The 72,089-nt window shown below is 31.3% G+C and overlaps 2 protein-coding genes and 2 long non-coding RNA genes across 7 annotated transcripts; all 4 read left to right on the plus strand.

The window, feature by feature from the left end:
- The first annotated feature begins 3,200 nt into the window (after positions 1-3,200).
- On the plus strand, positions 3,201-5,683 carry LOC149988278 (uncharacterized). Its single transcript, XR_016505287.1, has 3 exons — positions 3,201-3,750; positions 4,065-4,956; positions 5,455-5,683. It is a non-coding gene; the product is annotated as an uncharacterized LOC149988278 (long non-coding RNA).
- Positions 5,684-9,210: 3,527 nt separating this feature from the next.
- Positions 9,211-12,135, plus strand: LOC112287478 (uncharacterized). Its single transcript, XM_024530499.3, has 2 exons — positions 9,211-11,003; positions 11,128-12,135. Exons 1-2 carry the CDS (start codon positions 10,070-10,072, stop codon positions 11,709-11,711), a joined length of 1,518 nt encoding a protein of 505 aa, XP_024386267.1. The 5' UTR covers positions 9,211-10,069; the 3' UTR covers positions 11,712-12,135.
- A 12,534-nt stretch (positions 12,136-24,669) lies between these two features.
- LOC141045881 (uncharacterized) lies at positions 24,670-27,085 on the plus strand. Of its 3 annotated transcripts, none has more exons than XR_012218415.2 (5): positions 24,670-24,757; positions 25,027-25,077; positions 25,639-26,169; positions 26,370-26,434; positions 26,793-27,085. It is a non-coding gene; the product is annotated as an uncharacterized LOC141045881 (long non-coding RNA). The 3 variants fall into 3 exon arrangements; XR_016505166.1 differs by lacking the exon at positions 24,670-24,757 and adding an exon at positions 24,783-24,844; XR_016505165.1 differs by lacking the exon at positions 24,670-24,757 and having other exon boundaries at positions 24,764-25,077.
- A 2,905-nt stretch (positions 27,086-29,990) lies between these two features.
- Positions 29,991-33,267, plus strand: LOC112288027 (uncharacterized). Of its 2 annotated transcripts, none has more exons than XM_024531780.3 (6): positions 29,991-31,306; positions 31,420-31,547; positions 31,666-31,801; positions 31,979-32,039; positions 32,213-32,285; positions 32,527-33,267. In XM_024531780.3, the coding sequence occupies exons 1-6, from the start codon at positions 30,995-30,997 to the stop codon at positions 32,711-32,713; spliced, it is 897 nt and encodes a 298-aa protein (XP_024387548.1). In that variant the 5' UTR covers positions 29,991-30,994; the 3' UTR covers positions 32,714-33,267. The 2 variants fall into 2 exon arrangements, with proteins under 2 accessions (XP_024387548.1, XP_024387549.1); XM_024531781.3 differs by having other exon boundaries at positions 30,416-31,306; positions 32,216-32,285.
- Positions 33,268-72,089: the final 38,822 nt, after the last annotated feature.

Here is a 72,089-nt window from a genome sequence, read left to right on the forward strand (position 1 = left end):
GCTTTCTTAAGTGGGTTACCATGCCAGGCAATTGCACATGTCACTTCATCAGGCTTGGAGGCAGGCCTGGAGACACTTGGTCCATAACAAACAAACAAACAAACAAAAAATTAAGTAAGTAAGTAAAATAAATAAATAAAATTGGTCACTTCTGTTCTCTTTTTATATCCCTTTGTTCCCCTGATGATATTGATGCACATTGTGACCCATGTTTCTTTTGTCCAATTGAGGTCCATTCCTCACTGGCCACCTTGAAACCCATGTGGGCTAACAAGCATCTTGTGCTTGAACTTACCATGTTTCTCAGAAAATCTCTTGCTTAAAAACATTTGGTGATAGCACATGTTCTTATCTTGAAGAAATGGTCACCTTATCAAAGGATTTTATTTTTAATTTAATTTTCATTTTCATTTATTGGTGAAATCTTGTATAGTAATTATTTTCATGCTAGCATCTATCAAGGAAGATGTTGGATTTTTGCAGTTTGGAATTGAATTGACAACCTCTAAATATCAATGTGTCTTCCTTTGGTAATTCAAGATCATTGCAATTCTTTGTTTTTATAGTTTGAAAGGATCCAAAATGATGTCAATGTTTACAATTCTGTGCAGTTTTATTGCTTATTTGTGACCTACTTGTTCTTAAGCATGTCAAAACTGTTAGTGTTTTTAAAAGAAACTATGAATCCATACAATGCCCAGAATAAAGCTTTGTTCTATAATAGAATATACTAATTTTAAGAAACTAAAATACATATAAAAATAATTCCTGCATTCATTATAAATATTTAAAGTGTACTTATTTATCTACATTTTTTTGTAAATGTTTTTAGCATTTTCCCTTTTTTAAAATTAAAATAAATCTTTGATATTTGCTGATGCATTTAATTCATTTTTATTTTATGTAACCATGAGATTTATGACCTTGAAGCTCATTTTGGCTCTTTTTCTATGCCATAATTGCAAAAATAGTATTTTATCACACTAACCAAGCACAAAAGAAAAGAAACCTCACCTACTTCATTTTTTTCATCACTTGAAGAGAATGAATTCAAACTTTCTCACATCAACCAGTTTTGTTTCAAATTTGATGTATGCATACCAACAAAACAATGTGATCAAATTTAATATACAAACAATGTGATGAACTGTAAGCTTCTTACCACATGATTCATTCTATTTATACTATATGCAATCATAATTAATGATTACTGTACACTGATTATGAACATGGGAACTATCCTTGGAAAGTTCATAGCATCTTACAGAGAAGTGTTTAATGTCCTAATTAATAAAAGAAATACATATAGTACTTGATTTATTGTTTCAAATATTAATTTTCTTTTCTTCTTACAGCTCATGAAAAGAAGCACAGGGTGAATATCTTATTTTGCTTTTAGAAACATACTCTTTCAAAATCAAGGTTTAAAATGGTCATTTTTATATTTTATGGTATCTTCAAAATTGGGAAAAATAAAATTTCATCCAATTTTTGTAAAAAAAAAAGGAAATAAATATGATAGCAACAAGATGGTTTAGGAATTTGGGTGCTGGCAAGTTAAATAATTATTAAATAGCTTTGTGGCAAATCATTGCAATAGACTGGATTTTTTTTGTAGTTGGTAATTTCTTAATGAAAAATGGATATATTATATATATTGTCAGAAAATTATGTGTGTTGATATGAATAGGTTCTTTAAGTAAGAAACATGATATCTCGGAGGGAATAAAAACAACAGATTTCAAGTTGTGTGTGTATATGTTTTTGAATTGATCATTCTGAATTTTTAACTTGAGATAATTTGAAGCAACACATGAATTTGATGTGAAAAATATAGATAGAAAATTTTATTCTTTCACTGATGGAAAAAAAAAATTGAACTGTGATTGTTGCATCCAACATACATACATCCAGACACACTCAAAAATTAAACATTTGAAGTCTGTAATAATGACAAAGAGCACTATGCAAGGTTTAAAATGTTCGTATTACCATAGAGACACAATATATATGTATATATATATATATATATATATATATGAGAATACAGTATAAAGATCTCTGTAACAAGCAACATTGTGCTCTTATCTTCTTCTTCTTTTGTGTATGTATACATTGTATAGTCCAAAATATGTTATAATTGCATGTTGAATTATAACATATTTTGGATTATACAATGAATTTATATTAATTATTTGTGATCCAACTTCTGAGTTTTTATTGACTTGTTTGTGCCTACAAGAAATAGAAGTGTACAATGGCAGTAGAATAACATGCAAAATATCTTCAACAAGTTGGGATTTAAAATAGGTACAGACTCCATTATGTAATCAACTTAAATTCATAATGTTAAAGTAATATGTTTTCATGATATATAATGCAAACAACTGCAAAAAGCAAAAGATTGTAGGTACTGATAGTTGTTGATTAATAATTTTATTAAATGAGTATTAGACATGAGAATAGTATAAGATAGAAAAAATATTAGATTAAAATGTGATCCATAAAATTATCATCTATTAATCATCGTTGAAAATAAAATTATCCTCATTATGTATATGTTTTAATAATTAATTATAATTTCTTACATCTTTGGCTTTGGTAATACCGTATTGTGTGTATATATAAATATATATATATATATATATACACACACACTATTTTTAAAAGAATAATCTCATCTCTAATAATTTTATTCTTTAACATGATATCATTGCATTAAAGAGAAATGATCTAATTTAGTGAGTAATCATATGTTCTTGTGAAGAGTAATGATTTGAATAAGATGAAATACATATTAATATTGTTCTCTAGGTTTTTTTCTCCATATGTTCACTGCAATCCCTTTGTACCAAATGAGTCCTATCAGAGTTTAATCTTGTCCCATAATGTTTTCCATGTTTGAATGGGATTTAGATGTATATAATTGTATACAAATTATCTCCTTCTTTTGCCTAATATACCCCTAGAGAACAATTCTCTCTCTCTCTCTTGTAGAGGTAAAACTTAAGGTTATCCAAAGTGTCACAAAAGACAAGTAATATGCTTTTGTTGCACTGAATTTGTTGCCATTTCACCACCCTACATAGTGGCTTACACAAGGCACTATGTATCATGTGAGTTCAAACCTATGTTGCTCATACAAGGATACACAAATTATTATAATAACAATAATAATAATCGTAATAATCATCATTCAATGGGCCTTGCCATGGTTGCAATCCAATCTTCAAATCTGATGAAGAATTTGGGTAACAGATTTTTTTTTTTTTTTTTTTTTTCTTAGTGCAGCCAACCTCAATTTCTTTGCACCTTTAATCTTCATTACCAACCAAATCCATTTGAACAATTAGTTTATTTTTTATATATATTTTCTAAGTACCCATATGTGTATGTATGTATATATATATATATATATATATATGAACCAAGATATAATGTTGTTGTTTCTCCATGATAAGCAGCAGCAGCCACCACTGCCACTAAAGTCAAATTGACCCCAAGTGAAAACCAAGATTGAAATATGTTATAATTGCATGTTGAATTATGTTGAATTAATGGCTCTGCTACTTATTGTGCTGTTGCAAAGAGTTTGTGATCCTTGTTTGCATTCATCACGTGGCTAATTTTATTTAGTTTTCTTTCAGAATTTGAGGAGGAAAAATGGATTAAAAAATACGGAAAGGTGTGTTGTAGCAGATACAAGACATAGACGATTCAAATAAGTTTTTTGTTACTTTTGATTTGGTGGTAATGTTCAATTATGTTCTTTTGAATTTTTGAACTTAAAAATTGAACTTGGATTCCAAGATAAATTTGGTGACAAACATCTGTAAACATTTTTTTCTTTGGAATAGCACTCCCTTTTTGTTTCTTTTGTTCTCTTCATTTAATAATTGGTTTAAAACAAAACATTTTAAGACATATTTAAGGTCTAGTTTTGACCATTTGTGTCATTTAATTGATTAGAATTTATTTTTTCCTAGTCCAATTCACATTTTAAAATTTTAATATTAACTAAACATAAACTTGTGAATAAATAACTTCTATTATTCTGTGTACAGTATATCAGGAGGCTATTTCATTTCAATGGGTATTCATTGGTTGCAAATGTGCCATGGAGGAACACATTCATACAATTGAAACAACTCAACATATATACAAAACATTTAATTAAGTTTACACTATTGTGGTGACAATGAATTTTAGGTACCACACATTGAAAACCATTCATATTCCATCTAATTATAGTTAGATCCCATGAAAGTCAACAAACCCTCTCCTGGACAATAACAACCAATTCATGTTAATAACAACCAATTCATGTTTTAAATTGTTTCTCACTGCCAAATTTACACACACACACACACACACATATATGTATGTATGTATGTATGTATGCATGTTTGTGAGACCAGGCAAGTAATTACCACTTTTCCAAGTTCAACAAACACAAATATCATTCCACAAGCAACCACCCAATTGCAGAAGTAGTAAAGTCAACCTAAGCAAGAGAGCACAAACCACAAGGCAACCTCCATGTCATATAGCCAGCCAAGTCACTAGACAAAAACAAAGATTTGTGGGCAAAAACAACATTGAGCTTTAGGAGCATTTTGGAGGGTGGAAGAGGCAACGGCAGCAATGTCCATCACATTTTCCATTATGGTTTAGTTAAACTCATGAAGAAGAAGTAGAAGAAGAAGGGTGTGGTGACTTTGGGGACCAGTGGCTCAGGCAAGAAGAAGACCAGCCAAAGCATGAAATGATCCCACAGCCAGTGCTTCCAACTTGGGTCACAGAGATGTGTCCACAGTATCTCCTCTTACAAAGTCGGCCATTACAGGAATACAGTAGACGTATGGTGGCTGTGTAATAGAGCTCTTTCCCTGTACAGCGCAGCGACAAAAAGCCAAAGACTTCAGACTGACGACTCTCCCACATGAACGAGATTTAGTAAGCCAACTGACAGCACCCGCTTGTCTTTAGCGGAAGTGGAGAAATACGTCTAAATCGTTTCATACGCGGCGTGTATCGATGGAACCACGTAGATCGTATTAGATCACTGAGAGGTGCGTTGGAGTTCAAGTTTCTGATCCTGCGTGGAATCTGAAACAGAAAGCCACTAGAATCAAACTGTTCTTGTATCTGCAAAAAAAATCACTTTTTCCTTACTTGGGTCATTTGTTTTTTTCTCTCTCTCTCTCTCTTTTGTAGACATCACGTATTTTGTACATCATGCGGTGGTATTTGAGCCTAGAGCACTATAAGTAGGAAGCCCCCTGACGATCAAACTTACCAGTGCTGGCGTCATGGGTCCATTTCCCAACGTGGGAGTGGAGAACCTTCCGCCGGAGAATCTTGCAAGCCCTAGTTTTGCCATCCATGAATCTATTGGCCCACTGGTACACCGTCATGGTTATAGTAAATGAGGTGCTCAGGCTGTGTGGGCAGGTTATCTGGGAGTGGAAGGATGAACACTCAGCTTGCCAGTGTCCTGAGAGTTTTGCCAGTCGCGAGATCTCCGACTTGGATGACCGCAAAAATCTCACACCGCAGGGGCGAAGTTTGTCTCATCTCACACCGCTGGACTCCAAGGATCTGTATTTTACCAGGTTATGGACGACTGGGTTTTGCCGATTTCTCAATTTTTTCTGAGACCTGCGTTTAAACTGGAACATTGCCCAGATGATTTCAGGCTGCTGTGTGTCTGTGAGTGTGTGTATTGGCTGAACGTGGAAATTTCCTGCCAGGATAACTGTGTTGTGGATTAGCAGTCACTCCAATTTGGCACCTGGTAAATCAAGTTCAGGACCGAAATCCCTGCCAAATTTTAACCGAAAAAATCAGGTATTGCCAGATCTGACTGTCATAAAATTTTCTTCGGAGAGAGAGAGAGAGAGTGTGTGCTAGAGCGTTATTCAATTGATGTGAGCCTGTGTATGTCCTCTTTCACCCTTCAAGTTTATGCTCACTGGAATGGAATTCTTCCCTATGGAGCTATATTATAAAGGGGTAGTGAATTTTGTATTGATAGGCTTTCGCCTACTATCATCAATGAAAGGAAAATTTTGGCAACCTCATTTAAAGTTTAGTTGAATCAGATTCAACGAATGTATAATAAATGGATTAGTTGGACACAGTTTTACCAGAATTAATATTCCATTCTTTTCAATGCACCTTAATAAAATAAATGATAATTACAGGTGGGAAATAACTCTAATAGTCCCCACTTATTAGCACTTGAATTGGGAAATATAATTACCGCAAATGAAGTCTGTAAAAAGAGAACAAACATGACCATTTAGTGATAATTCCCTGACCAGAGGTTGGCCTCTAATCATAATTTAGTGATGTAGTTTATTCTGTAAAATATCCTTTTTCTTTGAAGTAACTTGCTTTAAAATTCACAATACAACTTATATAAACTCCATCCTGTTTTGGAGGTTACTGTGGTTTAAGATCTAGCATCCACATTGAAAAGGTGACCCTAGAAATCATTGCAAGCACTTGAAATTACTGTCATACACATACACCTGTAACATCATATGGTTCTTCAGAGAGATAATCAATTTCTTACATTTATTTATTTATTATTAGTATTACTATCATCCTCTGGGAATAAATATTGATGAGAATCAATCTTAGAATATGTCTCCAAAGTAACATTCATTTACAATGTAGCACTACACAAATTCACCCCCAGAGAGATTGAAATGTCTTCATTTTTAATGCTATAATAGTGGACCCTAACCTTGGTATGCAGAGTTATAACTTGGTGTAAAAAGTGTTTCAAAATCACCCACTAAATTTCAAAAGATGAATATAAAAAATTAAACTATAAAGGCTAGGTTTCATTCTTATATCTTCATCCGGTCTCATGTACTGGATTGCTGGAGATCAAATTGCCTGAGCCTTGCAGTTACCAGGTTCACATTATTGTTTTTTGGCACCTTCCTCTGAAGACAGTTACATTTGAGACCAGGGGCAGAAATAATTAAAGAGAAGAAAGGCACGGTTGCTAATTGCCTGACTAGCTAAAGCACACAGCCTGACATGGGAACAAGCATGATCTGCAGGCAACTGTGTAATGCTTGGGAAACTGGACAAATCAGGCAAGACCAGCAACCACCAACAATGCAAAGCAAATCCCCTGTTGCAAAAAAAAGGCTGTAGAAAACAAAGTAGGTAGCTGAGAGTATATGCTTTCAAGGGCATGAAACTAAGAGTAGGAACAGCAGCTGTTACCCACAAGGAGAAACAGTACCACTTGCCTACATAGTCACTGTGGCCCCCTTCCTCCAGAGTAAAGCAATGAGAAAAAACTGGGTTCATTGGACGTCTGGTATGCTTCCTTGAATAAGCAGGCATGGGAGAGGAGCAAAAGGAGGTTTAGAGGCCATTAAAGCAGATGGGGTGCTGCCTGCATCTTTTGTCTATTCATGGGAACAAGAGTATCTTTTTCTTGGCTAAGGAGTGCAGGATTCTCCACTCTAACCAAAGATGGGATGGGAAAATACAAAGCCTCTCAGCCTGATGGTTTTTTTTGGCAATGACTTCCATGCTGAGTCATTACATGTTGAATTTACAGTTACCCTGGTTACATTACCCTGGTTTATGCTGGTGGTTGCCAAAGATGGGTCTTGGTTAAGAATGTCCAGCACAAAACCAAGATTTAATTTAATGTAAATGTTCCTTTACCTTCAATGCCTACAAGAGAAGAACTTACTTTAGATTGTTTTAGGTCATATCAGGACATCCCAATGGTGGGGCCAATGTAGCCATGTGGGCATGGGGGTTGCAGAATATGTTGCAAGAGTTATTGAAAGAGTTGGATAAGTTCAGGTACATGTGATTGTATGATGAAAGTCACTCTCTTGTGAAGGAGGCTTTTTGATTTTTAGCCATGCTAACATAATGCAACCAAACATGCTAGTTCAAGCCCATACTCCCACAACAAAAAGGTATTTTATGTTTGATAGCTTAACAAATGACACCACAGTTTCCTTGGTTACAGGAGCATTCTGCGGTCATATGCTCTCTTTGACATGGAGTTGTTACTTGACCAAGGATTCCTTGACAAAGGGATCTGGTTTTTTAGAAAGACATTGACTACTGGGGCAAACTTGTAACTAGTTTAATTCAGATACATTTGGAGTGCATGTGCATGTGTCCAAGAGGGTAGAAACACATTTGAAGTTGCCAAGTCACTTAATTATTGTTGATTATTTTTGGTTAATCCAAGATTTAAGTTGGGGTAATTTTTTTGCTTGATTAGACATGTCCATGTATTGCATCACCAAAAGTAGTATCTTGGATTTGTGAGTTCCATACTGCCATTCTTATTGAATTATTAATCACTGAAATAATTTGATTGAATTCAAACTCCATAGAATGGCATTATATATAAATATATGTGATTTTATGTATGAAAATGAATACACATAGTCTCAAATGCTCAAACTCAACCATAAACACATGATGTTCAATTACTGTTTTCAATATATAATTAAATGCATACTACTGTCTAAAATGATGTATCAATATGCCTCTAATATTAGATTTGCAAATAATACTTTAATACCCTCTAATGAAAATTAAACTTTACTTATTTCTTATATTTTATTCAACATAAGTTACGTTAAAGAAAAAAATGAGATGAATTCAAACACTACATGGTTCATTCATCCCAGATTTTTTTTTGAATTTTATCTCTTAACATAACATAAAATAAAATAAAATGAAACTCTGATTACCACTTAATACATACATACATACATACATACATACATACATCTATATACATGTATACATGCACCCAAAGGGTCTTCAAGGGATGGTCAATAACCATCAGGAGGCAGAATGCCACCTGTTAGGAATGAAATTCTAATGATGATGAGCTTGGGCAGTACAAACTCCACAGCACACTTCAAAACATCAACCTCTTAGCCCCCCTCTACGAAGTAGTACCCTAGCCTAAGCAGAGAGCCTAGTGTATCGTCAGTATCAGGTAGAAGCCCTTCTGCACTCTATCATTCTACCATCACCCCACTGCCCAGATAGTATTTAGAAACTGCAGCCAGCTTTCTGATTCCTATGTATCTAGAAGGTGATCTCAAGGCTCGTCACTCATTGTGACTGAGAGAAGACCAGAAGCTCCCAAGTGGAAACTTATAGTGTATTCTAGCGAGAGTCTCTGCACAACCACTGCATACATACGTTAGTATTGTGTCACGAAGCGGTAGTACACGAACTGTGCAGCCATTAAGTTATAAGCCCTCTCCGTGAGCTCTGGTGGCATTAGGGTCTCGAGGTCCCTCTCTTTCAGGACGTTTGTGTGCCTGTCTGTATTCTCTCCCTCTGCGCCCGCTCGTGTGGATGTCCGAACCAACATCAGGCTCACATACCTGGATGTGCACTGTTGCTGCAGCAGCGCTTGTGCGGAGCTTACGTGCAAGTCGACTCGCATGTGTGTCTGCTGCTTGCTTCACCTGAAACGCTCAATTGGTCCAGGCTCTATTGTCGACAGCATTCGTCTGACGGGATAGCGCATGCTTGTGGTGGCGTCGATTTGCGGCTTCCGAGTCGTGCTACTGCACCGTTCGAGAAGTTGCTTGGGTGTCCGGATGCATTTATCACATGTGGCAACGTTTCGGAGGAATCTAGTGTGCTGAGGGGGTTGGTATCCTCAGCGACAGTAACTTGAGCTATCGCAACCGCCGCTCGAGGGATGCGCGTGCCTGAGTAACATGTTTGCAGAAGACCGCTAGATTTGGAACTGAACCGCGCAATTAAGAAACTGGAATCAGGGCTCTCACCGTTTCGCACAGCTACGAAGCGAGTCTTGGCTGAAGAACCAGATAAATCGAGCTTACTCTGGCGCGAACTTGAAGTGGCAGACGGCGTAATTCGTCGACACTGAAAGCAGAATCCTAACGGACTTGGAGCTCGAGTGATAGGAAAGCGCCTTTAGCTTGAGCTCTGCTAACGCAGGCTGCTGTAATTCGGGTTTGATTTAATCTGTCCAGGTCGAAGGAATACCTGGAAGTTCACTACACTTACAGTATTCATGGCGTCACATGATATGCTTGGTGGTACGCTTCTTGCGAAGCGCAAACGGAGAGAGATCTTACCTGATAGCTGTCCGATAACGAGAGCAAGTGCCCATTGTCTTGAGTTTTCTGTTGGCTCTTTCCTGTCAGATGAGAATCCCGCAATTCAATCACTTTTAGAAACGGACTGCAAACGGCGGTGGTCCAGTGACCAATTCGGCAGTGGAAATCTGAGCGAGCTGAACCCTAGCTCCTTTCTCGCTGGTTACGGCGAATCAGAGGCTGAAGTTTCACCAGTTCCGCATTTCTCAGAAGATTGCAGTTCATTACACGGAAGTAGTGCACTCGTGAAGGACTTGGATGGCATTGCGGCAGTTGTTGGCCAGACCGTCTTGTTCGGGAACAAGCAAACATCCGAATATAACCAACATCACTGTTCCTTTCTCTCCACATCGGCAGTGGAGGACGATTACAGCTGTTGGAATGCGTCGACCGATTTACAAGATCTCAACCAGCATGCGTCACTTGCGACTGAGATTTCAACAATTCAGGACTGGAGCTTTGATCTGACGTCGCCAGCCGTCTCATACCCAGAGGTCTTCACTGCAGAGGGTCTAAGATCAGCTCTCGACAATTTCTGGCCTACACCTGACAATATTCTGGCCAATCCTCCTGCGGAGATCAAGTCGAAGTTTCAGCCAGACATACGCGGTTGTTTCGATGATTACAGGCATCCTGTAGTTGCTCCGACAAGGCGGGCTGTTACTGATGTGACCAAAGTTAGTGCTGCGAAGGCTTCGGCGGCGACAATTACTGGTCGAGCTTACAGAGGTGTGAGGAAGCGGCCATGGGGTCGATGGTCTGCTGAGATTCGTGACCGCATCGGCAGATGTCGGCACTGGTTGGGAACATTTGACACTGCTGAAGATGCTGCACGGGCCTATGACAGTGGTAAGCTTTCACTGTAACTCAAAGAGCTTCTAGTATTGAAAATCGCACGTATCAATCTATATCCTTGAAACACTGTCGTCCTTTTGGGTCTAACATGTGTCCAACTTGTCATTGTCTTCTCCAGCCGCAAGAGCTCTTCGAGGTGCCAAGGCAAAAACCAACTTTGCTCCTCCACCGTGCAGTGATGAACTGAAAGGTAGGGTCGGAAATACTACCTGCAACCAGTTGCCTAGGTCGAATTCGCAACCCACTTCTCGCGGTCCAACAGTGCGGAGAAGCAACTCTACACTGCAACGGCGATCAGATGGTAATCGTTCGACTTCTATCACGAAGATCCCGAAAGGATCCAGATCGTCCAGCGCGAAAAGTGCCACCCGTATCAGTAACGAAGCCCGGGCAACTGAATTCATGACCCATCCTCCGAAGAAAGGCGTACCGTTGCAGAGCGCGATGTCGAGCCAACTTTCATCTCATGCAAACGTTGGCAGGGACTGCACCGGCATGAGTGCGGCGAGATCACTGGAACTTGACCTCAAGCTCGGCTTTGGATTTAGCCCAAAGTCGAGCTCCAGCCTCGAGAGCACACAGGAATCGACTGCAACCTACCAATCACCGGAGTGTTCGTTTCCATCTGTGTCAGAGTTGTACTCGACCTCACCTTTTTCTCCAGGTTCTCCGAGTCCATTGTCGCCATTTTCTTGGCGATAATCCGTCGATGCAGCGAGCACCCCATCTTCTTTTTGAGAATGTACCATACTATTGCAATAGTATCATTTAATGATGGTAGTAGACTAATTTGCTCCAGCAGCTTCTGAAGGATCTGGAGGTAGATGGATCAATAATCATTATCATTTCATTGATATTCGCGGCGTCGGCTCAAGTTACTGGGGCTTGCACCTTCAGCATATTTATATTCACACGGTGATCGTCGGTGACAATCTCCAACATGAAGAGAATTACTCGCACCTAGTTATACTCACAACGTGTGGGTGTGTGGGCTCCAACTATTGCAGTAGACAGAGCCTTGTAATAGTCGACTGTGCACCCTTGATCAAACTCAAATGAAGTTTCAATTGTTTCATAAGTAAAGATATCGCCATCCATGTACATAAGGATGCGTAATTTAGCCCTACGTACCTCTGGCGATATGATGCCTACTTTTTCTTGACCGTAAGCTCTTGTTTGCATTCTTCGTCAATCTATTACCTAGATCTTGTGTGGTCTTCAGTAATGTCTGCATGTTTGCACGGTTAAATGATGCAGTACTTATACTTACAGAACGCTTAATCTGCACTTCCAATCTTTTGTGTACTGGAACTACTCTAGCAATCTCTCTTAACATGTGCACATCCACCGAGTCGGTGCGACTGGACACTGTTTTTCTTTGGATCTGTCACAACAGACACTAGGGCCTGAAGTAAAGACGAAGCAGTCCTCCTGCTGCACTGAGCCGGAGTCTATTCTGTGTGATTCACGACGAATGCGAGTGCAGACCTTCATCTCAAGATTTTGGTACAATCTGTACTCGGCAGACTCGTCACCCACCTTGTCCGATTGCTCTGCATGACCTCTGAAATGGAAACTCTAAAACTCAATATAGATGATACTCAAAGGTCGGGATCCATGACTAGCACGAAATAGAAGCTAGTCCGACGAGATTCTACTCGTTAAGGTTGGAGACTGATCATCAGTTCCAGTGTTACCTCCACACCTCTTTCGTATGTTTCCATGAGGTTTTGGTCACACGGCATACATATTATCAAGCTTCAGAAGCAAATACCGACTATTCTTTCCCCAAGTCATCATCTTCATGAATACAGAATGTAGCTTCATGAACTATTAAAAAGCATATGAACCAGCAGATGAATTGGGCTGCGCAACATCGCAAGAAGATAGAACTTCCTTAGTACAAATGAGAACGTCAGTTGTAGAGATAGTTCTCATCCATCCTTTGTGGGGCCCTATTCAATGAATCGGCATAAATGTGCATTTATCGGCATCAGCAACTTCCGACACGCAATATGAAATTCTGAGATTGCTTTATTTCAGGGTATTCTTTTTGGACACAGAATCCAGTGATTCCAACTCCAACAGTAAGCTTTTTAAGATTGCTGGAACATAACTTACGTTTTTCTCTGTTTTGTCTTGTTTTTGCTTCTTTTTTCCCACTCCGTTGTTTGTCTTCTCCATCATTGCAAGACATGTTTGAGGATCGTTTATCACCACAAGAGATCCAACGAAGACGTGCCTGCAGCTACGAGTTAAATCGGCATTGCAGCGTTGAGAAAATCTTCTTTCTTTAGTTTTGTTTCATTAATTCGAAGACTTGACACAAATCTTACACTATCTGTTGATATTTAGCACCTTTTTGACAAACAGGGTACCACCAAGTCCTAAGCTACCTTATTTAGCCTTCGAATCTGATTCATCCAGAATCATAAATAGCAGAAAGGATCTTCATGACGAAAACGGCGAAGTAATCGTAGTATAACGGTGTTTCCCAGCTCACATTTATTGTTTTTCGACACGGCTTAGGCAAAATTTGTCATTCTGTTGCCACTATATTAAAATCCAGATAAACCGATTTTTCTGATATTTCTGATATTGAGGGCAAAACACTGCACATGTATCACTTGGTTGAATCTTGTGATCAAATTGAGTCACAATTTAGAATAATCAGACACGAAACCCAATGCACATAGGTCATCACAACCACAAGCTAATCAACCACAGATCCTTCGATCTCAAATCATGAGCAACTCGGAAATCCATTCGAAAAAGTGAATATGCATCTGCGAATATTTATACCTGCAGATTTCGCAGGGCTACGTTCAATATAATAGTGCCTATACAGGAGGGCGCCATTAAATCATGAGAAATCATTCTCTCAATCCCAATGTGTTGGTTGCATCGGCCGAATCCCACCCAAAAATGTTTTTGTAGATTCCGATTGCACTCGGTTTCTGCCACGAGCTTCAATGCCACTGTGCAACTCGTATTCATACCTGGTGCGACGCGGCAGTCGAGAGAGAGAGAGGGGGAGTGATAATCCCTGTAACCGCCTATGGAGCATGTGAACGTTTTGAATCAGTGTTGTTATTAGTCGCCACCGTCCTGGGAAGAAGCAACTATCATACTACTAAACCACGCTGTCGCAACTTATGAGCTGATTTAATCTAGCTTAGATATATCAGTGGCACAGGCTGTGGAGTTAAGGAGGTACTTAATCCTCCAGGAAAAAGGTTGGTTCCGGTCTCTTCCAGAGAGGCCCCCGTTTGTTTCCAATCTGAAAAAGAAGCTGAGTAGGGGGATGTGTCCAGACATCCATCCCCAGGCTTCCGTGCTTTTTTCCATGGATCCAACAAACACTCTTCACAGCCTTTGCAATTGTGCAGTATAGTCTCTCAGGTGGGTGGCAGGATGGTTTGGACTTAAGTGTTAGATTCTGGAGCCTTTCTGTGAATCAACACGGATCTCCAATTAGCAAAAACTGCGAGATTGATTAGGATTAACATCATCAATGCAAGAGTACTGTAAGCGTCGGTATAATTGTCACATGGTTGTCGTGGCAAAAGCTGTAGGTGAGGAGTGTATAGATGAGATCTCATCATGATTCTGGGATTAATAGAAGACAATGCACAAAATTGGGTGTTTTTTTTTTTTTTTTTTTTTTTTAAAAAATTCTGTTTGAATTCGTGTTACGGTGAGTGTTGACGAACATTTCTCATATATATATATATATATATATATATATTAATTTGAAGTGATTGCTGAACATTTCATTTGCTTCAATAGGAATGAAAGATTGGGCAGTGGACAGTGTCTATACATACAGATATACATGTTTATTTATCCAATTATTTTTATTTTTATTTTTCCTCCTCATTAGTTAGAAGTTATGTGCTGTTGGATTTCACTGTTTGAGGAGTTGAGCCTCTCAAAAGGAAGTCTAGTGGGTGACAGTTCTGTAAGGGCTGTGCTAACCTACCCTGAGGATAAGCTTTTTCTTGTTTACTTTATTGATTCCTGTAATCACCCACTTACATTTGAGCATTATTATTGTAATTGTTATCAACAACGATTAGCTGTTAGATACCATATATACCACTCCAAATTGTATATATATATATATATATATATATACAAATAAATAAATGTAATGGCTCTCTCAAGTGCTCATGCCTGACTACTGTAAAGAGGATTTAGTATTAGGGCACAAGGCAGGATGTAAACATAAATCCAATGCCAGGGGTAAACACTGTATATGTCAAAATAATATTTGTATTGTTCACCTAATTGGTGAAAAAATATAATATAATTGACATGTAGAACTACACATGGTAATTGCTTTTACCCAGCTTCATGCTAATGAATATGAAGGCTGATATAATGACAACTTACACCACTAGAAGAATGAGCCATGGCCCACAGCCTGCCCTTGATGTTTCCCAGATCTATGTTCAATCTCAAATTTCAAATTTGAAGCAAAACAACTACAAAACATACATGTACACATCAAATAAATAAAACAAAAATGCTCAACCTTACTCAATTGAGATGAAGTGGAAGTAGCCCTATTTATAAACCTCAAATGGGGTCCTCAATTGACACAAAAGCAGTCTGCATTGATCTCAAACTACCACAAATCAACAAATTGGTACAGTAAAATTAGTGGTGTAAAGCCCAACTATAAAACTCCTAAGTTGCCTGCTGCTAACACAGAAACAACTCTCTAATTTTCCAAGTTTTATTTATTTATTTATTATTATTATTATTTTAAACAAACTGCAGTCTGTAAAGCAGCAATAAGATGAATCACACTCTGTTCAACATTGAAACTTCAATTTCCACTTGATTTGCTCTGGTTACTGCTCTAATAAACATGGTTGGCAGATATCTATGTAGCATCTAAACCAGGAACTTGCTGAACCAAGACAAACCAAGCTGCAACCAAAGCATAGAACTGGAATAGCAGATGTCCTTTGCCAAAGCTCCACAGCCTTGTTTCTTCTCTCTTGTTGTGGCTGTGGCCAGGGTGTGGATTAATCTAAGCAGCAATCTGGGTAGCAATGGATGTTGAGAGCAGTGGCATCTGGGGAGCATGCAAAGACACATGTGCTGCTTGGATTTGGTGGTGGTGGTCCCTGAGCATGGAAACTGTCACACTGGGAGAACACACAGTCAGGATCATATAATCACACATGTACATATACACACACCAGCACTGGAGGAGGAGGAGGCCACTGTGTTTATTTACTCTCTGCTGCCTACAATGCCATAAAAAGGGTGTCCCCATTAAAAGGGTGGCTCTGCATCTGGTGGATGTGGTGGCTTTCTCTTGTTGACGTCTCACTTGCAGCACCAATTGGCCACTCTCTGTTGATGTTGTAGCCTGGTCCTCTTGCAGTGGCCACAGTGAAATCATAAGCCTTCTGCAGCCTTCTGGGCTATCAAGGAAGGGTCTGTGAGCACCATCTCATGGTGTCTGTCTCTGTGTGTGTATGTGTCTGTGAGTGTGTGTATGTTGCTTGCCTTTTTAGTATTGGTGGTATGTGTCTCTTGGTGTTGTCACAAACCTTGGTAGTGAGTGATGTGTGGAGTTATTTTGTGGGTTACCATGCTTCATGATCCTTGAAGAGATGATTCTGGGTGTCAATTCAAAAGGTGAAAACAATAAAATGAAATTCTGCTTTCATGTTTGCAATCTTTACAGATACAATCTGATTAGTAATTCAAAAATATTAAAATAAATTCACAAAAAATTAGTAAAAAGTAGGACATTCTAAAACTGTGGAAGCAATTGTAAGTTGTATGTTTTGATATTAAGAGAAATTTACAGTTGATACTATTATATGAAAGGTAATCAACAAATAGAAGTAAGGATTTAAAATAGCTGAGTGCAAGGTGTTAGGACAGTTGTAATAAAATTTTGAAAATTTTGAAATTAATAAAGTTTCACCATGAATATATATATATATATATACACGGAATCATAAATTTATGATTCCGTGTACATAGTTAGTATGTACTCAAGTCTAATCACCAACAGGCACCTTGTTTAGACATGTTAGTAGAAAACCAAATATTATAATAGATAATAGTAGTTAAGAACATTAAATTATCAAGTTTTTAGACAATAAGTATTTTCAGAGCATATTTTTTTAATAGTATTAAAATAGATTATTAAAATATTTTTCACAAATTTTTTTTAAAAATAGAGATAAAAATAGATTATTTTGGATTTTTAAATTATAATAAAAGAATGTATAATTTTTATCTTAACATGATTTGAATCTTTTATCCTTTATTTTTTCAAAAGATATTTTTATATTTCAATGTAATTTATTCAAAGATGAAACAAAAATTAAAATATAATATCTAAAAAATATATAGAAGTAGGAATATTATTATATTGTTTTTAAGATTAAAATATATTTTTTAATTACTAAGCAACAATTAGGCAATGATGTATTATAGTCTTAGAAAAACATAGCATCTCTGTTTAGCTTTAAGTCCAAGTACAACATATATGAATTAAAATGATCAGTTTAACTTTTATTTTAGAGTTTAAAAAAACTAAAACAATAACTATAATTTTGATATTAAAATAGACTTTTGAATTTCTTATACAAGATAATTCTTTTAAAAAATTTATAGAATTAGATTTAAATTTCTCAAAAAATATTTTGAATAATAATTTATAAATAAATTATCAAAAAAAAATCAGAATAGATATTAATGTATATAGAAACATGTCTCTTGGATAAAAGTTGCCAAAATTTGTAATTTTTAAAAATAGATAAAATAAAATCAAGTAAAAAATCATAAAACTTATAACATCAAATACCAAAAAGTACATCTAGATAGCAATAGTTGATGTTATATTAACTAAGAATAAAATTATGCACAAAAAATTAAATTGATTTTTAATTTTAATCTAACTAAATTTTAAACTATAAGTTATATACATTATAAAATTAAAGAATCTATTTATTCAATTTTATTAGTAATAAATATACATCTATGCTATTTAAATAAGTAGAAGTAAGAAAAAAGTTAGTAGACACAAGTAATAATATATCTTATAATAATATCTCATAGTGAAACATTTTAGAAGCTATGTTGCAATTAGTGCTACAAATATATTATACATCAGTAAAAACTTCCTTTAAAATTTATATAAATTAAAATATTAAAATGAAAGCATCCCACAACTTAAATACTTCTTATAGAAGCCTTGTAGTTAATTAGAAGTTTTTACATAGCTTTCTAGATAGCCAACATACATAGAGACAAAATTAGATATATCTTTAGTCTTTTAAATAGTTTTCTTATACTATGGTTGTAAATTTAGATTTCTAATCTTAATATGTATAGAATTATTATTATTTTTAAAATATTTTAAATATTCGATTATAAATATTTAATTATTTTTCAAGGCTATATCTAATTATATGATATAAAATTGAATAAGATTAATTATTTCAATATTAAAATTTAATACTGTATTTTGATAAGATATAAATTAATTGATTTTCTTACAAAAATTAAAACACCTTATAATTTTCACATGTTTTTTAGTTTTTAATTTACCCCTTCTTGATTTTATATTGATTTGTAATGTATCAAATTTTCTATAATTATAAATAAATTATAATTATTTTTGGATTTAATTCATGTTAAATATCAATTCTTTTAGTTTTTTGTATTATTTTATTTTTTTAACCCAATAAAGAATGCAATATTTTAAATCAGTTATTTAGAAAATATTTATTATGTACCATAAAGTATCATCAAAACAACTTCAGAACTTTGTTGTCACTTACTAGGTAGTTTTATTATAACATGTTGTATTTTCTGTTTGACATGTACAATTTACTAATAATCATAGCTACCATCTTTTTTTTATGTATTTTTTGAATCTTAAATTTTTTATTATTTTTTTAAAAAAATCATGATATGCAGGAATTAAATCCAAACTAGTATTGAAAATATGTAATATTATTTAAAATGTCTATATTGTAAATTGTAATTTTTCTTTTCTTTTTTAAATTTGATTGAATCAAAAAAGTATTCAATATCTTTATGAAATAAGATTTGATTTGATTTTTATTTTTCTTTATCATTATCAATATAAATACTCTTCTTATTTATTTATTTTTACTTATATGCTTTATAAAATGAAAACATCATTCTAAAATTTTTTTGTAAATATAAAATAGAGTATTCAAATCAAATTCCAGTATTAACATAGAATCAGTACAAGTTTTATTCATTTTTAGAATGATTTAGACAGATGTGATAAGTTATTTTTAAAATTTTAAAAGTAGACTTTTAAATCTCATTTTTCCATGTGTGACTGCATGAGGAACTCTTGACCAAAGTCTCATGGATGATTCAGATGAGTCCAAAATGGCCTACTGTTGATGTTGTGGAAGGATTTTATCCTTGCCAGTAAAAATGTTTTTGTTAAACTGAAAAAAAAGTCTAGGATCATTAACTATGATTCAAATAATTTTTTTGATAATCAATCTTCGATCTTCAACTAATAAAATAGAATGGTTTATTCGCTGATGTTTACAATATTATTGACAATCGGTAGTTATATTCATAAATTTTATTTGTCAAGTAAATGCACAAATAAATAAATAAAATAAATCATCTTATGATTAAACTAAAAGGTAATCATAAAATTAAATCTAATGTAAATATGAATTAATCATTCTAATGTCAAAAGGTTAAATTAGATTTTTACCTTTATAATGATATGATGAGCCATCAGAATACAGATTAGAGTTTTAAATGCAGGCATTTTTACAATACATATGATACTTGATACTTGTCAATTCTTGTGTAGATGTAAAGTTGTATTCAATAAATAAATAAATAAATCAGTAATTCAGAAAGAGTAAAAGTAAAATATTGTGGTATAGTTATATTGGTGTATGTTCTCACATTTCAAAAAACTGTTCTAATTATCATAAAAATCAACCGCAACTCCATCTTGTCAGAGAAAGAAGAAAAATAAAATTAAATAAAATTGCAAGAAATACACTCAATTTTCAGTTGAAAATTTTGTTTTAGGCGTATATATATATATATATATATATTCATTTCATTAAAAACACATCAACGACACTATTCTAAATAAACTCAAACATCAAGTAGTTTGTTTGTAGAATCACATCACTGCATTTTGATTGAAAATCAACAAGAGATGAAAACTAGTGTTCTCTTCAGTTTTCTCTTATAATTATACATCGAAGGAAATGTAAGTGATTCGAAGGGTGTTCCCTGATAACATTCGAAAGAGCTAATTCTTCGAGGAACTGTGAATTGTAGTGACTTATGATTCCTGCACAAACGTGGTTTATTCAACTTTGTTTTGCCGATGTTGGAGTCAAGTGAAGAGATTTGAACATATGACAATATGCAGGGAAGTGGGGAAAGCAATTATGCGATTTCTGCGGAGCTTCGTTGGATTGAGTTTCAGAAACTTCCTCTCTTAAAATCTAGGCTCAAGTTTTTCAGAAGTGGGATTTTCGTGGCGGGTAGAGTTACAAGAGAGAGCTTCTCGTCAGTTTTTCTTTGGAATGTGCTAATGAGGTAGACATTATACTAATGGTGGGATGAGCACTAAGTGAGACTAAGGGTGGATGTGTACATTAGTTTCGAAACCAACGGTTCCAATTGACAAGAGAACCATGCGTTGATGCTTATCGACTCTGGAAACGATTCAGTCGCATCTCTCAAGGTTCCAGGAGGTTTTCTGAACATCAATTGAAGTAGTTCCACTTTGGAAGTTCAAGTCCGTCACGAGGTTGCAACTCCAGTGGTGTGATTATGGCATCAATCGAAGTTTCTTACTGACTTGTGAATTGCAGTATGAGGGTACCGTTGTCAACGTGGAATACGATTAAAGAGTCATGGACCAGGGAGGTGAAAGGTTTCAGAAAATTATTTAAGAGTTATACTCTATCTTAATCCTAAATATTGCCAGATCAATGTGACTATTTCGTAATGAGTTGATTGGTTTTAAAATTATATCGACCAAGTCCTAATTCCTTGTAGACATTCAACCTTACCTGCTTGAAAATTTCTCTCAAAGGTTGTGGAGAATTGAGCTAGCGGGGCCGCAGAAGTAGCTTACTGAAACTCATTCCTCCCGATGGTTGTATTCCTGTCTGTCGAAGAGGGTCATGAGTAAAAGGAAGGTCCCGAACGAGGAATACTTCCCTTTCTACTTCTAATTACTCGCTGAAATCCTTACCTTGTTAAAAGTATAAGAAACATGGCATTAGCAACGTCGACAATGAGACTGTCCATGTGTCGATGTTTATTCAGACTCAAGAAATATAATCACCACTTCTGCATACCCTGCGATTGGGTTGAAAGCACCAACAGTCTCCAAGTAGAAGCACCATTGTCCTTGTTTCGAAGCCACAAATCCCTTTGCTAAATTCTGCCGGATCAAAGTCTCCATGGCGGTCAACTCGAGCATCGAACGAAAGCTCTCGTCTCTGATGTTGTCCGCCACGCCTACCAATGCCAAAAGGGCAATCCACACTCTACCGCAGAATTGTGTTTTCAAGGCAACACGCATTCATACGACAAGACTCTTTCTTGCGATCTTATGGTTTTAAACAGCAATTTCTCCCACGATAACCCATCTATCATCCACACCACCGCATGTCCTTCCTCCCCATGCAGTAGTGACGAGAAACTCGAAGCTTGACGTTGTCTTCTCCAGACTGAAACTTTTTCTCATACAAACCTCGAAAACATTAAATCGGAACTTGCACAAGTCTCAGAGCTAGCCACAACATCCAGACGTGGACAGATGGCTGGTAAGATACATTCAAAAGCCCCTGATCTCACCACCCAGACACTGAGAACCCTTCCCCCCTGGCCAAACAGAAAGCGAAACTAGAGCATCCAGCCACCGGAATTGCCTTTCATCGACAGGAATACACAACACACTCAATCAATCAGAGACACCACCACCAGTCACGAATGATCCGAGCAGGATTAGGCCAACTTGCGACCGGCTGATGAGACCGACCCACCTGAACAAGTTGCCTTGGCATGATCCGTAGTTGATCTAGAAACGCAACCTGACTCATCCCGGCTCAAGTCGGTCGTGTGTGCGTAGTTTGTTTTGTTTTGTTTTTGGTTTTGGTTTTTAGTGTGTTTTTAGTGTTTTTTGTGTTTTTTTTCTTTTTTCTTTTTTCTTTTTTTTTTCTTTTTTCTTTTCAGCGAGTGTGGCACTGCAGCATGAGATCTGAGATGGCGGCGATGGGTGTCATGCACGCAACAATCTGCGACCACAGTCGAGGTCTGCACATGGACGATGGAGTGGGTGGCCTGCCTAGACCCGAATCTAGACAAAGCTATGCCTCCGTTTTTGTGTGCGCGAGTCCAAACAATTCAATGCGATTGTGACGAAGACTTTCTGTGTTTTGTGGTTGTTGCTTTTGGCATGGAGGGTGAACTGAGCATCTTTCATGGTTCTTCTGTTGTAGCGTGTGCATTGCTGTTGTGTGGTGATTTTCTACACGCTTGTGTGCGGTTTTGGGAGACTTTTTGACAAACATATCAAGGCGTTGTTGAGGTGGACGTGATAGTGGGATTGAGGGGAAGTTGTAGTTTGCCTTCGTGATGTTTGACATCAATGGGATGAGGAATATATAGATAGATCATAAAATTTATTTTTTGATAGTTGCATAATTGCAAGAATGATTTTTGAAAAAAAAACAGGTTATTTTATGGAATATTTATGAGAAAAAAATTATGAGAAAATTTTAAGATTTTTCTTTTCTTTTCTTTTCTTTATAAATCTAGATTGAAATTTTGTAATTATATAGTATCTCCAAAGTTGTCATTGTGTTCAATTAGACAAGAGGAACATCTAAGTAATTTAACTTTTGGTTAAACTCATGTCTATTTCACTAGAGTCAAAATCTTTGAAATATTTAAAGAAGAATAATTTTCAAATAGTACTTATTAACAAAAGTTGCTACTAGACTACAAAGAAGGACTTGTATTGCAATTACATTGAATATAAGATGCAACCAATAAAATAGAATTCAAATATGCTTTTGTTTAAATATTGTAAAATTTTATAAAATTTTATGAATTTCTTCAAATATTATTATTAAAATAAAATAAATTATAATTTTTTGCATTAAAAACATCATTATGTCATCTAACACAATGGAATAATATACTAAACATTTACAAATGATATTAATAATATCAATAAGTAATAAAATTAATACAAATAAATAAATAAATTTTAATTAAAAGAATTCTAATAATGCATCTTCATTAGTAGATATGTTTAAAATAATGTTTTAATATTTTTTAGATATAAATATTTTATTAGGATAATCTATTATATTATTTAAGTATTAATTAGGATTTAGAAAATTTTACAAGTCGTATGAGTATTATAAAATAAATAATTATAGACATTGAAACTTAAAAAATCTAAAAAGTAATTATTATAGTTTATGTAGTCTTTTAAATTAATTATAATGATTTTTATTTAATTCTAAAGACCAATATCTTAAAGATTTTTTTACTCATGTATATATATATTACTTATATTAAGCTTATATATGATAGCTAATATGTAGAAGAAGTATGAGAAAGAAACATCATGACTTTTTAGTTATATATATGATTAATTTAAATTAATTTTATAATTATAAAAAATTTCCAAAGAAGAATAATGTAGTTTTAATTTGATACTAATATTATAAATATATAAAAGGATTTTTATAATTTTTTTAGAATATTTAGAACATATTTTAAAAACTTTGGTGAAATTTATTTTACCACTTTGGAAGGCCATTATAGAGAATTGGAGGAATATTTGAAGGTCTTGCAAGGTTCTGACACTATTTGGATGTTTTTAAATAATATAGAGTTGTCAAAATTACAAAAAAAGATGTTTATAAGTAAAGAAAATAGGAACACTAGCAACAATAGTATTAGTAATATAAAGCAAGGTGTACATGTCTTGTATGAGTTGAAAGACCTTCAATGTAGATTTTTATTTAGATAATTATTTTATCTTTCCAATGATGTAAAAAATATATAATTTTAAATTATTATAAATAAATTATTCAATTTTTTTCAAAACGGCTCTGATTTATATATTTTTTACATCATTGGAAAGATAAAATAATTATCTAAATAAAAATCTACTTCTTACATTTGTCTTTTATTTTTTATCATGCAAAAATCTAAACAATCAAATAAATATTAGAATGTTTGATTGTCTTTTTTCTTTTTGTTTTTTCCTATTGCATTCTTTCTTTCTTTCTTTCTTTTTTTCTTGTTTGTTACCCTTCTCACTTCACACCACCAATAACAACCAATCTTAATTGAGGTCATCTTGTAATTTGAATTGAGATGTGAAGATTACCTTTACAAACTACAAGTAATGAATTTTTTTAAGCATCTTATTGTAAATTATAAAATCAAATTAAATACAAAAAAACAAAAATAAAAAATATATAGATACAACCTACATAATAATATTATTAATTAAATTTTTTATATTAATTAAAAAATTATATATTTTTAATTATTTAAAAATAATTTAAATTTTAAAATAATTTATTAATAAATTAAAACTAAGAGTCAATATATTTTTTTATTCATTTCATTGAAAAATCTATATCCTTGCAAAATAAGTTGTATTGAAGTTTTTTAAGATTAACAAGGCTTACAAAAAGCATAAAGATGTATGTAACTATGACATTAAAAAGTACTTATGCTATATAAGAAGTCCATTCTCTATGAAAATTATTATCATATATATAAAGAGAGATGTAAAAAATATAAAACCTAAAATAATTTTTAAAAATCATTTATTTTTTGTTATTAAATACTTCTTTAAAATGAGACTACACTATGTGGACATATCAAAAGCAAAGATGTTTACACAAAGATGTTTACACAAAATTTGGCTTTCCAGTAATTCAACTTCTAACAAAGAATGTTTATTGTACAGCCATGGGACCATGATATAACAACACTCATGAATGTAAATTTCATTTTAAAAGTAAGACGTAATATTATAGTTTGAGATACATTAACTCAATAAAAACAGACCAAAAATTCACAATCTTTTAATGCTTTTAGTTATTGCATTGAAGCAAGAAAAATTAAACAAAATCTATCTTAGAAAATCATAACACGATTTTTAAAAAAATCATAAAGTATCTTGAAATATTATATAACTAAATGTTTACACAATTGGAGAATTAAAGTAATTATTTAGGGAAATAAAAAAATAAAAAAGGCATTATAGTTTGAATAAAACAATCATAGTATTGGATAATCTACTCCAACATTCATATCAAAATTAGAAGGATTTTTTTTAGGATTAAATTATAATATTATTTTTATTATCAGTTTTATATATATATATATATATATATATATATATATAATTATTATTGTAAATATTCAATTCCAACATATTCCATTGAAAAAATTACATGTAATTGATTGAAGTATTTTGAAGAATTTAAGGTAGGTGATATTTATAAACTTTAAGTTTAAATTATTTAAAACTCATTTATTCATTTGAATGTTGATTTCGTGGGTGATTTGATTACAGCAAAATATTCATACCACAAGAGCACTAATAGGCTTTTTGGACTATTACCTGACCAAAGGATATGGTGATCATCTTTGGGTGCTCCAAACAACAACCTAAAAAATCTTTTTGGTCATAACTTTTTGTTTTACAATAGGGCTTTCAAATACCTTGGTTTTATCCATACTAACTCCTTTTTTAAAATTTTTTTCTTCTTTTTTCCCTTAGTTCTTTTTCCATTCAAAATTGAAAAAGCAATTGTAGCATATAAGAAAAGTTCCATTGATTCATGTTAAGATTCACACAATATACTTTAAGGCTGCTCATCCAAATAGAACTTATGGCCTGTTTAATATCATGTAATGTGCAAAATTACATTCCTTGTGCTTGTGCAAGAATCAGAGCCCCTCTTGAAAATTCTCATACTTTGAGTGAAGTTACATTTCTAAGTTTTAAAAATGATTCATTGAAGAATATTATTTAATTTCTGAGTATACACAAAAAAAAAAAAAAAAAAAAAAAAAAAAAAATCTCCAATCATGGGGTTTATATGTAAGTGATAAAATATATATATATATATATATATATATATATATTCTATTCTTTGAACTTTAATTGGCCTACTCTCCCACATAGAAGATCTAGGGTTGGGTTGGGTTCATGTGGATGTAAGTGCATGTTTGGGGAAACACCAACACACTCCTGGGATCCTCCACTTTAATGAACAAATTTGCGTACATGTCCACAAATAGGAACAAGGATTGGAAGAGGCTCGGATGACGTTGGAGACAAAATGGGCCTTGATTCCCTAAACTTGGTTTGATTCTAATCCCCCTTTTTGAATGCTTCCTGGGGGAGTTCTTGCCTTCTGTTGGTTACATCTTGTCTGTAGTCTGTTGTTTCTTTTTTATAGTATATGCATTTATAGGTTGTTTTATATTGAAATCAACCACAGTTTAGTGGTTTTCATTAGGTTTAGAGATTGCTCAATGATGAATATATATATATATATATATATACATACATACAAGTCAAAGTAGATTAGTGGGTTCATCTGAAAGTCAAAGCATGAATATACATATAAGTCAAAGCAGATTCTCTTGGAATATGGAATGAATGATTTTGATTTTATTTGTTCATATACTGAATCTTAGATATTTTATATTTTATTATAGCATGTTATCCAGACCATGAGAAAAACAAATCAACCTTGGAATGCCTCCACAATGTACAATGCACTTCTTGGGGAGACAACAAAAAAGTAGAAGAAGAAAAATAATGAAAAAAAAAAAAAAAAAAAAAGTACAAAATTCCAGAGCTCTGAAAATCTACATGCAAGTGTTTTAAAAAATGTACCTATTGCAAATCTCAAGGCTTTGTTATATAGAAATTTTCACATCCAATCAAATTAAATGTAGGATTAAATTATGTTGGGTTTTGGTTTTATACAATGCATCTTTCTCACTCAGATACTACTTTTGCAGCTCATAATCTCATAATCTTTCAATGGCAAGCATGTAACCATGATGTTTGTATAACTAACTATTCTTCTTCTTGTACAGTTTAAATGAGACCTTATTTCTTTGGCATAGTATCCCTCTTGTCATAATACAGGCATGAATATTTGTTTAACACTGACTTCATTGAGATGCATTTGCTAATTCAGGACCCCTCTTAAAAGGATTGTGTTTGTATTGCTGTAGCCTTTTCAAATATAATTTACCATTTGATCAAAGTTGCATAGGACTAAATAGTTCAATAACAATGGTAAGAAAGCAAACAGAGTTTGATTTGCCATGAAGCTTGCATTGCATCATTTGTTGGCATGGATCTTGCTCTTTGAATTGCATTGAAGTTGAGAAAGATTAATCATATATATATATATATATATATATACAAAATTTTAAATGCTCCAAAAGCTATTCAATATATTTTTCAATCAGCTTACACTTGTATGGGTTTTGATTAGTTTGGTTGAAGAAACATGACATGGGTGCATGGATCTGCATAAAATAAATTAAAATATAAAACAAGCTTGAAAAATGAAACATGCTCATTTAAATTTATCATGTTTCAAAAGATAACTGAGATTAAATTAATTTTCAAGTTATTCCAACATCGGCATGATATCAAATCAATGCTTTTTTCTATCTTTTAAATTTTAAAACTTAAATTCCTCAATATATTTTGACCCACATGAATGAACGCATATTATAAATTTGCATTTGATGAAAAATAGAAAATTGAGTATATTCATAATTGAGTAAAAAATGGGTTTGACGAACAATAATTTAAATGAATACCAAAAACAAATTAAATAAAATATAAGCTATTTCTCAAGTTGCTTTACAAAATGGTAAAATATTTAAATTTGATTGAATTCTGATGATTTTCAATACACGTCAATTGAAAAACACAGCATGTTGTCTATTTGACGTTAACTATTAGATTTGTATGAGAGCATAGTTGAATTAAATTCAAGTTAATATTTGAAAACCAATGAATTTACTTCATTCACCTGAAATTATCACTTTGTTAAATCATTTAATACATTTTAATTACAAATACGAAAGCATTAAGTAATACTTACTGTTCATTCCTTTACAGAAACGTTCACCGTTTCATGACTGGATAACCCGAGTTTTAGCCTGAGGAGATGCTTACACACACACACACACACATGTATATATATATATATATATATATATATACTTATTTATTTGTTGTAGATTTTTATTATTTATTTGTTTTGGCCCCAACTTTCTGCATTTCAAGTTGACGAAAGCAAAGGGTTCGGGCAGACCAGTAAAAAATAATAATAATAATAAAATAAGAATGATTCTGTTTTGGTTTGGGGGAGGGACATGGGGCAGTGGGAACCCACCAAAATAATAAAATAATAAAATAATAAAAAGGAAGCATGCCCGAACAAAAAAAAACTTCGATACTAGACAAGCATCAATCCTGCCAAGGGCGATGGCGGGCAGCAGCCCACGGGCAGCAACGGTCAGGACCTAGAGACTGGAGTAAGGCAATGGGCATCCACCAAAATTAGGTTTTGAAGATACTTTTGCAGCACTTTCATGAGAATGAATGGAACTGGACAAGGTTTAGATGGAGTTCATATGACCAAAATTAGTCATACAATAAAGAGACTATAGATAGGGGGACATAGGTTTCGAAAGAAAAAAAAATTAAAGAATTAATGTGTATCCTCCAATCAAATTGAATTTGGGTAAATTTTGATGCTTTTGAAGAATGCATCAAAAACAAAGCAATATAGAATTTATCAAATGTATCAAAGGTAAATACAAAGTGGCATGCCTATGTACACCTCTTATTGTCCTCTAAATAGGGACAACTTTCTCTTATTCTTAGTAGAATGTGAGCTTTTTCAAAAAAGAACACATGGTTTAATGTCATTGACTTTATTTTTATTTATTTATTTATTTTTGTAAGAAAATTTCTCCCTACCATCACTCCACCTTGATGCCCCTTGTTGAATGGATGGAAATTTGTCAAAGAAATTATAGATCAATTATACAATGCACAAAGTGCATTTATTGGAGAATATAGCTTACAAAGAGAATAGTGAACAAGATATACTTAATTCTCTAAAAAATACAAAATGTATAGTAGTACAATAGTAGATTAGAATCACATACTTAAACAATCTAATTCTTTTGCTACTATACATTTGAAACATTTACTTGACTACCTTAAAATTTATTAATTTGCATTGATTCTCATCTCTCATTTTTTTCAAAAGCATTTTCTTTTCTCAAGGCACATAAACATCACATGATTTAGAAAGAAAACACATGATTTGTTGTCATTGGTTTTCTTATTCTTTAAGTATACTTATCCATACCATCTTTCCACTCATACACCCCCCCCCCCCCCCAAATGTGAGGATGGTTTAATTGTAACTTTGTACAATTTGATAAAGTATTGAATCAACACCATTTCCCATCCAACGCTACATTTAAAAATTATAGTGTAGATACAAAACTTGATCCAAAGTATATCTGAAATGATCTTTCTCAAACAATCAATAGAAAAACCATACCGACCAAGTAGAAAAAATCAAAAGCTTCAATGAACACATCCACTCGGGTATGCATTTTTAACCAATTAAACCAACATCAAGACCCTAGAGCCTTATTCAATTAAAAATAACATTATGAAGTCTTTCTATTCACTAAGAATATAACTAATTTCACTATCGGATCAATACGAACATAAAAACTGAAACCCTAAAAGTACAAAAGTTAGGGTTGCGGGGAAGTGGGGCGGTGGTCGAAGCAACGCAAGGGCACACCTCGCGATGCGTAGAATTCCTTGGATATGGCGCAGGCTTAGCGAGGAATCGTGCACCATGACGGAGTGAAGAAGTGGGGAGGAGGAGGAGCAAGATTGGAACCAAGCTACTGCGACGTGGTGGTGGTGGTGGTGGGGGCGGAGAATCCTCCTCGCAAGAATTGGAGAGACATCCACATTAGAAAATCAGGGCTAAAAGACAAGGAATCGGTAAAAAAGCAGGGCATGCGCTGTGAATCAGCCGCGAGCGGCGGTAACAAACGGAACCGCCAGCGGTCCTCGCTTGGTTTCGCTTGATTCGTCGGCTGCTCTCCATAGATATATATATATATATATATATATATATATTTTCTTTTTTGTGTGTGTGTGTGTATAAATGGGTATTTCTTTTTTTAAAAATTTTGTCTGTTTTTGTGGATGGGGACTGCCTCTGCTGATTGGGGAATTATATAGCTGTAGTGTAACTTATGTGGCGAGCAGACGAGCGCATGGAGATTCTCATGTCCTGTGATTGATGATTGAGAGCTTCTGGTGGGTTGGCAGTCCTGGGTTGCTTGCCGTGCACTGGAAAGCTGTGTTGGGTTTGCTGTAGGAGTTCTTCGTCTTCCTCCTCTTCTGCGCTTTTCCAGTCTTTGAGTGGATCCTCGAGGTGGCGACAGCATTGCCTTCCGTTCCTGTCGGAATTATTCGGCACCTTGCTGGTCCACTTGGGAAACTGCGAGTTGAAAGGCTTCATGCCCCGTGTAGTCGTGTCGGAAGTCACATATCTGGCATTGGGGTTGGACTTGTTTATCGAGTGTTGTAGTGGATTCAGTGTAGAGGCATTGGTTTGTGGATGTAACTGGAGCCTATATCAGTGTTTGATGTTTCTTGGGCGAGTTTCTTTTCTTTTAAACCACTTTTTCTCAAGAATTCGTGGATTAGGGTAGAAGGTGCTTTGTTTTTGAAAGCACATGAGAGTGTTGTTTATTCTGTAGAGTTTGTGGCGGTGGGCGAAACACATTTGCAGGTGAGGCAGAGAGGCGAGGGTAGTGTTTAGTGGAGTGGGTTTTTCATCATGGGTATGAAGGCCGTGATGGTGGAGGAGCCGCCGCAGCCTTTGGTTATATGTGGGCCCTCGGGAGTGGGCAAGGGCACGCTCATTGGGAAGTTGATGGAGGACTTCCCTGAGAAGTTCGGTTTCTCCGTGAGTCACACCACGCGCAACCCCCGGATAAGGGAGATTGATGGAGTGCACTACCACTTTGCCTCTCGCGGCGTCATGGCGCAAGAAATTAAGGAGGGCATGTTTCTTGAGTCCGCTGAGGTCCATGGCAACTTGTACGGGACTAGCTGGGCTGCCGTGGAAGCTGTGGCAGACGCCGGCAAGGTACAGACATCCCTCGATCACTGATTCTACACTTGCGATTACGAACATCGAATTAGTGGATTCGTATTTTTCACTTTCCTGAGTACTGATGTGTTCCAATTGCTGTATGGCAGACCTGTATTTTGGATATCGATGTCCAAGGGGCTCAAGAAGTGAAGAAGAGTGCTTTGAAGGCAATATATATTTTCATCAAGCCTCCAGCTCCCGAAGAGGAAGTGCTGGAGGGGCGTCTTCGAGGAAGGTAATCACCAATGCTCATTTCATTTGGAGCTGTACCCGGCAGTGAGATTATTAGCATTCTATTATTCTTTTGGCTGTGGTTAATCATATGTTGGTACGTTTTGTGCGTGGGAATTCAGAGGCACGGAAACAGAGGAACAAATCCAAAAGCGTTTGAGAGGTGCCAAGCAAGAGCTTGAGCGTGCCAAAGATCCCGCTTTGTTCGACTACATTCTTGTGAACTGTAACTTGAATGAAGCGTACGAAGATCTGAAGGTGAGCAGTCTGTGACCAGACTCGCCATCTGTGAACTGCACGTAGTTGGTTAGGCGTTCGTGTTCATTGGAGTATTATTTCTGCAAGAGCAGAGAAAGTTGCAGCCATTGGTTCCGTATGTTGCATTGCAGCATTTTCAGTTCAAAGTACATATTTTTGTTTTGTCACATGTTGCAGGCTATCCTAGGTCTCGGTCGTCCAGCCACTTCTGCCCATTCCAATGGCACTGCCAAACATCGTATGATGCTTACCACTCAGTTCATTATTTTGAGACAACCCGGATCCGCTTGGAGTAGTTGATGACCTTTCCAAATTAAGTGTTCTAGTTTCTAGGAGTTTTTTTAGTAATATTATTTCAGTCTGTTTAACGTGATTGTAATGTCGAAGCTAACGAGTGTTCTTTGCTTGCAGTAGTGAATGGATTGAAGGTTTCATCAAGTGGTTACTCTGCATCAGAAAATGGATCATCCACCAGTGCTCATGAGTAAGCACTCATTTCCCGTCTTCAATCTATTTCCTATTTTGGCAGTGTACCCCTGATTACCTTGTCTGACTACACTTCAAGCTTGGGCTGTGTAGTACTTGGATGCTAGCCTCTGGCAATCATTGGGCACTTTATCAACTTCAGTTAGCGTGAGTGCCAGAATTACTTGTGTCCACACCAATGAACACCTTGTCCTCTGTTTTACTGTTTGTAATGAGTTCTTTTTGGCACTGTGTGACAGGTCGGTTTCTGGGTCTCCCAAGACGAATGGGTTCCTCATGAATGGTTCTCATTTTTCAAAACCGAGCAATATGATGAAATCTGCCAACTTTAGTCATGCACTACCAATCCTCACATCATCAGATCATTTGGTCATTATGCATTCGGCAACAGGATCACCAAGGGCGAAAGGAATTTCGGCATCATAACCCTGCTGGTGACTTTCCTAGACTGTAGTAGGGAAGCCAAAAAAATTCAGCTACTGTAGTACCTAATTCATCAATTACCGTGCTTCTCATAGAGCGGACAATTCAAGTTGGAGATGGGTTCATGTGCAATCTTCACCTTTTTACTACCATTTCAAATAATGAGAAGAAAGCATCTAGTTTCCAGTTAATTTTGCCCCCAGTTGTAGTTGCTAGTCGGGAGGTAATAGCCCGAACCTTCTTCATCGTCGGAATCTCCCAGTTTGGACACCATAATTTGAAACGGTGTCCATGTATGTTGGAGGGCGTAGCCTCTGTCTCTGTCAGAATCGCCTACAACCGATCTCTCTGACAACAGTTACCCTGTTACGTTGAATAGCAGAGTTCTGTGCCCGAGAGTGGAGACTGCTTGGCATGCACGCGGTAACTACTAATCAACGCAGGTATAGATCCCTTGATGTTAGAAGAGAGTGGAGAACAGTTCAAGACACTCTGGCCACTCTGAATTTCCTTTGATTAAAACGCAAGCCGAGATGATGCCAGGCCTTATAACTTAATCCGTTTTGTCTATCTATTGTAAATTGTTTGACGTGTTATTGTCGGTGTGCCGTTGCTCAGGTGCTATTTCTTTCCACTACTTGCCTGACACTAAGTCATGGGTAGTTGCATGGTACCATTCAGGTTTTTCAGTTTTCAGTTTTCAGTTTTTTATTTTTTGAACTCAGATCGAGTTTCCAAGTCGAGATAAATAGTGCGTTGTATCCTTATTATAACCAAATACGATTTCATTACAGTTAAAACCAGACAGAAGTTACCTTTGGTACTTTTGCTGAGACTCTTGCCACCACGAAGATTACGCTCGCTGGGGGGTGCACTCAGTTGACAAAGAAAGAACGTCGAGTTTTTGTTTGAGCTTTGGTTCCTTTCTCACCACTGTCTGGATCTTTGACTTCCTAGCAATTGTGAGCACGTCAAGCCCAACTTGAGCTCGTCTCAAATGCAGTCACACTTATGTTGGTCGACTCTTCAAATGTTCATTGAATTATAAGATTTCCATCGCTTCATGTGTAGTGAACTGAAGAATTGAAGCAAAATAATGTAGTGCAATACGATAGAAACTTCGAACGTCTACTATTTGCAAGCAACTCAAAGTTGAACTAAAATTTCGGTTAAATCATAAAATATCGAGAAGTCCTCTAAGGTCATGGGCTGAGACTGCACTTGAACACTACAAACACAAGGCACAAGAAGCTTAGAGATTTCTCTCTTTTCAACCAAGCCTTTTCGTTCATTCAATTTTTTTATTAGTGTTTATTGTTTCGCTGCCGTCACTCACTACAATGCTACATGTTCACTACAATTTTGCTGTTATTTGCGCGCAGAATAGAGACTGCCGTAGCAGATCTTCTGAGGAACTGATAGCCCATTATAATCTCGCACATCCTCAACATCCAGTCTCCAGTCATGGATTAAAGAGTCTCTCCTCACCTACACACACTTCACTCAACATTGACACTCACAGATCTTTCTGCCTCACCCTGGAGCACTTACGTTGTAATGAAGCAGCATTATTTTCCTTTTCTCATGTGATTCAAGCACTCAACGTTTCCGTGGGCACACCATGGATTTGGACAATTCACGGCGAGCTGGTGAGAGCTGAGAAATAGATAAGTTCACGTCTGTGGTGGCTGGATGTGGTGCAGAGTCTTAACCATCCTTAGCAGGATTCAATTGCTTGCCTTCGAAACTTGTGGGTACTCCTGATCTGCCCCACAGATCCCATGCTTGTCGTCGATGTGAAGCTGCCGATGGTTGTTGAACGAGAGCGATTCCAGGTTCGAAAGCTTCATGAGAACTTGGATTTGAAAATCACTCCATGAAGCCTTCACTTGCACACAGGGTTTCAGATTTTTGTGAACAAATCATGTGATATAAGTTGATGGCTTCAAAATGCTGTAGAAAAATATTCTCCCATGCTGTTGGGAAGACAAGAATGATCAAAAGTGGATTGAGAGTTGCTTCATTTACACAGATGAAAAAAAAAATGTGAAGTTTGACAAAAACAAAAAAAAGATAGAAGTTATATCAGAAGAAAGGAAAGGTGAAAGGGTGCATTGTTAATAGTCTATGCTAAAGTACAACATGAATATCAGTAATGAAATCTAATGAATTAGAGTAATAACTTTTGTTTACCCATCTTTGAGAAAAAAACAAGATCTACCAGACTGTACAATTTATTTACAAAATGCATCAGACCTTTCAATAGAGCTTTACATGAACTATTTTCAACAATCTCTCAACTAGGAACATGATTTATTGCTATATAATTAGGAGATATTTTGACAAATTATTCTTTGAACTTTTAAGCCAATGGATGGGCTCAGTCATAAATTTTAAAAAATGTTCATGTGCAAATCCAGCTGGTGCAGACAAACTTGCTTTAGAAAAACTTGTTGAATTTTTTTTTGTCTTTGTAGAATCCAAAATATGAATCTGGCTTGATTACCTTTTAGCTCTCAAAGCACCAGCTAAGTAAATGACAATAAAAAAATAATTATAGAAGTTTTACATGGCATAGGAGCTATTTGAAAGAGTAATATGTTGAAATAAGGGGAGACCGAAAAGAATGAACATTATTAAAAAAAAAACAGGAGAAAAATTAAAAGTAAATGTGAAATTAACAGATGTGGTTGTTGAATTAGACGTGTCAAAATTTGTAGTCAATGTACACAAGAAAAGGTAGGAAAGTGAAAAAATGTTTAAATTAGTAAATGTAGTTTGCAAATCAAAAACAATAGTCAACTTTTCCCACCAAACGTCGTTATCTTTTCTTTTGTAATCTTAAAAAAGTTTGACTTTACATACCATTCAAAATAATCAAGAAGGTTTTGTGCATTTAAAACATTATAATATAAATGAGTAGACTGCCTTTAGACTCTTGCACAAAGTCAATGAAGATTTTTTATGAAAACTGTTCAATATTCTTTTATTAAATAAGACATCTAAAGAAATCCAACTACAAGCTTTTTGGTAAATGACATGGTTAGCACATCAACCAAATTTGCATTACGAGTTTGCATCACAATCAGTACATGACTAAATTTGATTACATATGTTTCAGATTTATGCAGCTGTCCCTATTTTCTCATTTGAAGAATCCTTGAGTTATATTTTATAATTCAGAACAGTTGATTGTAATTTCAACTAAAAATATTGATCATATGATTACATAGACTGTAAAATTGAAAATATACTGTTAAAATGTGATACATGTTATGATATTTGTAAAAATAGCTGAAAATACTCGGCATGTTAAAATTTATAATTAAAAATATTTCAATTAATTTTTATATATGCACTTATATTTTATTTAAAATCTCTGATATAATGGTGAAATTTGTCATAATAATGAAGTAGCATAAACAAAATGTGTCTATAAGTTTTTTTTTAATATATATATATATATATATTAAAGTCTAAAAAAATGAAAAAGGGGATTTTTTGTCCTGGAAATGAAAATATGCAAAAAGAATACTTCTGTGCTACAGTATGCACTTTTTATTTGCATAAAAAAGTATAGCCCATTCAAAAAGCTGGAACTTCATTGCTAAATGCCAAAATATCCAAAGCTCCAGACTATATGATCTTGTGAATAGAGACACTAATTTGTACCATGAGCAATTGTAATAGATGTTTTACACTTTGTTTACTATCTGCAATGACATCGACGCCCAATGAAGAGCACGTCGACAGTTTGTATGAAAGCTGGGAACCTGCAAGACAATGCTTCCCTTCACTAGTACAAAAAAGAACCCTCGTTCATATATATATATATATATCTATGAATGAGCAGCGCTGGCTGAGAAAGATGACCGACACAGGAAAGTTCAACCACCTCCTTTCGAGTTTCACGAGTGAAGTTTTGATCAGATCCTAAACCATTCTCATAAAAGGAGTGGCAGCAGCAGCTGAAGCAAGAAGTGAAGCATGCTAAGATACTTGTATGGAAGATATTAGACTCATTCGATTGCGTCACATACGACTAGTTAGTGTCAGAATTGTCCAAGTCTTGGATGTGTTGGCGTTGATCCATTCAAGTGATGCTACACTTTCTCAAACTTCACGTCACAGAGCACACCCTTAACATCCTAACATTCATTTCAATGCGGCCATGAATGTGTAGTAACGCTTCATAAGCGCCTAAATTTCACAATTGGAACTTCTAGATTGAAAAGAATACAAACTTGGTGATAGCACGACGGTAGAAGGACGAGGACTGCATTACAATCCAAATCCTCTGAATATTGTAGTTGCCGTGAATATGGGCACAACTCAGCCATGGCCAAGCTGCTCTCGCCTCAATCTTCCACTAGTCACTCTAAGTTCATGACGGTGGCTTGATCGCCACCAAGCGCGTAAGAAGAACACAAACAATCCTAGTATCATCCTACATCGGCAACATCCCCGAAGAAACTACTATGGTACATGTGTTGGGCTGCAGGCTTAGTGTCCCAGATTCCTACAAGCCCTTCCAAGGTTTGGAAGCGTGCGATGGCGGAATAGCAACCTCTAGGTTCAACTTTGTCTTCGCGTCTTCGTACTCCTCCATCGTCAAAGTGAGGTTCTTCACTCCAGTGGCATTCAACACATTCCGCACCGGCTTGGCCACATGAATATTAGACAGAAACTCCAGAGGGAACAGCACTAGCATATCCATCGAGGCGAGATAGAAAGCTTGGGGTGATCGAAACAGCGAGGGTTACAACTGATCGAGCTCTAGGTGCACAGGGACTTTAAAGGCCACTGCAGCAGACGCTCAAGCTTTTCGACAATCGACGCGAGAGGAAGGATAATGTGCCGATATCGATCAGAACCCATGCGGAGGAAAGGCATAAAGGTCAAGCACATGGATTCCTCACTTGCCGTCAAACTGTATGCGTGGACACAAGCACTTTTTTCTTACAACCCCATGCTTTTCTGAGGAACTTTTGGCGGAAGATATTTTATCCAGCACAAAAAAAAGAACTTGGCTTCAACCTAGAAACAAAAGGGTTCCATGCCCACTTCTGAGGGACTCAATCGGGGTGGCACATGAGTAAGTTTATCTGCTGACGAAGATTGATTCCGACACAAAGAGATGCAAAAAGCAACTTTCAGATTTCGATAGAACCAAACAGCAAGGAGGAGACAATTGGGGACCATCTCGGACCTTCCACTGCCACCGAAACTGCAGATCGAGCGCAGGAATAAACAGGCCCACCTCCAGAGCTCGATCAAAACCCAGTCTTTGTTCTTAAAAAAAAACCATTTTCCATCCTCCACCACGTGAACCACGCCGCAGAGCTTGCAACGTACCGAACCACTGGAGCTGCCGCTGCTCCCATCACCACCATAATCTATCTATCTATCTATCTATATATATATAGATATGTATCAGTTTTTGGTTTATCACTGCTGCCAGTTGATTCACAAAGTATGGAAGCACTCTGGCGAGAATTGATCCATGCTTCCTTCAGATGAGGATTCTCTAAGACGAACCCTCCTTACTTACATGAAGATTGAAACACTTTGAAGAAACAGTAAAATGATTCACTGTTTAACTACAAGGAAAATCCTTGTTTATGTACACAAATCATTCATTCTATCTTTAGGCTGTAACTACTTGTTGTCTCTACAGTTATTGTGGGATCACTACAGTAACTAGCGAGTTAACTGAAGTTGTATCAATGATGTCAATATATTAGTGACGTCATTGCCTCCAAAGAGAGTGTTACTTCTAATACCCTCCACTCTCTACATTACATGTTTGATATTCCACCTTGCTGTCGATTCCTCTCTGTGCATTCTTTTGAGATGCTCCTCACACAAATGGATAATTTGTCAACAGTTATAGTCTATTTCTAATTTCTTATTTTTTCTAGGGTTTTGACTAAATATTGCTGTATTATGCTAATCTTAACACTTATTGTGTCAAAGTGAGGTTTTGCTGCTTGCTTTGTGGTACTTCCTCGTTGTCATGCACAAATTCATTGATTTCTTTGTGGCGTTCTGTTTAGGCAACTTCAGAGGTTGCTGGGTTGCAACATCTTTCATTTTGAAGTAGAGAGAGCCGGTAATTCTTCTCCAATAGTTCTTATTTCTCTTGGGCCGTATTTGTCTTCAATTGTTGTACTGATCAAAAAGTTTTATGTTGTTAGAAAGGAGATTTGGCTAGGAATATATCACACGTGGAGTGAATGTTGTCTTAACTTTCATGGATTCAATAGATCTGAATATAAGTTTTTTAGATCTCTCACCAAGATAGACAGTTACTTGAGCATTAGGAATCAAGCTTAATCGCACAATAGTTTGAGACCTAGTTCTGCCTTATTGGTACAAAAGAGTGGCTGATCCAATGGTTTAGTTCAACAATTAGCACATTGTAGTTTAGTCAATACATATGTTACAATTAAATCTCATGTTTGTTGTCTTTCTCTAATAAAATGATATTGGATTTCAATATATTTTGTTCAATCATGAAATACAGGATTGTTAACCATCTTGATGCATGATTGATTATTGCTATAGAGTTGAGTTGGTAATTCATTACATAGATAGAGTTCTTTCAATAAAATGCATAGATAGTATCACGGATATGAACCTCAAAGAACTAAAAGATCAATACACTCTTGTGTTATTCAAAAAGATTAGAAAAATACTCAAAGATGATATAGTATTAAATTAGAATGGTTATTGCCAAAGACAAGAAGACTAAAAAGTCTTGAAATAAGACTAACGACTAAAAAAACATTGACAAGAGTGAAGAATGCTTCACTCTTACTTCCTTATATACTACCTAACTAGGAGCTATGTGGCAATGTTTTATAGAACCTCCAATACATATTAACTTTGCAAAACATATTTTAACTTGCAAGGAAAGTTTTCTATAGGTATGCCACATAGTTCGTTTATTCTATAAGCTATGAATAAGTGTAACATGTGGTTAACTTATTCATTAAGTGTAACGGACATACTCATGTAAGCGAGTAATTACATATATAAATAGGTAGAAGTAAGTAAAAGTAGATAAAAATAAGTTAATTCTATAGTATTTGATATACTAGCTTCGTAGAAGCTTCATAGACACTGCTTTGACTTTATAGGTATCTTTAATTGGCTTTTTGGATTAGAAACGTGGTCAACAAGTTGGCCATGTGCCACACATATTATTAGCTTGAAGACCAAGCTAACAATGTGGCCTACACATAGAAAAACTTACCTTGTAAGTCAAGGCATATGTCCTACAAAGTCAATACATATTGGAGGTCCTATAGAATGTTGCCAAGTAGCCCTTAGTTAGATAGTATATATAGAGACAAGAGTGAAGCCTTCTTCACTCTTGTCAACTCCTTTCTTACTTCCAGTCTAGTTTCAAGGGTCTCTAATTTTCTTGTCTTTTGGCAATAGCCATTCCAGTTTCTTTTTTAATACTTATATTTGTTTATTTATATTTTGTTACCTTTCTTTGAGTGAAGGCTCACTTGTCTTAATTGCTTTTTCATCAAGTTCTTATCCTTGACAGATTGACAAGAGTACACTTGACAAGAGTAATATCAAAGCTTTGTCTTTTCTTGATTAAGAGTGGATTACCCCTTTTTCTTGATAAGACATAAGCATATTAAGAGTTACGGATTATCCTCTTTTAAATTGATATTATTTTTAGTATTTTCTTTGTTCTCAAGTTCGTTCTCTTACTTGTCTTGAGCAATATTAGACATTTTTTTTCTAAGTGTTACCATGGCAGAGCTTGTCGAATTGAAGAGTGCAATGACACAAATACAAGAAAAACTGAGGCAATTAATGCTTGTGATGCATCAACTTAATTCACCAACAGAAGGAGAAACAAGAATAACAGAAAGTGGAGATGTAGAGATGGTCAGAGCTGCCTCAACATCTACATCGAATCATGCCCCTTCTCCCATGGTGGAACACTATTCAAATGCTAGAGAACCAAGAATTGCCTTATCTGAGAAATTTGATGGTACGAGATCAAAGTTTTGAGGATTCATCAATCAAGTACAATTGACAACCAAACTTCAATCCCAAAGCTATCCAACTCCAAGATCACAAGTCATGTTTATTGGAACACTACTTTCCGATTCTGCATTATCATGGTTTTCATCTTTTCTTGAATGATAAGATCCAATATTGGATAATTTAGAAGCTTTCTTAGTAGAATTTTGATCTATGTATAGAGAACATTATACAATTTGTGTTGCAACAAATAAGATCCGTATCTTGCAATAAGAAAATCGATCTATAACAACATATGCTTCACACTTTTGACAACTTGTGATTGATACCAAGTAGGATGATGTTGCATTCATTAGCCAATTTTTTTATAGACTACAATATGAGATAAAAAAATTGATGCTCAATTTATCCGATCCTCAAACATTGAGTCAAGCAATTGATTTTGTTGTAAAATGTTACAATCGACTTTTTGAATTTCGATCTGAGAGTCACATAAGTAGGCCTCAACATTATTACAATTCAATGGCAATACCTACGTCTTCTCAACACATATCTTCAGAAGTAAAAGATATGCAAATCGATGCAATACGTTTCAAATCTCTTACTGAACAAGAAAAGACTCATCGTTGTCAAGAAGGATTATGTTTATATTGTGGAGAATCAAAATACACTGCTCAGCATTGTCCAAAGAAATGACGCAACCACAAAATGAGGAGTATGGCTGTCAAAGAAGACAATATGTCAAAAAACGAGTTTGTCCAGCTACAATAGGGACTGTGTGGCTACAACCTTATACAACATCTAATAAAGGTCCTATTATATCTTCAGAACCCTCTCCTTGTTTTATATTAAATGTTATTTTAGGACCTAAACATTACAAAGCCACTGCATTATTAGATTCAGGAGTCTCAACGTGTTTCTTAGATGAGGAATTTACTAAAAGACATAGTATATCTTTAGTAAAGAAAATTAAACATGTTCATGTAGAAGTCATAGATGGTCGTCTATTATCTTTTGGAGATATTACTCATGAAACCCTTCTTATAGAAGTAATAATCAATGGTCATAATAGCTTTATAGTATTTAATATCATTAGATCTTCCTCTAATGCAGTCATTTTAGGTTTATCATGGTTAGAAAAATATAACCCTCAAATAGATTGGATTTTCCAAACTCTTACTTTCTCTAAAAGTATAACTACGAGTGTAGTTAATCAAGTAGAGAGTCATAAATCTAGTTCAATTAAACCCATATTTATAGGGGCAAAAGCTTTCTTGCATGCTACTATGAAAGAATCACCTTATATTATTTATGCCACACCTGTTTCTAACAGTGCAAAGACTTCACATAACATTCCAAGCCAATATCAAGAATTTTAAGATATATTTGAAAAAAAGAATGAAGATACACTCCCGAAACATTGTTCCTATGATTGTTCAATTGACCTTCAAGAAGGAGCACAACCGCCATTCGGACCAATCTACAGTTTATCACAAAATGAGTTGATTGAACTCAAGGAGTATATTGAAGAAAATATAGCCAAGAATTTCATACGCCATTTTAAATCTTTGGCAGGAGCTCCAATTCTATTTGTGAAGAAAAAAGATGGATCATTGCGGATGTGTGTTGATTATCGAGGACTCAACAAGATTGCCATCAAAAACATGTATCTACTACCTTTAATATCTAGACTTCTTAATCAATTGAATCAAGCTAAGATCTATACAAAAATAGATCTCCACGGAGCATACAATCTAGTACACATCAAAGAAAGAGATGAATGGAAGACTACGTTTCGAACTAGGTATGGACATTTTGAATACAACATCATGCTTTTTGGACTTACAAATATACCAACAACTTTTCAACATCTAATGAATGATGTTTTTCGAGATTTTTTGGACGATTTTATGGTCTGTTATCTAGACAACATCTTGATCTATTCTAAAAATCCAGAAGAACATGAACTTCATGTTTGTCATGTATTACAAAAATTAAGAGATGCGGGACTTTATGCCAAGATAGAAAAGTGTGTAACTTAGTAGTGTGGAACTTACATGTTTGACTTGTAAAGACAAACTCCAATGGAATCAAGAAGCGGAAGTTGCTTTTGAATCTTTGAAGATAGCGTTTGTTTCTGCACCAATCTTGTATCATGTTGATTTTTCCAAAGCATTCTTTATGGAAACAGATGCATTAGACTTTGCTCTGGGTGCAATTTTGTCACAAATGGGAACTGATGATAAACTTCATCTAGTAGCCTTTCATTCAAGAAAATTCTCAGTAGCAAAATCAATTATGAGATCCATGACAAAGAACTTTTTGTAATTGTGGATTCTTTCCAAGAATGGCATCATTATCTAGAGGGCGCTTCTAGTCCAGTCACCGTGTATACGGATCACAAGAACTTCAAGTATTTCATATCAATACGCATATTAAATCGTTGTCAAGCTCATTGGAGCATGTCTTTATCAAGATTTGAGTTCATCATCACTTATCGGCCAAAAAAACAACAAGATTTGTTCGATGCCTTGTCTAGACATTCTTATCTTATACCAAAAGAAGGAGATATAGTTTTTGAGCAACAAAGAATGGTTTTCTTGAAGCCGGAGCAATTTCATCTTCGAGCAATAAAATCAACATTGACTGTTGATTTAACTTTTTTCAAGTAAGTCTAATTAAGTATGTCTTCAGACCCTCTTGCTCATGATATCAAGAATAATTCTTCTAAATCTCATAATCTCTCTAACTTCGAGTTCAAGAACAACCTACTCTATTTCAAAGGACGTCTATATGATCTAGAAAGAGAAACATGTTTATGTATTCTTCAAGCTCATCATGACTTCCCAGCAGTTGGACATTTTGGATACAATAAGACTTTGAAGCTGATATCTAGGGATTTTTGATGGCCTCAAATGTGGAAGGCAGACAAAGATTTTGTACAATCATGTGATGTTTGCTCAAGATCAAAAACTCCTCGTCATCGACCTTTTGGACTTCTTCAGCCATTACCCATTCCAGAACAACCATGGTCTTCTATTTTTGTGGACTTCATCATGGATCTTTCAATCTCAAGTTCTTATGACTCTATATTCGTGATAGTAGATTGTTTTACTAAGATGGCACATTTTGTACCATGTATAAAATCTATCACAGGTGAAGAAACAACTAAGCTCTTTCTTGACAATATCTATCGCTATCATGGATTACTTAAGGATATTATATCAAATAGGGAAACTCAATTTGTATCAAGTTTTTAGTGGATTCTTTTCAAGATTCTAAAAGTAGATATAAAACTAACTTCGACATTCCATCCTCAAATTGATGGACAAATGGAGCGTGTTAATCAAGTTTTGGAGCAATATTTAAGATGTATCATTAACTACCAACAAGATGATTAGACAACTCTTTTGCCATTGATAGAGTTTGCTTACAATAACACGATACATTCTTCTATAAAAAAAACACCTTTCTTTGCTAATTATGGTTATCATCCATGACTTGATACTTTTGACTTTTCAAAAGCTGATAATCTTGCTGCAAAAGATTTGGCGATTCATTTGTCAGAGCTACATACAACGATGAAGGCATAGTTAAAAGAAACTCAAGAACAACAAAAAGTCAATGCGGATGTCTATCGAAAGGAACAACCACCATTCCACTTAGGTGATAAGATATGGCTACTTTGTCGCAATATCAAGACCACTCGTCATTGTGAAAAATTGGACTATCGAAGGCTTGGACCATTTTCTATTTCTGCACAAATCAATCTAGTTGCATATCGTTTACATTTACTTGAGTCAATAAAAATCCATCAAATATTCCACGTGTCTCTTCTTCAATCATATAAGACAGTAGACATATCAAAAAGATGACAAGCTCCACCTCTTCCTATAGAAGTGGATAATAATGAAGAATTTGAAGTAGAAGAAGTCTTAGATTCAAGGCGGTGCTGAAATAAATTAGAATATCTTGTCCATTGGCACGGATATGATATTAGTGAATGCACATGGAAGTCAGTAAAGAATCTTGTAAATGTAGCAAAGGCGATGGAGGCTTTTCATTGACGACAGCCATCAAAATCAAGATGACAACCTTCTTTATAAAAGAAACAACATCTAGGCAAGATAACATTCTACTTTTAATCCTTGTTTGTAGCTTCTTTGTAGTTGTGATGCTCAGGAGATGGAGAACCAACAACCAACAAATTCAACTCAAGAGCCTTCATTTGCTGACATGTCAGATAAGATATTATAATTGTTACAACCTTCAAGACGATGCAATCGAGATGAAGATCTTCAAGAACGACATGTTCTTCTTCAAATAGATGGCAAGATAGAATGCGTTTGGTATCACGACTTGAGAAGGGACTCCCAATGTTTGGTGATTTTACTAGAAGTAGGAACAACTCCTGATAGTGTTCCAAATGTTCTATTCGAAGGAAGTTATGAAGGCCTCAACAATGATCAAATAATTGGGTGGTCTTCTCGCCCTGGTATGGGATACTACCGATGGTTGAGAGGCCCTATCAATCATCTTCGAAGAAAACAAAGATCAGAGTATGTGGCAAATACAATTCGTCGCATTATAGATTTCTTCAACATATGATGACCGCTCCTCGTGGAACTCGTCCCTATAAGGAGGGGGGTAATATCACGGACATACTCATGTAAGCCAATAATTACATATATAAATAGGTAGAAGTAAGTAAAAGTAGATAAAAGTAAGTTAATTCTATAGTATTTGATATAGAAGCTTTCCAAAAGCTTCATAGATGTTTTTTTTACTTTATATGTGTCTTTAATTGATTTTTTGGATTAGAAACGTGGTCAACAAGTTGGCCATGTGCCACACATGTTGTTAGCTTGAAGACCAAGCTAATAATGTAGTCTACACGTAGAAAAACTTGCCTTATAAGTCAAAGCATGTGTCCTATAAAGTCAACACATATTGGAGGTTCTATAGAACGTTGCCACGTAGCCCTTAGTTAGATAGTATATAAAGAGACAAGAGTGAAGCCTTCTTCACTCTTGTCAACTCTTTTCTTGCTTCTTGTCTAGTTTCAAGGGTCTCTAGTTTTCTTGTCTTTTGGCAATAGCCATTCTAGTTTCTCTTTCAATATACATACTTATTTATTTATATTTTGTTACCTTTCTTTGAGTGAAGGCTCACTTGTCTGAATTACTTTTTCATCAAGTTCTTGTCCTTGACATTATGTTTCTAACTTACCAATTAACTACAAACACATGTAAAGTCAAAACCATGTCTATAAAGCTTCTAAGAGGCTTCTTTAAAAGTTATTATGAAATTAATCTACTTTTACTTACTTCTGCTTAATCATATAAATAACTATTAGAAGAAATATGTATGTCTTTGATAAGTAGTAAATATTCTTTGCAACTTCTGATGAGGTCTAATATTTATCTTCTATAGTATGTAGAGTAATAATTGTTTGGAGTTTACTACTCCAAACCACAATACTACTATTGAGCTTATATATAATGCATGTTATAGATTTTTGTGTATCTATGTCACACTCAAAGTTTGTTTCAATAAAAAGATAATAATTTAGCAGTTTTATAAAAAAAAAGTACAAATCTCAGCTTATTATTCCTTTGAGATAGCATAAGATATGCTTTGCATCAATCTAATATATTTTTTCTAATTTTTACATATATTTTTATATATTTTCTATTACATAGCTAATATCTATCCTTGTAATGATAGTTGCAATTAATAAGTATCTCTCAAGTGATTTATATAGTATAGAATCAACCAACTTTGAATTCATTTGTTTCTTGAGTTTGAAACCATTATGCATATGGATAGACAGAAGATTGAATTGTTGAATTTCAAATCAATCTAATATGGTCTAAATAAACTTTCTACAATGCAAATAAATTTCAAGAGAATCATATTCTATCTTAGCACCTAAATATAATAATACATGTTGTAATTGGTAATGCTTTTGGTTAGTCTTTTTTCTTTAAGATAGTTGTCAATGTAACTATACTAAGCTTGAGGAGCTTAGCATAGCCTATACATGACTTTCCAAAGTTTGCAAACCTTCTATGCCCTTACTCCATAAAAACCTTCTAGAACTTCTATAAAAACCTCTTTCTCTAATGTATTGTTAAGAAATGTTATCTTGACGTCTATCTATCTGATGCACCATTGTTTTTGTATTGCCAATGAAGTGACTATGCATATTGTTGACTAACACATAATTAATGCAAATGTGTCAAAATAATCCAATCTTTTTATTAGTTCATTTCTTTTTATGATTATTCTTCCTTTTAACTTAAGTATTTCATCTAATGGACTTATTTTAGTTTTATAAATCTATTTTGCTAAAATGGGAAATTTTTCTTTAAGTAAGTCCACCAACTCCTAAGTTTTGTTTTTTTCCATTGACTCAATTTCTTCTTTCATTTCATCTCTCCATCTCTTGTCAATGACTTTCTTTGTATAAATTGAAGGATCTTTATAAATTTTGCAAAAAATTCTAAAGAGAGAATTGCCGCTTGCATTTGTTTGAGACCTATATTTGTATTTTTTTACAAAAAAATCCTCTATAGATGTATATAATATGATATTTGATGTAGGTGAGTGTTTATCTGAGAGCTAAACATAATAATCAATTGCATTGTTTATAAAATTATTAAAGTTGTCTAATTTGAATAATACTTTTATAAAATGGTTATTAAATTTTGCATAGTTGCAATTTGAAAAATTAATATCAGATGCTCAAGGCTGAATATTATTGTCATCACTAATATTTATTATGTTTGTGAAAAATGATAATGCATTGTTGTAATTTTTTTATATCTACAAAGCATGTTGGTTGTTCTTTATTCTAAGTTAAATTTTTGAATTCACGTCTGATGGATTTAGTGAAAATATTGTCAAAATACTTCTTTTACTTATATTTATTGCAATGGATTTAAATAAAGAAATATTATCTTTTTGTTAATTGATGAATCTTATTTTTGGCACATAGTTGAAGAGATTGTTCTTGTAAAAAGTATGGTCATTTATAAAGCTGCTATAGTTTATAAATTCATTGAAGGACTTTTTACTATATATCTATGAATTTGAGGTACTATATTCTAGTAAGTCTATAGAAACAACCTAGTTATTGCAAAATATTTGACTATTTGCTCCCTAAGATAAGAAAGATTTCTTTTGATTATTTTTCTTAAATCTGAATAAATACAAGTTCATGATTTGTCTATCTCATTGTCTTCTTTTTAATATAAGTTCTTTTTGTGAGTATCAATATCTCTCTTTATATCTGAAGTTTCTTATGCATATTTTTTAGTAGTGTGATTTTAATCCACATGGTATTTAGTATGTGTTGATGATCTACTGCTTATATTAATACTTCATCTTCACTTGTGTAATTGTTTGACATATTGTCAAATGGAAAAATTTCCTCTTCAATAAATGTGGTGTAGTCTAGAAAGGAATATCATTTTTTGTTTTTTTTTTTTTTTTGTCAAAATTTACATTCCTTGCACACTCCATGATTGTTTTATTTCATCTTTTTATAATATTGTTTTAATGTGGTATTTTGGCCTATATTAATTGGCATATAATTCCATGTAGCTTGTTCATTTTTGGAATTCTTTTAAAAGGTATTAGCCTTTTCTATTTCTATTTGATCCGATTTTAAAAATCTTGTTTCTTATTTATTTTTCAACCATTTTTTTTGAATAGTATGAATTTTTTGAAAGTTTCACTCTTAGTTCTCAAGAAATATATCTATGAGTATTTTAAATAATCATCTATAAAGACAAAGAAATATTATGCTCCTCTCAATAATTGATGAAATATAGATTCTACTACATTTGTATGTATCAACTTCAATATGCTAGTTGTTTTTGTATGGGATTTTGAAGGAGCATATTCATAGTATTGTTTTTCAGTTTGATATCTTTTACAAATGATTTTTGTGTTGTGAATTCTTGGCAATCCAATGACTTTGTTCATTCTAGATAAATGACTAAGTCCATAGTAGTATAGATGTCTTAGTTGGCAATGCCAAAGGTATAGATTATCTTTTCTTGTCATGATGTTTTCTTCTTCGACCAGATTTTTTAAGTACTAGAGAGTTGCAGTGAAGTTTAAAGGTAATTTCCACAATTTTTTTATAATAACATAACTATTAGATGAAAGAAAAACGAAATATTTTACTATAAAAGAGCTTAAATGAAATTATTTTAGCAAATCATCTCAAAAATAAAGATAATAGATAAGCAAGTAGTTAAAATTAATAAGTATAAATATTTTATAGAAGCATAAATGAAATAAATAATTAATATAAGAATCTTTAAAGATTAATTAAAAATAGATTTTAGTAAAAATTACCTCAAAATATCAAGAATTGATATCCAGAGAGGACCAATTATGAATCAAGGTCAAAATCAGATCGTAATGTTCTAAATCACATATCTATTATGACTTCAAGGTTCTTTGATTGATTGAAGAGTGGAATTTGAGAGCAAACTTGTGAAAAAAAATTTAAAAGTTGATTTTATATAATTTAAAGATATATTAAAGATTTGAGAGCTTTCCAAAGTGAAAAATGTATTTTGTAGATTTGGATTTTATGAAATAAAAAAGTGCATAATTTTGATGATTTTATGAATATTGCACCTTATTTATAAGTGAATTTTTTTCAATTGGTCATTGTACTTTTTATAAATAAGTGTGAAAATTTTTATATCAATTGAGTAGCTAAATTGAAGGTTATAAGATTTTTTGTGGATTATGGTCTTGGATAATTGAAATTTAGGAATAATGAAGATTTTTGCAAACTTGCAACATCCACAAGTTTAATTGAAGTGAAAATTGATAAAAAAAAATTTAGACTTAAATATCTATACAGCAATCAATTTCTAAAGTAATTAAATGGTTCAACAAGGAGAAATCTTTATTGGAAGATCAACATTAAAGTTGGAGAAGAAAAGTAGACAACATACAAGAGGTTTTGGAAGCTTTTTTTTCAATTGGTGAATTCAATTCTTCTCAAACTTTGTGTGATTATAAATTTCTTTTAGATTAAAGTTTGAATGAAATTTTAGTCAAGATAAATATTTCAATTAATATTTATTAAGGTTTCAAAACATTTGTAGTAATTGATTAAAATTATTTAAGATTTTTTTGAGATTATTTAGGATTTTTTTAAGATTTGATTAGGATTTATTTAGGATTGGTTCAGTATTTCATTAGGATTTAATTAAAATTTATTTAGAATTTTATTAAGATTAATTTAGTATTTTATTAAGATTTGATTATAATTTATTTAAGATTGTTGAAGATTATATTATAATTTAATCAAGATTTAATTAGGATTTTTATTTTAATTATTTCTTTAAATTTATTTGATATTTTTTTGGATTTTTTTATTACATGTATTTTTTTAAGGTTAATTTATGATTTTTTTATGTTTTTTTTGTAATTTCTTTGAGACTTCTTTTAAGATTCAATTAAAGATTGATTAATATTGTTATAATTTAATTAGAATTTATTTAGGATTATATTAGAGTTATTGGGATCTTCTTGTTGCAAGTTCCATTTTAACTTCTCACGTCAAAGTGCTTGGTGCATTCTAAAGCAAGCTTCATAAGATATAACAAGAAGTATGTAGTAAAGTCAAAAGCCGCTACTAGGTTCTTAAACTCATATAGATTATTCATTTAGTTTTTGTGTCCAGTTGCTATGATTTTTTTTATTTTTGATGTTGTCCATTAATCAGCAATGATGTGTGTATATATTGTATTACTTGTATGTGTTAGTCTTTCTACTGATATAAGACTTACATACAAAGAGCACATAAAAAACATTGTTGAGCTTTGTTTTATCTGATCTAGTGGCTATAATTGTCTTTCTACAGTCTTTGATCTAATGAGGTTCTCTTCCTACTATAGTGTTAAGTCCTCCTTTTACTTTATGTATTGTTTCTAATGCATTTCTATTATCTCTGATATGACTCAAAGAAATATTATTTATATACTATTTATGCTTTAAATAATCTATAATATCTGTCATGACTGCATCAAAGTTGTGAATAGCATGTTTGTTACTTTCATCATACTTTAATTGATTTAATATATTCATATTGTTGATGTAAGAATGTACTATGGATTATTGTTTTGAACACTTTTTTGCAATGTAATTTTTTTCTTGACATGCAAAACATCCAAATTTTCTTTGATTGCTAAAAAATCATTGTTGTATTTTTTTTGTCTTGAATTACCAAATCTTCTTAGCATAGATGCTCTATGCATCATTATTTTTTTCTATTGCAAAAATAATGATGTTTCTTCTTTGCCAAGTTTCTTGCTTTTGAGATCCTATTTGTGTCTCTTTATTGATGAGCTTTGCCACAATACATTTAAATGTGGGTAATGTTTCTATAGAAGTTAGACCTTGCAAAATTCCTTCATATAAGAGTGGTATTCCATTTAATAAGATCTGTACTAGATTTTTGTTAAATACATTCTCTTCCATGTATGCCAACTTATTCTTTATCTTACTCACCTTTTTGATATAATCTTCTACTAAATTACCTTCATATATGTAGAATATGAAATTAATTAATTTGCTTCAATACTTACTTGTAATCTCTAAATTAAATTTTTTGTTCTAGTACTCTCTAAGCATGTGTTAGATTCTTGTGTTCTCCCACCATATCAATCAAGTCATTATTCATGGATAATATGATTTTACTCATAGCCATATTTTTTTATCTTCTACAGTATAAGATATTTGTAATCTATTCTATTTATCCTTACTAGAAATATTGTTGATTTGAGCTTTGATTCTTTTACCTCTCAAAGATTGTATCTCTTACAATGTGCCTTCATCTTGAATTTCTAGCCTTGATAATTATGTTATCAAATTAACTGGTTTGAGTCACTAATTGACATAGAGCAATTTTTTTTTGCCATGGTTTAGAATCAAAATTTAATCAAAGCAAAAAAAATAATAATATAAGATATACTATCTAAACACTTTAAATTATCTTGAGCATATATGAGAAGATCTCATTATATTCACTCTAATATCATGAAGACTAAAACACTCTGAAGAAACTATACAATGATTCAATATTTAAGTATAAAAAAACTCTTCTTTATGTATATAAATCTTTCATTCTATCTTTAGGCCATAACTACTTATTGTTTCTATAATTATTATAGAATTATTGAAGTAACTAGCAAGGTAATTGAAGTTGTATCAATGATATCAATATACTAGTCATATCATTGTTTTTGAGGATAATAGTTTTTTTAATATTATAATATATTAAAAAATAAAAAATTATGGAGAGCTATTGAAGGTGTAAAGAGTGGGGCTAGATAATCATGTAGAAGTGGATACCAAGGCATTGAGCATTAATGATGGTTGTAGGATTTATTTCTAGAAGATTCATATATTACATATTACAATAAAGATTGGAATAGTTTCTATGATATTATTATGGATGGTATAAAATGTAATATTATAGGTAACAAAAAGTATTATTTGGATGTTTTAAAATGTCTCATACAAAAGAAAATTCTCACAACTTCATCAAATTGTAATATAATCCTTATTCATATTTGTATATTATCTTTTTATTTCAAATATAAATAATTTTTAGTGCACTTGTGTTGTGACATATGTAATTTCTTCTATTTCTTAGACCTTACTTGCTTTGTAATTCAAATATAAATTCTAAATTTTTAATCTCTAATTTTTGAGTTTTAATTTATTAATAATAATAGAACAATGATTTTATCTTTTTGATAATTTTAAGTGATGTTACCTATAAAGATAGAAAAGAAGAGATAAAAAAATAAAACTTATTCATAATTATGGATTTATCAACTATATTTAATGTAGTAAAGTATCAATATTTAAATTAAGTTAATTTATTAAAAACAAATTATACAACATACATAAAAATTGGATTAGATTCTTTGATAAATAAAAAAATTATTATAATTTTTTGATCTTATTAATTTTAAATTTCTTAATATGTATTAAAGGGTTTTTTATTATGAATAACATTTTATTGATTCTAAAAATTTGGAATAAATCCCAATTTTTCCATCATTGAAAGAAAAAAATATTAATTTTTTATATATATATATATATATATATATATATATATATATATATAAAAGATACTTGGATTCTTTTGTTCAATTAAATATTCTTTGAATCACTAAAATATTATCCAAATAAACATAATTTTTTATTTTATCTTCTATATTTATTAATTATTTGAGATAAATTTCTATTATAAATATAGGATTTAAATTCTATTATAATATTTTATAAAAATCTTATATATGATATTAAAGAGTGGTAGATTTTTAACATCTAATAGAAAATTTCTTACTTCTTTTGTATTGTAAATTTGTTTTTAAATTACAGAAAAGAAAATAATATTTAATATTTATTTTTAATTATTATATTTAGATAATATTTATCAATTATATAAAAATTTCTTTAAGAATTCTAGTATTACTTCTTTGAATCAGAATACTTTTTTTAATGTAATATTTTTTATTTTATCAATTATTTAATTTAGAAAAATAATCTTAATAAGGTTAATATTTATTTTTTTCTAACATTTTGTTAGAAAGATATGCTTGTGCACAATTTTTTGCTTTCATAAATGGCTAATATAGATCATTCTAAATGTAGATTAATAAATATAATTCTTTTTTTTTTCTTTTTAAAACTCTGTTGATCTTTTACGATTTTTTCACTTTTATACATTATGTCAAATATTTATAACTAAAGATACTTATATTTTTATAATATAATTTTTTAAATTTCTTGTTCCTATCTATGTCTTGTTGGTGTCTTATTTATATTCTTAGGTCTTTTTATTTTCTATTATGTAAGTATATCTGGTTTTTTTTAACAGGCTTTTAATTCTTTGAAATTGTTTAGATTTTAAGGATCTTCTTATAGTCTCTTTTTGTCTAAAAATACTTTTATTGTAACATCTACATTGAATTTAGTTCTAAAATATACTTTGTCTTTAAACTGTTGTTTGTAATACCAAATAAAAGTCCTAAGTCTAGATAAGAACTTGCTTATTTTCCTTGTATTGGTCTAAATTTTTTAAACTTTGTTCAATATTTTAAAGATATCAAAATAGTTAAATTTTACTACACATCTCATATTCTTTCTTTGATTTACCAAAATACAATGGTAAATTTAATTGATAGATGATAAGAAAAGACTACACTATTTTTTAATATATGCAATTGAATGTTGTCTTATAAAAATGTCAAGTTGCAAATACTATGTTATTATAATCTAAAAACTATTTTCATATTTTTTATATTTAATATCAAGAAAAAAATAAATGATTTTCTTTGTAAATTATTAAAAAATTAAAAATTCAACTTAACTAAAATCTACATATTTTTTTATATTAAAAAAATAAATTTCTATTGAATAAATGTATGCTTGCTTAAATTTTTGTAAGAAAAATTTATTTATAAAATAAAATTCTGATATATTTTAAATTTTATTTTACTTATGATAGATATTTTATATAGAACCTTTAGAATTTTTCATTATTTTTGTGCTACCAAATCAATAAATATGCTAAAAATAATTTCTATTAAAATTCTCATTTATATGATAAACTAATAATTATACTTATTATGCTTAAATATTAGTTTAGAAATAAATAAGATTTCTAGATTAGACACATATTGTACTATTGAGCTCCTTTCGTAAATTTAACACTTGAGCTAGTATGTCCAACTTTTTGAAACATGGCACTGATGGAATATTAACTGCAATTGCCAATTTCATGGTTTTTTTGTTTAGAAAGCCTTTAACATTAATTTTTGACATGTTAGTCTTTGGAATAAATATTCATATTGATTATTTAATTTTAATTAAAAAAAGAATATATATCTTATTTTTTCAATTTAAGTTATGAAAGAATTTTAGTTTAAAAATTCAAAATTAAAATAGATTAATAAAGTATTGAATAAATTTGAAATATATTATAGCAATATTTTATTGTAACAAAACTATAAGATGAAAAAAAGAAGATATGACTTATACTTAAAAAGATATAAATAAAAGATAGAAAGGTAGGAAATCCACATACTGTTGATTTTGCCTTTTTGTAAAAAAGCTTCTATCTACTTTGTAGGGCCATAAATAAGATAATACAAAGTGGATTAAAAAAATAAGCATCTTTAAGATAGAATTAAGAATATTTTCTAAAAAAATATTATCTTCAAAAGCTAAAAATTGATACTTAAAGAGGATTGGTTGTGAATCAAGGTCAAAAATAGATCCCAAGTCACAAAACCACACACCTACAATAATTTTAGATTATTTTTATTAATTGGAGAGTAATTTCAAAGAAAAAACTTGCTATAGTATGGATGAACGTTGATTTCAAGTGATTTAGAATAATATTAAATTTTTAAGAGCATTTCAAAATAAAAGGTGTTCTAAGTAGTTTGGATCTTTGAAAAATAAAAAAAATTCTATGTTTGAAAATTCTATAAGCATTCTGATATATTTATAAATCAAAATTTGTAGGCTTATACATCTACTTATCTTGAATTTAGTTTATAAATTTAAACTCAATCTAATAGTGAGATCAAAGATTAAATTTGTTTAAGATTTTATTAGTATTTTATTAGAATTTGGTATCAAGGATAGGTATCCAATGAAAGCAAATAAACAAGTGAGACTCTTTCAAAACAAATATAAAAAAATAGAAATAGAGAAGTATGTATATTAAAAAAGAAACTAAAATAGCTATTGCCAAAAGACAAGAAAACTAGAGACTCTTGAAAATAGATTAGAAGCAAGAAAAGAATTGAGAAGAGTGAAGAAGGCTTCACTCTTGTCTCTATATGTACTATCTATCTAAGATGTATATGGCGGCATTCTATAAGACATTCAAAAATATATTGACTTTATATGATATGTATCTTAACCTATAAGATAAGTTTTTTATATAGACACCACATAGTTAGCTTCTTCCACAAGCTACTAATACATGTAGCAAGTAATTAGCTTGTTGATCAAGTTTCTAATCTACCAATTAACTATAAATACATATAAAGTCAAAAAAATATCTATAAAGCTTTTCTAAAAGGTATTATGAAATTATTCTATTTTTATTTATTTCTATCTATTTATACTATCTAAATAATAATTATAGTAGATATACATCTATGACATTATCTTCCTTTTTAGAAACAAGTTCCACAAGGAGTAATTAACACATGTTGAAGAAGTCTAAGATGCAGCAAATTGTATTTGCCATATACTTTAATCTTTGTTTCTTTTGAAGGTAGTTGATAGGTCCTCTCAGCTATCAATAATGTTCCATTCTAAGGCAGAAGAACTACCTTGTTATTTGATTATTGTCAAAACCTTTGTAACTTCTTTAAAACAAAACATTTGGAACACCATCAAGAGTTGTTTTTACTTCCAATAAAATCACCAAACATCAAGAATCTCTTTTCAGCTCATGATATCAAATGCATTATATCTTGTCGTCTATTTGAAAAAGAACATGTTATTCTTGAAGCTCTTTATCTCTATTACATCATCTTGAAGACTACAATAATTACAATTTTTCATCCAACAAGTCAACAAATGATAGCTCTCGAGTTGAATTTGCTAGCTATTGCTTCTCTATCTGCTTAACGCAACAATTATATAGATATTACAAACAAGGATAGAAGATAAAATATAATATTTTTTAAATTACATTTCTTTTATAGCAAAGATTTGCTATTCTTCAGCTTGATTTTGATGGATGTTATTGATAAAAAGCTTTGACCTTCTTTGTTACATTTGTAAGATTTTTTGTTGGCTCTCATATGTATTTGATAATATTGTATCTAAGCTAATGAATAAGATATTGTAACCTATGTCAACGTCACCTAGAGTCTAAGACTTCTTCTACCTTAAATTCTTGATTATTATCCATTTCTATAAGAGGTGGTGGTATTTATCTTTTTCTTCAAATATTCACTGCTTTATATGGTTCTAAAAGAAATATGTGAAATATTAGATGGATTTTCATAGACTCTAGTAGATGTAATCAATAAGCGATTGGATTAACTTGTTTACAAATAAGAAATGGTTCAAGTCTATAATAATCCAACATGTTACAAGGGCAAATAGTTTTAATATTATGATGAAGTAACCATATTTTATTATCAATGTAGAAATGACATTGTTGTCATGGACATATATATTTATCCCAATAGTTACTAATATAATTAAATAAAAGTAGATAAATATAGATTAAGTTCATAAAATCTTCTAGAAAAGCTTTCTAGAAGCTTCATAGATGCGATTTTGACTTTAGATGTGTTTGTAGGTTAGAAACTTGACTAATAAATTAACCACATGTTGGTAGCTTGTGGAATAAGTTAATTCCATGTTGTAGCTTATAGAACAAGTTAACTCTATATAATAGCTTGTGGAACAAGCTAACTATATAGCACATACATAGATAACTTGTCTTATAAGTTAAGACATGTGGCTAGCAAAGTCAACACATGTTGGAAATCCTATAGAATATTGCTATTTAACTCTTAGTTAGAAAGTATATATGGAGGCAAGAGTGAAGCCTTCTTCACTCTTCTCAATAGCTTTTTAATCTTTAGTCTTATTTCAAGACTTTCTAATCTTCATATTTTTCACAATAGCCATTCTAGGTCAATATTATATCATCTTTGAATGACTTTCTAGTTCCTTTCAATGACACAAGAGTATATTGAGGATTTTTTTTCTTCAAGATTCATGTCTTTGATAGTTGTTCCTTGCAATAAGCATTTACATTACTCTTTTGTTTTTCTTGAGTCTCTTTTAGTCATGCCTTCATTGTTATATGTAGGTCAAATAAATGATTTGCCAAATCTTTTGTCGCAAGATTATCAACTTTTGAAAAGTCAAAAGTATCAAGTTATGGATAATAGTCATAATTAATAAAGAAAGATATTTATTGCGTAGAAGAATGTATCATATTATTATAAGTAAATTCTACCAATAGCAAAAAAATTGGCAAATAATCTTGTTGGTAGTTGATGGTACACCTCAATTATTACTCTAAAACTTGATTTATATACTTTGTTTGTCTATGAATTTGAGGATGGAAAGCCAAATTTAATTTTATATCTATTTTTAGAATCTTAAAAATTATTCTCCAAAATCTTAATACAAATTGACTTCTCCTATTTAATCTTATATATGTAGGCAATCCATGATAGCAATAGATGTTGTTAAAGAAAAACTTGGTTATTTCTTCACTTGTGATAGCTTTTGTATATTGTACAAAATATGCCATCTTGATAAAATGATTTACTATTACGAATGTAATGTCATAAGAATATAAAATTGAAAGATTTGTAATAAAATCCATCGAAATAGAAGACCATAATTATTATAGAATATATAATGGTTGGAGAAATCTTTAGTGTTGATGATAAGGGGTTTTTAATTTTGAACAAATATCACATGACTAAACAAAGTCTTTTACTATCTTCTACATTTTTAGCCACTAAAAATCTCTAGATATAAGTTCTAAAGTCTTGTTATATACAAAATGTTCGGTTGCTAAAAAATCATGACGTGATTGAAGAATACATAAACATGCTTCTTCTTTTTGAATATATAGGCAACTTTTGAAATAGAATAGATTATTTTTGAACTTAAATTTGGAAGCATCATAGGACTAAAAAGAAGGATTCTTGGTATTATGAACAAGAAAATTAGAAGACATACTTGATTGAATTTGTTTGATAAGTGTTGAATCAAAAATTAATCTTGATTTTATTATTCAAAGATGAAATTGCTTTAGCTTCAAGAGAATTATTCTATGTTGATCAAAAGATGTGTCTCTTTTTGGTGCAAGATAAGAACATCTAGAAAGAATGTCTAATAAACCTTGTTGTTTTTTGGGTTGATAAGTGATCTTAAAATCAAATCTTTACAAAGACATGCTCCATCAAGCTTGGCAATGATTCAAAATATATACTGATATAAAATATTCAAGATTCTTATAGTCAATATAAATAGTCATTGGATTAAAAGTGTCTTTTAGATAATGAGGCCATTCTTGAAATAAATCCATAATTGCAAGAAGTTCTTTGTTGTAAATCTTGTAATTGATCTCAACTACTGAAAATTTTCTTGAATAAAAAGCTATTAGATGAAGTTTATCACATATTCCTATTTGTAATACTACAATACTAAAAACAAAGTTTGATGTATCTATTTCAATAAAAAAAAATGGCTTAGAAAAATTGACATGATACAAGATTGGTGCAAAAATAGAGATTATCTTTAAAGCTTCAAATTTTGCTTTACTTCTTAATTCCATTAAAATTTGTCTTTAAAAATCAAATGTGTAAGTAGAGTTGCAACTTGAAAAAAATTCTTAATAAAGATTTGGTAGTAATTGACAAATTTTAAAAAACATTGGAAATCTCTTACTGTTTTTGAGATCTTTCAATCTTTAATTGTTTCAACTTTCTTAGGATCCATCATAAATCCATCATTTGAAATAATGTATCTTAAAAAGTTGATCTAAGTAGTATGGAATACATACTTTTTAATCTTGGCATAGAGTTCCATATCTCTTAATTTTTGTAATACATGACAAACATGAAGTTGATATTCTTCTATGTTTTTAGAATAAATTAAGATGTCTTTTAGATAACAAACAACAAAGACATCTAAAAACTCTCAAAAAACATCATTCATTAGATGTTGGAAAGTTGCTACTATATTTTTAAGTCCAAAAGATATGAAGTTGTATTCAAAATGTCTATATCCTATTTAAAACATAGTCTTACATTCATCTCTTTCTTTGATGTGTACCAAATTGTATACTTCTCATAGATCTATTTTTGTATAGATCTTAACTTGATTCAATTGATATATGAAAGGTAGTAAGTATTTATTTTTAATAATTATTTTATTAAATCTTTCATAATCGACACACATTTGTAATTATCTATCTTTTTTCTTCACAAATAAAATTGAAACTCTTGCTAGAGATTTGGAATGGTATATAAAGTTAAGATTTTCTTCAATACACTTCTTAACTTCATCTAATTCATTTTGTGATAAATTGTAAATTGATCCAAATGGTAGTTGAGCTAATTCTTAAAGATCAATTGAACAGTCATATGGACGATGTTCTGATAGAGTATTTGCATTTTTCTTCTCAAATACATCTTGAAAATCTTAATATTGGTTTAGAATGCCACTTAAAGTCTTTACCATTAGAAACAAGTACAATATAAATAACACAAGATAATCCTTCTTTTGCAACATGCAAGAAAGCTCCTGCAACTACAAATCTAGGTTTAATTATATTAGAATTATGACTTTCTATTTGATCATCTATATTCTTAATTATACTTTTATAAAAGTTAAGACTCTAAGTGTTGAAGATCAACAAGTACTTACTTAGTTACAATCACATAGAGATTAAGCATAATACATTGCTAATAATCAAAAGGTAGCATAGAGTTAAAAGAAGTTACTATGGTGGCACCTAACGTTTAGTTGGATGAAATAAAAATGGATGTAATATTGAAATAATGGAAGTTGCTTCGTTTGTTAGCAAACCACGACCTATAAATAAAAGGTGTTGGAAGTAAGAATCATCTTACTTCACTTTTGTATTGGTGTGCGAACCTTGTTGATGCTAAGTATTTGTAGCTTTTAGATTTCTTTTCTTCAGTAGGTTATGGCTCCACTCACATTTGCTTGAATGTTTTGAAGTTCTTTGAAGTAGTTGTTGATATGTAGAATAGATCAAGTTGTTGTTATTGATGTTAGGATTTAGAAGTACCTAACTTTCAGATTCAGATCTAGATCTAGATCTTAGTTTGCTCTTATTTGTAGTTAGAAGCATTTTGGTGTTGGTGTTTGGTTTTTCACCTTAAGAAAAAGTTATAGAACACTTGCATCATGCTATTACTCAAATAGATCTTTAGTGGTCTAACTTTATAATTTCATATTCTAAAGATGCAGATTGTACTTGAAAAGCCTCTTATGGTATATAGAAGTGATTTGTGAGTATAAGATTGTTATTTGAGTGGTAATTCAAATTCGAGACATTAAAATAGGTCATTAGACTTATGAGAAGTCTTAGAAGTGAATTTGAGAGTATTTTTGAGAGTAAAAACACTATTTTGTTTACAAAGAAGGATTTTGTGATTCTAAGGCAGGAATACTTTCTTGCTGATTTTGAGAGCAATACGACTTCTTGTTTCAATTTTTTTTTTGATACATCTTTCTCTTTGACAAGGCTTCAAGTGAAGGTGAAGGATTGAGAGTAATTGAGAAGTTCAAAGGTGAGAATTTCTACCATTGGAAAGTAAAAATAGAACTTTTGTTAGCATCTTTGGATCTTTGAGATATTATAGATGAAAGTGAAGAGGCTCCAAGCATAGATACTGATATGAAGGAGAAGAAGGAATTTAAACATTATAAAAAGAAGGCTTTTGAATTGATTGCAACAAATGTGGATGAAGCTAATTTCTCCCATATTATCTCTTACAAAGAACCAGTGGAAGCATGGAAGATTCTTTGTAACATCTATGACAGCAAGAACTTATGTAATATCATTTATATAAGGAAGAAGTTCTTCACTTGCAAGATAGAAGAAGGTGAAGACTTCATAGCTCATGTCAATAAAGTAAAGGCTCTTGCAAAGCAACTAGCAATTCTTGACAAGCCTTTAGAAGAAAGTGATATTGTCATGACCTTGCTGATGAGCCTTCTCAAATCCTACAACTACTTCATTATGGCATTAGAGTCCATTAAGCTAAAAGAACTTACAATAGACTATGTGACGGCAAGACTTGCCTATGAAGTAACCAAGAAGAAAGAAAAGAAGCCCCAAAGTAAAGGTTCAGCACTCTACTCATGTCAAGGTAAGGACAATTATTCAAATCAACAAGGTAATGTCAAATCTTCCTTCATTTATGGCAAAGTAGGCCATTTTGCTCAAAATTGCTACAAAGGCAAAAAGTTGAAGAAGGAGAATGCAAATAGTGTGCAAGATGGATTTGGAGGATAAGATTATGCATTCACAACAATAAATGGGACCTCTATGGCTGCCATATCAAGATGGATTGTGGATTCAAGTTGTTTTAAGCATATGACACCTTATAAGTATTCATTTGATAGTTATGAGGCTATTTCAGCATCAAATATGGTGTTGGTGGATAGTGGTACATGCAAAGCCATTAGAATTGGCTCTATTATGGTGGAGGTGGTTGTGAATGGACAAACCAATAGGATCAGATTCAAAAACGTCCTTCTTAAACCTAAGATGAAACAAAACTTACTTTTAGTGAGTAAACTTGTAATAGAAGGTTTTAAAGTTTAATTCGACATGAATAAATGTTTTGTAAGAACAAGTAGAGACAAGGTCTTCAAAGGCTTTACAGAAGGAAATTTGTACTATCTCATTTATAAGAAGGTGAATGGGGTGGAAGTAGCTGCATTTGCTGAGTTTACATCAAACCAAGACAAGTTGAATATATGGTATTGTCACCTTAGCCATTTGAATGTGAAGTACATGAGAGAGCTCAAGTCTATGGTAAGTAGCTTAGATCTTGGTAATATAAGCCAAAATGTAAAATAACTTGCATGTGAAGGATGCATACAAGGTAAACAACAAAGGACCTCATTTCCAAGTAGCTTAGCAACACATGCTACCAAGTTGCTGGAGATTGTCTATTCTGATGTATGTAGACCTATGAAAACTACAAGTATTTGAGGATTAAGGTATTTTCTCACTTTCATTGATGATTATTCAAAAAAAATTTAGATCTACATTCTTAAATCGAAGAGTGAATGCTTTTAGAGGTTTAAAGAGTTTAAAACACTTGTTGAGAAATAAAGTGAATGCAAGATCAAAGTGCTGCGTATGGATAATAGATATGAGTGCACGTCTAAGCAATTTGATATTTATTTGAAGAATGAAGGAATTACTAGACAAATCACAACTCTATACACTCCACAATAAAATGATATTACTGAAAGTGCAAATCAAACCATTGTAGAGATGATGAGGAGCATGCTTCATATTCAACACCTTGGTTATGAGTTTCAAGCAAAAGCTATGGTGAATGCATTGTATACAAGAAATAGATGTCCAACAAGTGTCTTTGCATCAATGACACCACAAGAAGCTTGAAGTGTGAGACAACCTTACATTTTTTATATGAGGACCTTTGGTTGCCAAAACATCAAAATATATGAGGTTCAAATTTGATGCAAAAGATATAAAGTGTGTATTTCTTGGTTATTGTGAAGGTACTAAGGCATATAGGTTAATATGCTTGGAAACCAAGAAGATCATCAAAAGTCGTGATGTTGAGTTTTTGGAGCACAAGAGTGCTTGTAAGTACTTGGAGATGTGTCCAAGTGGGAGTAATGGTGTGTTTGTGGATATATCTTTGAATTCAATAAAGAAACAAGAAGTTGAAGATAATGAAGATGATGATGATGAAAAGTCAAAGAAGTTTGAAAAGATGAAGGCTCTTACAATTGTTAGGAACAACAATGAAAGAAATGAAGATGTTGAAGATTATGATGATGATGATCAAAAGTACCAACCATTGAGTAAGAAATGAAAAGGTTTAAGACAGAAGAAGGTTAGAAAAGAACATGGAGTACAACAAGGTGAATCTTCTTCTACAAATGAAAGGAGATATCCTTTGAGAAAAAGAAGGCAACGTGATAAATGATAGAAGGATTACATCTTTCCTCAAGTAAGTGAAGAACATGCAAATATTGCTCTTCTTGCTAATCTGTTATCTTTGTATGATATATTGAAGTCCCAAAATACAATTAAGTACGAGAAGGCTATAGAAGAAGAGTACTAATTTCTTATGGACAATGATACATGAGAATTGGCACCCCTTCCAGCAAATCGATCTAGTGTTGGTTGTAAGTGGGTGTTTAGGACTAAAAGAGATGCAAAATGTTCCATACAAGGCAGCAGTAGGCTCACTCATGTATGCAATGGTGTCCAAAAGAGTGGATCTTGCATATGTGGTGAATGTTGTAAGCCAATACATGTCTAAGGCTGGATCATTGCATTGGACAATGGTAAAGAAGATATTGAAGTATTTAAAAGGTACAAAGGACTTCAATTTGTGCCTTGGTGATAAGAACATTGATTTGTTAGGTTATTGTAATGCGGATTGGACTGAAGATGCAAATGATAGAAGATTTACAATAAGATTTGTCTTCTTCATTGGAATGGGAGCTATTTTATAGAATTACAAGAGATAACCTACCATTGCAAGATCAATGATGGAGGCAGAATACATGGCAGCAAGTCATTGTACAATGGAGGCATGTTGGATAAGACAACTCTTAAAAGACATTGGACTAGTGCAATTAGAAGCAACTCTCATTATGTGTGACAATTAAAGATGTCGTGTATTTGCCAAGAATTCAAAATACCATTCAAGGACGAAGTACATTGATGTTCAACATCATTTTATATGAGAGAAGATTGAAAATGGAATAATAGGTATGAAATATTGTACTACAAATGACATGCTTGCTAATATACTTACAAAGGCATTAATAAAGGATAGACATCATGAATTCATAGAAAGATTAGAATTGAAAGCCTTTTAAAAATTAGCAAAGTGAGAGTATTGAAGATGAGCAAGTACTTACTTAGTTACAACCACATAAAAATTAAGCATAGTATATTGTTAATAATCAAACGGCAACAAAGAGTTAAAGGAAGTTAGTATGGTAGCACCTAGAGTTTAGTTGGATGAAGTAAAAATGGATGTAATATTAAAAGGATGGAAGTTGCTTTGTTGGTTAGCAAACCACCACCTATAAGTAAAGAGTGTTGGAAGTAAGAATCATCTTACTCCACACTTCTGTTTGTGTGCAAACCTTGCCGATGCCAAGTAATTGTAGCTTTTAGACTTTTTTTCTTCAATATTAAGAAATCTAATCTATTTTTTTTAGCTATGATAAACCTAAAATAATTAGATTAGAAGAAAATTTAATGATATTAAATACTAAAAAGCTACTATAACCATTAATTATTACTTCTATAGGAAAGATTTCATGAATAATATTTCTTGAAGACAATTGATGACCATCTATGCCTTCTATATGAACTGATTTAGTTTTCTTCATTAAAGGTATACTATGTTTTTTAGCAAATTCTTCATTTAAGAAACATGTTGAGACTTTTGAATCTAACAAGATAGAGGCTTTGTGATATTTAGGTCCTAAAATAACATTCATTATGAAACAAAGAAAAGATTCAAAGGCGAGAATAGGACCTTCATTATGTATTGTATAAGATTCCAATTGCACGATCTCTATTATAGCTAAAAACTTATTTTTTGACATAATATCTTCTTTGATGGCTGTATTCTTTATTTTATGGTTGTGTCTCTTCTTTAGACAATGTTACATAGTATGTTTAAATTCTCTATAATATAAGTACAATCATTTTTTATGACGATAAGTCTTTTTTTGCTTAATAAGAAGTTTAAAACGTATGACATCAATTTATATATCTTCTACTTCTGAATGTATGTGTTGAAAAGACATTAACATTATCATTGAATTTTAGTAATATTGAGGTAAACTTGTGCAACTCTCAGATCAAAATTCAAAAAGTTGATTGTCACACTTTATAGCAAAGTAAATTGTTTGACTTAATATTTGAGGATTAGATAAGTTAAGCATCAATTTTTTTGCCTCATATTATAATTCATAGAGAAATTCATAATCAAGTGCAACATCATCCCACTTGATATCAATTATAAGTTGTCAAAACTAAAAAACATATGACATCATTAATCGATTGCTTTATTACAAAATATAGATTTTATTAGTCGTAATATGAATTATATCATGTTTTTCATACATGGATCAAAATTCTACCAAACAAACTTTAAAATTATCTAATATTGGATCTCATCATTGAAAAAAAGATAAAAATCATGATAATGCTAAATCTAAAAAGAGTGTATAAATGAATCTGACTTATAATTATAGAGTTTGATAGCTTTGGAATTGAAGTTTAAGTACAAGTTGTACTTGATTAATAAATCCTTAAAATTTTGAACTTAAGCCATCAAACTTCTCAAACAGTGCAATCCTTGATTTTCTAATAGTAAAAGGATATTCTACTGTAGGAGAATGGGTATGATTTGGTGCAAATATTGAAGCAGCTTCAAATATTTCTATATCTTTGCTCTCTACTATTCTTATTGCTCCTTGTGGCAATAAATTGAATTGATGCATTGTAAGCATTAATTCCCTCAATTGCTCTTACATTTATGTCATTGCACTCTTTATTTCAAGAAGCTTTGCCATGATAATAGTTAACATATATATATATATATATATATATATATATATATATATATATCATTTAAGATAAATAAAAGAAAAGACTTGAAAACAAAGAAAAAATATTAAAGACAATATCAATTTAGAAGAGGGTAATCTGCAACTCTTAATATACTTAAGTCTTATAAAAAAAATAGATAAGCCACTTTTAATCAAGAAAAGACAAAGCTCTTATATTTTAAGTATAATCTTGTGAATCTGCCAAAGACAAGAACTCAATGAAAGTAAATAAACAAGACTCTCAAAGAAATATGAAAAATTAGAAATAAAGAAGTATGTATATTAAAAAGGAAATTGGAATGGCTATTGCCCAAAGACAAGGAAATTAGAGACTCTTGAAACTAGTCTAGAAGCAAGAAAGGAATTGACAAGAGTGAAGAAGGCTTCACTCTTGTCTCTATATATACTATGTACATATGATCTATGTAGCAGCATTCTATAGGACGTCCAAAAACGTGTTGATTTTGCATGACATGTATTTTAACTTATAAGGCAAGTTTTTAATATGAACGCCAAATAATTAGTATGTTTTACAAACTACCAATATATGTAGCATGTGGTTAGCTTTTTGGCCAAGTTTTTAACCTATCAATCAATTATTAATATGTCTAAAGTCAAAATAGCATTTAAGAAGCTTCTAGAAAGATTTTTTAAAAGGTATTATTAAATTACTTTATTTTTACCTACTTCTATTTATTCACATTATCTAAATAAAAATTATAGTAGATATATATCTATGACATTTGATTAAAAAAAAATTAGAATTTTTTTAATATTTATTATTTTTTTTTTTTTAGAATTATTAAAATTTATTTAGGATTTGATTAGGATTTAATTAGGATACTTTCAAGAATTACTTAAGAATTCTTTAGTATTTTTAATAAATTCTTTAGGAAATTTTAAAAGATTTTTTTGAAGGATTTTTAAAAGGTTTCTTTATAATTTTTTTGTAATTTTCTAAAAGTATGTATTTAAGGATTCTTTATGATAACTTTATATATTCTTTAGGATTTATTTATTATTTATTTAAATATTTATTATAAGTTTTGAATAATTTTTTTTAAAATTATTTGAGATTTTTTTAATGTTCTTTATAATATCTTTGATATTTTTTATGAATTTTTTAATGATTCTTTTAGGATTTCTTTAAGGTTCTTCAGAATTTAATTAAGATTTATCTATTATTTTTAAGATGAACTTAAGATTTGTTTAGAATTTTATTAGAATTTTGAGGTTCTTTGTTTATTGTAAATATAATTTATTTTTCAAAGCAAAATTCTTAATGCATTTTGAGGTTGATTTTTATATAACACAATATTAATTCTAAAAATAGATAAGAATAATAAAAATAAAAAAAATAAAAAATATCAATAAAATGACTATCTTTTGCATTAGTTTAATTTTGGATATAAAAACATGTTATTTATTTCACAATAGTATAGTATTCTTTGATTTCTTTATTTCCATTTCAATGCCTCTATCTAATATTAACAATTATCAAATCAAAATTTAAAATCTAATATATTTTTTATCATTATTTATTTCTATTTATTTCTTTTTATTTCTTTTTAAATATATCTTTTTAAAATATATATATATATATATATATATTATTGAATAAATTTTAATTATTGATTATATTAACCATATAATTATATACAACCATTGAATGATAAAATAAATTTATTTCTATTAAATTATATTTTATTTATTATAGTATTAAATTTATTTTAATTATAAAATATTATAAAGTAATTTTTAGATGTTTATTATTAAATTTTAAATTTTATATAATTTTTTTTTTATTTTTTATTTTGAAATTAATACTATGATTTTGAAATTTTTATATATGAATTTTGTATTATTAGAAAAATATAACATATGATATTATGAAGATCTTTTCATAATATCAAAAAATATTAGTATTTTATATATTATTAGTGTTATAAAAAATATTTATAAATAAAAAAATCTATAATTAATTTTATATTTCTTACTCAAATAGAAGTAAATAGAAGTAAGCAAAAGTACATAAAACATATTCGGTAGATAACATGTTTCTTAAAAAATCTTCAAGAAACTCTTTAAAATGCAAATTAGATCTTTAAATCCTGTAGATAATCCATATAGCTATTAAAACTTGTCTCAAAATTTTTCTATTTATGTAAATAGGCAATGGAAATGACTTACAACTTAATGCTTGAATAACAAGTCTTGTGATTTTTAAAAAGCTTCTACAAGGTCTTTGTGGTAGCTAGTATATGTAAAAATAAGAGTGACAATACTTTCAATCTTTTCTATGCCTTTCTTATATTTCAATTGTAATTTAAGACTTCCTAATTTCTTTGTATTTAACAAAAACCATTCCAATTATTTTCTACATTATACTTATACCTTATACTTATACCTTTTCTTCTTCTTTTTTCTTTCTTCTTTGATGTTTTATGAATATATTATATTTTGAGATTTTTCTAGACTTAAGTCTTTGAAATTTTCATAAAATTAATACTTATAAAATTAGAGTGTAATCTTTATTAATAAAAAAATAAATAATTTTATTTTTAAAAGTATTAGAGTATTTTAGAAATTATAGATTATTTCTTTTTAATTTGATATTATTTTTAAAATAAAATTTAATTTAATTTATTATTTATTTTATATAAAATCTATCATGTCCTTATAAGTTTAAAAATTTTAGAAGAAATGAAGAATATTATAATATAGATGCATAAACATATGAGATGTTTGATGTTTTTTTACATTAATTTTGTCTACGATTTCAACTAATATGAAAAATAGTTAATCATGAAGACATAAAGATTAAAAGAGTTCTTTCTAATAAATATACAATCTTAAGTAATTTATGCAAGTGAAACAAATATAGAACCAAATTTTTTTGTTTTGGATAAGTTTTATGGTACTAGATCTAAGTTCTAAAGATTCATCAATCAAATACAATTTATTATATAATCTCAACTTCTTAGTTATTCAATCCAAATATCTCAAGTTAAATTATTAAAAATATATTAAGCAGATTTGATCTTTTTTAATTCTAAATATTTTTAAAATAATAGGATCTTATACTAGACAATTTAGATGCATTGTTAGAAAAAAATTGATCTATGTATAATAAATATGATCGAACTTATACAATTATCTACAAATTTCAACTTTCTTGGAAAAGAAATTGATTTTTTTCAATACACATATAATTATTTTAACAATTAGCAATTGATATTAAGTGAGATAATGCCATATTCATCAATCAAATTTTTTACAAGTTATAAAATAATGTGAAGAAATTATTGATTAACTTACTTCACTTTCAAATTATAAATTAAGCTATAAATTTTTCTATTAAATACAACAACAAATTTTTAAATTTTTAATAAAACAAAACCATATATTATTATATTAGTACTTTTTTTAAAATTCTAAAAATAAATATTAAATTTATTTTTATATTAATAAAAAAATATGTTTTTAAAAAATAACCACTTAAATTAGAAGATATAAAATTTTAAAAAATAAAAAATAAAAAAGTATTTGATCTAATATTAAAATAATTATTAACATGGCTAGATGTATTTGAAAAATATAATTTTGGAATATTACAAAAATATCAATCTTATGATCGCTCAATTAACTTTTAAAAATAAACTAAATCTCTTTTTGGACTAATTTATTACAAAACAAACTTGCTGCTTTATAGGGATAGATTGACAAAAACCTTGCAAAGAATTTTATCCAACATTCAAAATTTCTTGCAAGTGTCTCTATCTTCTTTATGAAGAAAATAAATAGAACCTTGCAAATGTCTAAAATTTATTATAGATTCAATAAATTGACCATCAATAATTGTTATTCTTTGTCTTTGATATTGAAGCTTCTTGATTAATTTAATAAAGCTAAAACTTGGAGATCTAAGAATATGCATTAAAATAAAATAAAAATGGGTATTTTACACAACTTAAATAGAATTTTTGTAAAATAACATGTCAAATAACTAATTGTGAATAAATTGTAAGAATGTAAAAAATATTATGTATTAGATAACTTCAAAAATTATATATGATGGCCAATGCTTTTTAGAATTTAAAATTTATTATCAATTCTGTATTAAAAAAAATTCTAAAGTTATAGTTCAACCTACACAATTAACTTGCAAAAACAAACTAGACTAGATTCAAGATGTAGTAGTATTTTAAGGTTTAAAAATAGCTTTTATCTCAATAATTTTTTATGCTATTTGGATTTTTTAAGCCATCTTTTTAAAAAATAATTACTTGATTTTACATTAAATATAATTTATTATAAATAAATAAAAATAATAGATTTTTTTCTAATGCATTTTATTTAAAAAAATTCTTAGCAACAAAAATTAAATATAAGATTTTCAACAAAGACATTGCTGCTATAATCGATTCATTATAATATGAAAACATTATGTAAAAGATCCTTAAAATCTAGTCACAATTTATTCTTATTACAAGAGCTTTAATTATTTTATACCGAAAGGTATCTTATATTATTGCCAAGTCTATAAAAACATATTTTTATTAAAAATATATATATATATATATATATATATATATTATATATTATATATTAGCATAAAAAATAAAACTTGTTAGATGTCTTAACTAGAAATTCTTATCTTAAATTTAAAAAAAGAGATGTTGCATACAATCAACAACAAACTATACTTTTAAAACCAAAGAAATTACATCTTTTAGATATTCAATCAACAATCCTAATTGATTATATTTTTTTAATAAAGTTTGTTGGAATATGTTTATAGACCCTTATTATTTTTGATATTAGATATAACCTTTTTAATAACTCTAAAAATTTTGATTTCAAGAAAAACCTTCTTTATAATAAAAAAAACATCTATATATTCTAAAAAATCAAGTATAATTATATGCACCTCAAGCATTATATGACTTTTTTGGAGTAGAAAATTCTAAATACAATAAGATTTTAGAGCTTATTTTAAAAGGTTTATGATATCATCATGTATAAAAAGCAATCAAAGCATTTATTTTATCTTATGACACTTGTTTTAAACTAAAGACTTCATATTATTGATTTTAGCAACTTCTTCAAATTCTACCTATTCTAAAGCAACCTTGTTCATATGTTTTAGTAGATTTTATTATAAATATTTTATTTACAAATTCTTATATCATAACTTTTATAATGATATATTGTCTAATAAAAATAGTATATTTTTTACTATAAATAAAAACTATTAGAAATAGAGAAATAACTAAAAATAATTTTAAAATATTTATGTATATTATAGAATTCTAATTGAAAATATATTTAATCAATATTTATAGTATATATCAATATATTGGAAGAAAATTTTTAATAATTAAAGATTTATATTAAATTATCATTAGCTTTTTATTTTAAAACCAACATAAAAACGTAATATATAAAACATGTATTATGGTAATATTTGCATTGTACTATAAACTATCATCAAGACAATTGGACAACTCTCTTGCTATTAGAACAATCTTTGTGTAATATTACAAAACATCCATCAATTCAAAAAATTCCACGTTGTTCTATTTCTAATTTAATATTTTTTTTAATTTTTAAAAGTTGAAAATAATTTGGCAATCAAATAACTGAGCTTCTCGTAAAAATGAAGATATAGCTAAAAGAAATTCAAAAACAACAAAAATATAATGCAGATGTTCTTAACATATAACAACCTCTATCCAAAATTGGTGATAAAGTTTACATACTCTATCATGGTAGAACGATTAATTGAGCTTGTTTTAAATTAGATTCTTAAAGTTTTGATCTATTTATTATCAAAAAATTAATTAATTAATTACATTTCAATTGAAATTATTGTAATTAATAAATATTCACCTTCTATTTTATATTCTTCTTCTTATATTTTATACAA

This window comes from Physcomitrium patens, chromosome 10 (genome assembly GCF_059467195.1).
Source record: "Physcomitrium patens ecotype Gransden chromosome 10, ASM5946719v1, whole genome shotgun sequence".
NCBI lineage: Eukaryota > Viridiplantae > Streptophyta > Bryopsida > Funariales > Funariaceae > Physcomitrium > Physcomitrium patens.

What these genes read in the sequence shown, in the direction of transcription:
- LOC112287478 (XM_024530499.3), top strand. Translation starts at nt 10,070, where the DNA reads ATGGCGTCACATGATATGCTTGGTGGTACGCTTCTTGCGAAGCGCAAA. An exon ending in TGCACGGGCCTATGACAGTG is followed by an intron (nt 11,004 to 11,127) that starts GTAAGCTTTCAC and finishes TGTCTTCTCCAG; the next exon opens with CCGCAAGAGCTCTTCGAGGT.
- LOC112288027 (XM_024531780.3), top strand. Translation starts at nt 30,995, where the DNA reads ATGGGTATGAAGGCCGTGATGGTGGAGGAGCCGCCGCAGCCTTTGGTT. An exon ending in AAGCGTACGAAGATCTGAAG is followed by an intron (nt 31,802 to 31,978) that starts GTGAGCAGTCTG and finishes CACATGTTGCAG; the next exon opens with GCTATCCTAGGTCTCGGTCG. An exon ending in CAATGGCACTGCCAAACATC is followed by an intron (nt 32,040 to 32,212) that starts GTATGATGCTTA and finishes CTTTGCTTGCAG; the next exon opens with TAGTGAATGGATTGAAGGTT.